Source organism: Ambystoma mexicanum, chromosome 9, assembly GCF_040938575.1.
Source record: "Ambystoma mexicanum isolate Mex_15411 chromosome 9, UKY_AmexF1_1, whole genome shotgun sequence".
Lineage (NCBI taxonomy): Eukaryota > Metazoa > Chordata > Amphibia > Caudata > Ambystomatidae > Ambystoma > Ambystoma mexicanum.
The window spans coordinates 638,784,461-638,856,549 of NC_090931.1; the positions used below are offsets into that span (position 1 = coordinate 638,784,461).

General features: G+C 46.0%; 1 protein-coding gene across 1 annotated transcript; it reads left to right on the plus strand.

Moving 5' to 3' along the window:
* The first annotated feature begins 27,153 nt into the window (after positions 1 to 27,153).
* Positions 27,154 to 57,711, plus strand: SLC46A1 (solute carrier family 46 member 1). Its single transcript, XM_069615343.1, has 5 exons — positions 27,154 to 27,803; positions 45,209 to 46,061; positions 47,774 to 47,857; positions 52,360 to 52,516; positions 57,261 to 57,711. The coding sequence occupies exons 1-5, from the start codon at positions 27,537 to 27,539 to the stop codon at positions 57,316 to 57,318; spliced, it is 1,419 nt and encodes a 472-aa protein (XP_069471444.1). The 5' UTR covers positions 27,154 to 27,536; the 3' UTR covers positions 57,319 to 57,711.
* Positions 57,712 to 72,089: the final 14,378 nt, after the last annotated feature.

A 72,089-nucleotide genomic window follows, 5' to 3' on the forward strand; every position in this document is an offset into this window, starting at 1 on the left:
TACTGTGCACTCTCTCCATTTTTTCAGCACATTCTTTAGCTTCCTCCACCGCGTCTTTGCTACTCAGCTATTCCTTCCCTGCGTGCCCTGTCTCACTTGCTATTTTGCCGTCTAGTTTGAGCAATATCTCTACGCCTATCCATGCATTCAGTATTACCGATTATTGGCCTTCACTAAGCCTTGTTTTCTCCCCCAAGACCTTCTCGTTTTGCTTCTCTTGCAGCTTACATTTTAATTGTTTTTGGCAATTTGCTGCAATGGTAAGTACTGAGGTCAGACCCACCCTTTTCCAGTAATGGGATCTGTGTCAGTATCGTCCCTCCATCCTATCTTCCCATGTCTTCAGTGGTGGGGAACGCCCTTGCCATCTTCGTCCTTGTTCGTCCTGGCCGGGACCTGAACCTCTGCGCATATGGAGTAAGATTGTCTGCGCTCTGAGACCCACTCTCGGGATGCGATAGTCGCCCTTCAATTTCCTCCTCTCCTCCACCCATGCTCTCTTCAGCTCCCCATATTGTGTCTCTGTCTGGGCTTGCTTCCCTGGAGCGTCGAAAGTGTCTTCTCTCTTCCTCTTCTTCGCTCCCCTGTGAATCCTCATTTGATCCAATGGTCACAATACTTCTTTTTGCCCATGGGGCAACCTTGCCGCTCCTCCTGCTCCTAAAGAGTTCCCCTATCCTTCTTTGTATACCTTCCCCATCCTCATCATCTAAACCTGGCAAGTCCATCTTAACCTCTACCGCTTTCAAAGAGTGTGTCTTTCTCTGCTTTCGTCTTTGTCTTATTTGTTTCTGCGCTCCTCTCTTAGCCTACATCAGCGTTCTTTAATGAGTTCCTAAACTTCTAACCTCCTTTTCTCCTACTTCATTTTCCAATTGCCTTTCCCGCTCTTCTTCAGCTTTCCTCCTTGCTATGTCTTCTAGCTCTCTTCGCTTTCTTCTCTCCCTTTCTTCTCTCTCTTGTGCTTCTTTCTGCTCTGTTTTTTTCGCAATCTTTCACTTTCCTCCTTCTCTTCCCCTTCCATTCTGTGCACTTCCTCCATTATTTCAGCACATTCTTTAGCTTCCTCCTCCGTGTCTTTGCTACTCAGCAATTCCTTCCCTGCGTGCCCTCTCTCACTTCCTGTTTTCCCATCTAGTTTGAGCAATATCTCTCCGCCTATCCATGCATTCACTATTACCGATTCTTGACCTTCACTAAGCCTTGTTTTCCCCCAAAGTCATTCTCGTTTTGCTTCTCTTGCAGCTTACATTTTAAATTTAATTTGTCCATTTGCTGCCATGGTATGTACTGAGGTCGTCCCCACCCTTTTCCAGTAATGGGAACTGTGTCAGTATCGTCCCTCCATCCTGTCTTCCCATGTCTTTAGTGGCGGTGAATGCCCTTGCCATCTCCGTCCTTGTTCGTCCTGGCTGGGCCCTGAACCTCTGCGCATATGGAGTGATATTGTCTGCTCTCCGCGACCCACTCTCGGGATGCAATAGTCGCCCTTCAATGTCCTCCTATCCTCCACCCATGCTCTCCTAACCTCCCCATATTCTGTCTCTGTCTGGGCTTGCTTCCCTGGAGCTTCGAATGTGTCTTCCCTATTCCTCGCCTTCGTTCCCCTGTGAATCCTCATCTGATCCCATGGTCCCAATACTTCTGTCTGCTCGTGGGGCAACCTTGCCGCTCCTCCTGCTCCTATAGAGTTCCCCTTTCCTTCTTTGTATGCCTTCTCCATCCTCATCATCTAAATGTGGCAAGTCCATCTTAGTCTCTACCGCTTTCGAAGAGCGTCTTTGTCTGCTCTTGTCTCTGTCTCATTCACTTCTGTGCTCCTCTCTTAGCCTGCGTCGGTGTTCTTTAACAAGCTGCTCAACTTGTAACCTCCTTTTCTCCTTCTTTATTTGCAATTGCCTTTCCTGCTCTTCATCTTTCCTCCTTGCTGTCTTCTAGCTCTTTGATTCCTTCTCTCCCTTTCCTCTCTCTCTCGTGCTTCTGTTTGCTCCCTTTTTTCACAATCTTTCACTTTCCTCCTTCTCTTCCCCTTCCCTACTGTGCACTTCCTCCATTATTTCAGCACATTCTTTAGCTTCCTCTCTGTGTCTTTGCTACTCAAAATTCCTTACCTGCGTGCCCTGTCTCACTTGCTGTTTGCCCGTCTAGTTTGAGCAATATCTCTCTGCCTCTCCATGCATTCCGTATTACCGATTCTTGGCCTTCAATAAGCCTTGTTTCACCCCCCCCCCCCAAGTCACTCTTGTTTAGCTTCTCTTACAGCTTACATTTTAAGTTGTTTTTGTCCTTTGGCTAACATGGTATGTACTGAGGTCGCCCTTCACCCTTTCCAAGTAATGGGAACTGTGTCAGTATCTCTTCCCATGCCTTTAGTGGTGGTGAATGCCCTTGACATCTCTCTCCCTGTTTATCTTGGCCGGGCACTGCACCTCTGCGCATACAGAGTGATATTGTTTGCGCTCTGTGACCCACTCTCGGGATGCGATATGATATGATGTGATATTGATATGATATGATATTTTATTTGTATCACGCTCATACACAAGATTTTCAGAGCGCGACAGGGCAAGTGAGGGGAACGGAGAGAACACAACGACGATCTTACTAGGCCCAGTGACATTGATAACGCGCAAGTGCATGGGAAAGGGGAAAAGTGCAAGGAAGGGGGAGAGTGGAGAGTGCGGAGCAGAGGAGACACAGATAAATAACAATAAATAAAAATAAATAGATAATAGAGGCAATAAACAGTTGTAGTGCAGCCAGCAAATGGCAAGTGAAGTGATTACGGCAGCAGACTGGGTAAGTCTGATAAGTGCAAAAAAAGAAAAAAATGGGGGTTTAGGGCACTGTATGGGTACAGATACAGTCCCCAGTGCAAAGGGTGGCCAGGGGGTAGTGCAGGAGGGTGGCAGCGTGAGCAGGTTTCTGGGCCCAGGTGACAGAGGGTGGCCAGGTGCACAGTGCCAAGAGAGAGCAGATCAGCAGGGGAGAAGGGGAACAAAGGCAGAAGCAAAGAGGAAGGTCTTGAGGTGCTTCCAGAACCGGAGATGGTTCTCCTCAGGTTTTAGAGTGTCAGGGAGGCTATTCCGGAGGGAGGCTCCCGCCAAAGACAGAGATCTACCCCCAGCTCGTTTCTATGAAAAACGACTGACCCTAAGGGAGTTAGAGGTAGAGGAGGGAAGAGCTCGAGAGGGGAGGTATTTGCAGAGGGATAGCTGAAGGTATTTTGGACCCAGGCCCCAGAAAGCCTTGTGGACAATGCAGAGGGTTTTGAATTTAATCATTGCATCCACTGGGAGCCAATGGAGAGATTTCAGAGCTGGTGAGATACGATCCCAGGGCTTGAGGCCAACGACAAGTCTCGCAGTCCTGTTCTGGATTAGTTGCAGAGGGCGGAGAGTAGAGGTAGGTAGATTTAGAAAGAGGCTGTTACAATAGTCCAACCTAGAGAGAACCAGATCTTGGGAGACAGTGAGCTTCTGGGGGAAGGAGAGGAATGGCAGAGTACCTCTAGTCGCTCTTCAATGTCCTCCTCTCCTCCACCCATGCTCTCTTCATCTCCCCATTTTGTGTCTCTGTCTGGGCTTGCTTCCCTGGAGCATCGAAAGCGTCTTCTCTCTTTCTCGTCTTTGCTTCCCTGTGAATCCTCATCTGATCCCATGCTCCCAAGCCTTGTTTACCCACAAGTCATTCTCGTTTAGCTTCTCTTGCTTCTCGCTGCACTCCTCACGTTTGCTGTTGCTGTCTCGCAGTGTTCTACTCGCTTGTTTTGCGTCAATAGGAGAGCTTTATCCACTATACGCTGGAGGTGCGAAAGTGGAATTGGTTATCCCGCCGCTACTTTTAATTCCTTTATGGGATAAAATCACTTGCTTTCTTCTGTTGCTGTGTCTGCGTCTGACGTTTGAGGAGGAGGAGGGGGAGCCGAGGGCTGGCTGTCCCCCATGTCCCTTTGGCTCTGCATGCAATGTCACCAAAGTCCCCTTCCTCATCCTGACACATTTTCTATAACTATAATATGGCCAATCATGTGTTCCCCTTATAAACTGGCTACAAATAAGTGATCATTTGTTGCTGCACACATTTGGAAAAACATCCGTCTTTGGGCCATGGCTTTTCCAACTTACCCTCTGTGTCGCGAGTCCATTCTGCGCTATACTTGCATATTTTGCCTTGATAATGAGGGTGGGACTTTCACAAATGCTCAGGGGGTGTATCCCTCATTTTCGTCACCTTATATAATACTTTATCAATACTTACTTGTTATGTTATGTTATAGAAACTTAATAAAGTGCACATACACCCGGAGCCATCTTGGTGCTGCCAAATGGAAGGAGAACAAGTAACATAACCACGTCAGAAAACCCAGCTAAAAGAGAGTAGTTTTCAAAAGTCTGCGGAAGGTGAGGTGATCTTCAGTAGCACAAAGAGCAATAGAAAGATCATTCCAAGCTCTGGCAGCAACCACAGAAAAGGCACGATCTCCCTTGCGTGACAGACGGTAGTGGGGTACTGCGACAAGAAGCGCCAAATGACAGGTTTGTAGCATGTTGGGAACTATGCTGAACATTTCGAACAGACGCACACACATATCCAAGCATTGTAGACCGTTAAAAACAAAACACTTAAAAAAAACGTTTTCGAAAAAAGTATGTGTTATACTTTGTACATTGTCTACACCATGGAACTTACCCACATATCAAATTTCAGGTTCGTAGCACGTTTGGAAGTATGCAGAACATTTCGAAAATAGACACACACACATATCCAAGCAGTGCAGACCAAAAGTGAAAGATTTATATATTCATACTTTTTACATTGTCTACACCATGGAACCTACCCACATGCCAAATTTCGGGTTTGTAGCATGTTGGGAAGTATGCAGAATATTTCAGACTCAAACACACACATACATATCCACAAATGTCCCTTTTGTAGATACATAGAAGATAGATATGAAGTTGCATTCCGGGAAGTTGGCTGTGAGACGCACAAGTCTGGACGAAATAGGGGCTTGTAGTTAGTACGATGGAGAACCCCGTGGCCAAATATGTATGAGCGGAAATGTTCAGTTGCCCATGCGCAGGCCAACAATTCCCACGAAGTGGCAGTTTAGTTCTTTTTACTATCAGTAAAGTGCGCAGGAGGCAAAAGCAACAACATGCACTTCAGTGTTCCGGGGCTGCATCAAGACAGCACTAAGGCCATGGGCACTGGCATCTACGGTGATGGTATCGCGAGATTTAGGGAGAAATCGCTTGAGGCACAGAGCGTTCACAATGCCTTTTTGATTGTGTTGAATTTAGCCTAACAATCAGAGCTCCAGTGGAGAGCTGCATCTTTTTTTAAGATGGCTCTCATACACATGGCCTTTGAAGAAATGTTTTGTACCACCTCCGTAAGATCCATGAATTCACAAAGCAGGTGAGAGCTTAATGGCATCGACCATGGAACCCTTTGGTGGCACGCTATTAGCGGAGGAGAGTTCATAGTCCAACTATTGCATTTTTCTGGTAAGCATCTGCTTTTGTCTTCGTGCAGGGTTATGCCACTGGGTTCAATCCTGTGAACAACTGTTTCCATTGTGTGACTATGTGTGCCCGGTGAGTCGCCATACACTAGAATGTAGACTTGGAAGAAAAGTGCATTTGAGATGCTGTGTAGGTGGTGAGTGAACAGCTGTTGCAAAATGGAAGCAGCTCAGGAGAGGCCACACGGCATCCTATATACCGAAACACACCTTCCGGAGGGCTGTGAGCCCGCTGGATGAAGGATGAAGATGCAGTTGATGACAGCCAATGCTGTGATCAAGGTTTGTGAAGAACTTAGCATTGGTGAGGAGGGGGCCAATTCAGTAATGTTCAGCATGGGAAATATGTCTGAGATGTTATAGGCGTTGAGACTGCTAAGGTCGATACAGAGGAGCAAGCTCCACCCCATCAGATTTTCAGATCGGCACAAATGGTCTCGATGATTTTGTTCTCAAGCAGCGCAATGTGAAGCTATGACAGTGCCTTGCATGCTGTAAGGAAAGCTGAGCATAACTTGTGCTGGACAGGAAGAACTCCCGGTTTGAGTCTTATTTCATGCAAAAATTATTTTGAGCAGTCCTTGGCCTTCCCTGAACACTAGGGAGAGTTTGCAAATAATGGGCCTCATTATAAGTTGGCCGGTCTGGAAATAAAGTGCCGGTAATAACGCCTAGCAGCACTTTTCCGGACCAGCCAAATATAAGTTTGGTGGTAGGATGGTGGATTTAGGCATATCTGCCACCCTACCGGCAAAAAAACTGGCCCAGTAATACCGGTGCTGGTAATACCAGCAAATCCCCCCATGGAGTCTTATAGGACTTCATGGAATGGGGATTTACCTGCATTTCCGCCACCTTGAATGTGCCGGTATTCCAGCAGACCAAGTGGGGGAAAAGGTAGTACAGTTTGCCGGTATCCCACTATTAATACCGGCTGGATACCGGCAAACTTATAATGAGGGCCAATGTTTTGACAAGGCAAAGAAACCACTGCAAGTACCTGTTCACCTGTTCAGAAGAGCATGGTGAAGTAGTATTGCAAGAGAATCTTGCTCAACCCAACCGAGGATGGCTGGCCGATGGTGGGAGACATACAGTTTTCTGGAAGCATTGTGTTCTTTCTAACGAAATTAGGAGTTATTCTACCCCAGGAGAAGGATCTTGTGCCCACCATCAGTCCTAGGAGATATGTTGAGTGGGCATTTGGTTTGTGGACAACAAACACTTGCACAGAGATGGATTCAGTAATAATGTCTTGGTCTGAGCCAGAATCTGCCAGTAGCTTTAGTGGAAATTAGTTCTACATGTATTTACAGCTGAAATGTTGCTACAGAACATCATTAACTCCCACAGTGCAACACAGTTTCTGCCTGCGCCTGGGTACTGCGGCATCAGTAACCCAGAGGACAAGGGTGTTCTTGTCACAGAACAATATCTTTCTGGATTGATCAGCAGCAGCAGTGTGCTGCCATCCTTTTTGACATACAGTTGAAACAGTTCAAAGTTTCTTGTGGTTTTAACATGTTTTCTTTGAGTGCTTTCATTTCTGAAGACAGGCGCTGCCGCATGTCTTTAGGACTGATTCAGTTGTAACATATGTTCATTAATTTGTGGCAGGGTGCACAAACTGTTTAAAGATACATATAATGTTTCCAGGATCATGATTGTCTACAAGTAGCTTAATTGTGTGTATCTGTAAACAGTCCCTTAACCCTACCACAAATGAAAGAAAACAATTTACAAATAAGTATTACCACCATGGCAATTAAGTCTTCACAGACTAATTTCCTTTAATTCCCAGGTTCCTTCCCCGTTCCCCCTCTGGGCACTTTGAAACACAATTTACTTAATGTATAAGCGCCTTACAAATGCACAATAAATAAATACCTGTGAGATCTTGGAAGATGAGGTAGGATTTAGTTCACAGTAACTTGTATCCGGGGAAACCACTATCCAGTTAAACACCATTAGAGATCTCTCCACCCAACTGGAGGATACTTCGGAAATATCGAAACAGGAGGCATTTTCAGGTTTCCGGCAGGTGGTCAAGGAACAGATCAGTCTAGCCAATGTCTGTGAGACCAATGAACAGATGCACAAATGAGACAGGTATTTCTGGATTTCCAGCATATCTTTTCAGTTGACTCCTATGATTGTGGACATAAAACTATCCATTCTACAACAATACAAATGGACCCTGAAATGGCTCCCGTATTTGCAAAGCAATACTGGATGCCTTTCGCTCCCATGCAATCACTCAAGGAGATCTTCAGAAATCCAGAATCTCATGCCATAATTCATCCAATCCACTGTGCCTTTAACAATCCAGCACTGGGGATTCTAAAACCCAATGGACAATGTAGACTTTGTGCTGACCTGAGGGAGTTGAATAAACGGGTCTATGTGTCAAGGTGGCCTCTTCCCTATAATGATCAAGGATTGGCACAGATCCAAGTATCAAAAGTGTACTCAGCTCTTGACAAATGGCTACTGGATCGTACCCGTGAATCAGGAAGACCAGTATAAGCTTTCCTTTACCTTCAGATGGCAACAATATATCTGGACCTGTAAGCCCTTTGGATACATAAATTCAGGAAATTAGTTCAACCGTTTCCTTCACATGCCACTTATGATCTGAGTGAAAGAAGAAACTTGGCCTATGTGGACGATCTGTTCTGCGCAGTTGCAAAAAGCTGGTGTAAAGTTATCTTTCCACAAAGCACAGTGGTCAGTGGTACAAAAACAGAGTGACATTTCTGGGACATGAAAATTACAGATGAGGGCCTCAATTCCCAGAAAAAGAAAGTTGAGGCCTTACTCACATTAAAGAATACCACAACTCTGCATACGTTGCAAAGCCTTTTTAGACTGATTAATTAGAGTTGAAAATGTATTGAGAATTATGCAGAGGTCACTCAAACTTTAGTCCACTTATTACAGGCCGGGGTAAAGTGTGAGTGGGGGCAGTGAAGTAATTGAAAATAAGCCTGTCACAAGCTCTTTGTTTGGCTTACCTCATCAAGAATAGCGAGTTTTTCTTAGAGACTGGCTTCTCAGATACCTGTTTCACACTGGTGTTATACCAAAAACATGAAAAAGTCAACAATGTAACCTCCTATGTGAGCAAAACGTTATCCTCTATGGAAGAAAAATTCAATTAGTGTGAAAAAGTACTTATTTTTTTTATTTTTTATTTGTATTTCGTTAAGTAAAAACCTTTTACAAAACGTCTATTTGCCTTTAAAATATAAAACAAGAAATTATCTTGATACAATCTTCCTTCTCTAGACTCTTAACATAACTATCAAGCGCTATACAGAAGCAGAAACATAAAATAAACTAAATGTTTACAATTTGCATTTTGCTCAAACAGCACATACAAAAAAACGATTAAAAATAAAAAAGCCAGAAGGGCGCATTAGCTGACACACTCACAGAGGAATTAGTCTTTCAAATCTGCTGTTTCACTAAGGAAATAATTTTCCTGAGAACACAAATTTTCCAAGGGAACCTTTGAAGTCTTCATGTTCGTCACAATATCAAACTTTTCGAGGACTTTTACCACCGCTATTGTCAGAGAACTTGAGTGACCGGAGATTATTCTATCCCAGAACAAATCAGCAATATGAACCTCCTCGCCGACTCCAAATCTTGCGAAGAGAGTCTCACGGGCCAAGTCCCTTCGCACTCCAACAATAGATGTTTCAAGGACTGGTTGGAGGGTGTTTTGCAGATGTTACATAGGGCGTTAGCTTTTCTTCCCTTTTCCCCTTGCCGAAAGAATCTCCCCTGTACGTGCTATATTAAGTCTTATTCTGAGGAAGTTCATCCTGATCCTCCAATCTGGGAATTTCAAGAGATATTGAGCTATAACTCCTTGTTTTTTTCTACTTTTAGGAAGAGATTTTCAGGGGTGTGGGAGCGCATCTTATCGATTGTCGTTATCCAGTCCGTTTCTTCCAGGAGCTTTTTTACCTTTAAGGGGTTGAGTATCAATGTCTCCAGGTCAGTTCCTGCTTTTTCCAGGCCTTTCAATGATTTTTCCTCAAGGGTTGATAACATTTTAGATTTTTTTGCTTCCAGATGGGCCTTAATGTCAAAGTACAGGGTGTCCTTCTGAGCAGTGATTATTAGTCGAAAGAGGGAAATTAATTTCTCCAGCATTGGATCTTTCATGGATTCACGTGCTTAGAATATTCCCCGTCGTCAGGCTGGGAACTCACGGTATATTTATAAAGACGTTTCCTATAGGAACATTTTTTGACACTTCTGTGTCCTATCTACGTCGTTTTCAGGCTGCGTACGCCTGACCCAATAGGACGTAGGGGTATAAATAGCCCCACCCCCGCGGCTCCCTTCAGATTTCAACCGTCTCCAAAGTAGCGGGAGCACCTCGTGTTTCTTTCTACTTCTGTACAAGGTTGAATTCTACTCTTGAGAGTTTTTTCGTAAAAATGTCTGGAAAGGCGTTGTTCCGCCCGTGTGCCACGTGCGGGCTGAAAAAAGTCTATGAAGAAGATGGGCACATGGATTGCTTATACTGTCTACACCCACATCATTCAGTGGACAGTTGGGAGATCTGCAAAGGTTTCTCACAGAAAACGCTAAAGGATCGGAATAGACGTCTGGTGACGTGTCTAAATGAAGGAACCTATCCTTCATCGGAGGTAGGATCTGCGCATAGCCTAGCATCCAGGCCTAAGTCATCCAAGGCGGAATCACATCGCCGGTCAGTGTCAGCAGAGCCTCCGCCGAAGAAACCGCAATGTATAGAAAAACATCCCTCAGAAAAACACCAGGGCAAAGAGTCCTCGTCGAAACATGGGCAGGATCCCCATCAGGGAAAGTCTTCTTCTTCATCTTCGTTGAAAAAAGGGAAAGATCTATTGAAGACCTCCTCCTCAGGAGACCATCACAGGTCGTCCTCGAATAGAGACTTGACGAGGCATAAATCTGGCTCAAAAAAGGCAGGATCGCCAAAGGAAGCTGCGTCACAGCCTACACCATCGTCGACTGAGACTCCGTCGTTGACGAGATCGATACCGTCGACCCAGGTAACGCCTGCAGTGGCCCCGGTGAATACGACAGTGACGATAGACGTCTCCACATTGACATCATCGACGGTGGAGCCTCCAAGAGCGTGGCAGCCAGAGGTGTACAATGCTGTTTTGCCAGAGACCTTACTACAGCTGGAGGCGGCCTTCTCAATATCATCCATGGAGGAGGATCGAGAGCAGATCATTGGTCCAGCAGATCTAGGACTGCAAGCGATTGGTTCGTTGATGATTTCGGGGGGGCAAAGTATCCCCTTTTCGTCGTCTTGAACCCTCAATCTGTATTATCCTTGCAAGTGTTGCCCACGCTACAGCCTTTTCTGAAGCAGTTGGATGAGAGGTTACCCCTCGTAGGCGCACCTTCGGGGATTCCAGCGAGGCCTGGCGACGACGAACCGGGTCCTTCTACGTGGTTCATGGAGAATCCAACCTCCCGTCCGGTTAGTGAGGAACCACCACGCTCATACCCGGAGGAAGGGGAGTTACAAGATTCAGATTCAGAACCTAGAGACTCTTTTTCAGCAGTTTCCTCATCCCCTTCGAGGGATCCTACATGGGAGTCGGATGCGGAAATGGAAGCACCTAGAAGCACGGCTCAACCATCACCTCTGGACGACATCGGCGCTTTTCACGCGATGATGGGCAAAGCCTGTATTGAGTTTGGTCTGAGCTCGAAGTAGAAAAGAAGGAGTTCTTCTTGTTCGACCATATGGGGAAAAGAAGGAAGTCAGTCTTCTCAGTTCCCATTCTGGACCACGTCTGGCAAGAAGGGTTGAGAACCATGCGCCATCCATTTTCAGAACGAGCAATAAAGGGCAGGTTGGAGAAGAAATTCAAAGCTCCAGACTCTACGCCTAAATGCTTGACCGCTCAACCGTCTCCAGAGTCGTAGTGTCGGCGGCAGCAGCTAGGAAGGCCAGATCGCAACACAAGTGTTCTACCCCTCCGGATAATGAGGCTAGAAGACAGGACGCATTTGGCAAGAAGGTTCTATCCGTAGGAGCGACGACAGTTAAAGCAGCCAACACGCTGGTAATTATGGCAAGGTACGACAGGGAGATGTGGCATCGTTTGGCCCCTATCCTAGAACACCTTCCTGAGGAACATAGAAAGTTGGCCATGTACTGGTCCGGGAGGGAGAACAGGCATCAAACCACTCGATTAACATCGCCGTGGACTTGACAGAGTCCGGGTTCAAGCAAATAAACAACAGAGTGGTTTTAAGAAGGCAAGCCTGGCTGAAATGTACTAACTTTAGACCGGAGGTCCAGTATAGGGTGCTCGATATGCAGTGTGAGGGTGACCAACTGTTCGGAGAGAAAGTGGACGAGGCCTTGAAAGGTATGAAAGAGGATACGGACACAGCAAGGTTACTAGGAGCCCTGCAAAGTGGAAGAGCTTTTCGATCCTTTCGGCCCTTCCACGGAGCATCTGGAAATTCCCGCTTTACCACATCTAGAGACGGAAACTTCAGCAGGCCATCATACTCCTCCCAAGGCGTGCGGTCCAGTCAATGCAAAGAGGCAGAAATTACTAGGCTTCGAGGAGAAGGGGAAATTCCTCGTCAGCAAAAGACAGGCAGTCATAGTCCCAACAATGACAAGTTTCAAGACGTCCTGGGAGGAAGGGAGGCCCGTTGCGTCGACGAGTGGGAAAGTTCATGGAAACGCTGTCACAAATTCCACCTGTGTATTCGGCGCAACCCCATCTTTGCATATTACAACAGGAGGTGGAGCTTATACTGAAAAAAGGGGCTATAGAATTCGTCCCAGTGGCCGAGAAGGGCCATGGAGTTTACTCTCATTACTTCGTGGTCAAAAAACCCAACGGCAAGTGGCGACCCATTCTGGACCTTCGGGCTCTCAACAAGACCCTAAAAAGTTTGAAGTTCAAAACGCTTACGCTTCAGGAGGTCATCCAATCCGTACAGCCGGGAGATTTTCTGGCGTCGTTAGACCTGCAAGACACATATTTTCATATACCGGTGCGTCGATGACACAGAAAGTTTCTGAGGTTCGTAGTCAGTCGGAACCATTACCAGTTCTTCCTTTCTGACTAAAGTCATCTCCCAGGATGTTCACAAAGTGTCTGGCTCCAGTGGCAGCGTGGCTGCAAAGAAAAGGTCACCATGTGTACCCTTACCTGGACGATTGGCTGATAAGACGGGCAAGCCTAAAGGCTGCCATGCAACTTCTGAAACGCTTGGGGTTTGCGATCAACTTCGAGAAATCCTCATTAGCGCCTTCAAAGAACTTAGTATTTCTGGGCGCGGAGTTCCAAACTCAATCAGGGCTAGTGAAGCCCTCCATGGAAAGAATTCAAAAACTAACTCAAAAGACAAAAGAATGGAAAGTGGGCACCAGGGTGTCAGTCAGAAAATACATGTCACTGCTAGGGGCCTTGGCGTCCTGTATTCCGTTGGTGAACAATTGCCATCTCTTCATGAGACCGGTACAAGAGTTTCTGGCAGACTGATGGTCCCAGAGTGGGGGCTTATGGTCAGACAAGTTGAGCATCAACAACGAACTTTGTGAACACTTCAGTGGTGGCAGCTCTCGGACAATCAGACAAGGGGGATGCCCCTGCAGGAACCGGATTTTCAAGCGACGGTGGTGACGGATGCATCACTGAAAGGATGGGGAGCCCATCTAGGGTCCCTGCAAGTTCAAGGTCAATGGTCCCCAGCGGAGTCTACTCTTCACATCAACGTGCTGGAGTTAAGGGCGGTACGTTGGGCTCTGAAGTCCTTTCTACTGCGCATACGAGCATCGGTCGTCAGAATACTAACGGACAATACAACAGTGATGTTCTACCTCAGGAAGCAATGTGGCACACGCTCCAGGGCGCTCTCGAGATAAGCTCAAGAAATATGGCATTGGGCCCTCGAACAGAATATGAGCATAATGGCTTATCATCTTACAGGGGTAAAGAATATACAAGCAGACTCACCCAAAATGGAAATAAATCAACTGCACGAATGGGAAATGGACGATCGTCAACTAGCAAACGTCTTCAGAAAGTGGGGTCATCCATCCCTGGATCTGTTTGCAACCCGAGAGAACAAGAAGTGCGCACGGTTCGCGTGCAGGTGGCCACAGCCCGGATCGATGGGGGAGGCGTTCTCCTTCTCGTGGTCGAACAAGTTTGCTTACGCGTTCCCTCCGTTTCCACTCATCTGGACACTCCAAGGGATTCACATGTACCCACGTCGGGTAATTGTGGTGGCTCCTTACTGGGCGAGACAGTTGTGGTTCTCAGACCTACCACAACTGTCGATAGCGGAGCCAGTGAGGTTCCAGAAGATTCCGAACCTTCTATCTCAGACAAAGGAGCAGTGTGGCATCACGATCCAGACTCCCTCAACCTGACGGCTTGGCTCCTGACTTGAACATTCCCTCAGAGTGTCGACCAATTTTACAGACGGCACAAGCTCCGTCCACGAATGCTTCATATGCAGGTAAATGGAAGTGATTCTGTGTGTGGTGCAGGGATCATCAGGGGGTAGACTCCTTAAACGTCGGAGCAGAACAGATTATTCCATATTTGTTCCATTTGGCCGAGCAAGGATTGGCTTTTTCCTCCATTAAAGTTCATTTGGCGGCCATCTCGAGATTTACTCGAAAAAGACATTCAACGCCTCTTTTCAGTGATCGACTGGTAAAACATTCCCTGAAAGGCCTGTTTCGGACTTTTCCGCCAGCTAAAAAGTTTCCACCAAACTGGAGTCTCAATCTAGTACTATCAGCACTAATGAGGGCTCCGTTCGAGCCAATGTCATTGTCGTCGTTGAAGTTTTTGTCATGGAAAATGGCCTTTTTAGTAGCCATTAAGTCAGCAAGAAGGCTTTCGGAATTACAGGAATTGGTCATTGATCCGCCATACTTGCGGTTTTTCAAAGACAAGGTAGTATTAGCAACCAATCCTCACTTCATTCCTCACGTCCCGACGACATTCCACAAACGTTCTTCTATTGTTCTACCAACATTCTTTGCAACGGCTTCTTCTGTGGCAAAGAAAACTCTCCACACATTGGATGTAAAAAGAGCTTTGAAGTTCTATCTCAGTCGTACTCAAGGTTTTAGATGTTCAAGGCAACTCTTTGTAGTTTATGGACCTTCGGTGAAGGGAAAACAGATCTCGAAGCAAGGACTGGTCTGCTGGGTGTCGTCGACTATTGCTTTTTGTCACTCTAAAGCAGAAAAGCCTTTGGAAAGACGCCCAAAAGCTCATTCAACAAGATCCACCTCGTCATCGGCGGCGTTATGGTCTGGAATTCCATTGGTGGACATCTGTCAAGCGGCATCATGGTCCGTACCGCATACATTTACTCAGCATCATTGCCTAGAGCAACGGCATGCAGCAGATATGCAGATGGGATGGGCGGTCCTTCGGCATCTGTTTCATTAAGGTAAGCCCCACAAAGGGATGTATACTATTGTTAATATGCCATATGTTTAGTTATTGTCAATGTACCTTGATGGGGGTTTTTCGTATACCCAAATGCATATGTGGCTTGGATAGCATTGCACACCTCCATGTTAGGGGTACTGCTGTATAATCTATTGTAAGCATGTGAATTCATGAAAGATCCGATGCTGGAGAAAGGAGTAGTTTCCTACCTGTCACTCCATTTCTCCAGCGTTAGTATCTTTCATGGAGTATCTTTCATGTAGTCTCATGGAGTCACATGCCCGCCGGCCTCCCCTGAGTGCAAACTCTATATGTCCCCTCTACTTTGGGGGTTGAAATCTGAAGGGAGCCATGGGGGTGTGGCCATTTATACCCAACGTCCTATTGGGTCGGGTGTATGTAGCCCGAAAACGACGTAGATAGGACACAGAAGTGTCAACATTTTTTCCTATAGGAAACATCTTTATAAATATACCGAGGGTTCCCAGCCTGACAACGGGAATATTCTAAGCATGTGAATCCATGAAAGATACCAACGCTGGAGAAATGGAGTTACAGGTAAGAAACTACACCCTTTCAATCTGCCTGAGCTTTGAATGACCGTAGGCCCAATTCGAATCTGAGCGAGGACATTGGAAGGCTCAGTGGGAGACACAATACTCTCTTCCAGACTAGCCCTCCAGCCTTTGCCAGTCTACATTCCATAAACATGTTTTTGTTTCTAGTCCGTAAAGAATCACTGGGACCACTTTGGAAATGTAGAATTTGATCAATGGCATGAGTGAAAATTTACAGAATTCTGATGAGATCTTTTTCATCTGGGAAACTAGCTGTAAGATTTTCAATTGCACATCCTGTTCAACCTTCCCCTGTAATGGTGCCGCGTAGACCTTCTAGCCCAGATAGGTTAGATCTTCCACTCTTAGAATACTCTGGCCCCTAGCTTCCAGTCTAGATAGTTTGTCTTCTTGTTTGATGCTTGAAGACTACTATCCTCGATTTCTTTGGATTGATGGCCATGTCATTTTCATTTGCATAGATGTCCAGTTTGTCTAGAGGTCGCTACAGTCCTGTTGGTGTTTTGTCCAGCAGGACTACATCGTCAGCCTAAGCAAGCCAGTGGATCTTACATCCGTTGATTATGGGACTGGCCAGTGCTGATTCTTCCAAGGATTCTCCCATATCAGCAAGATAGAAATTAAAGAATAAAGGGGCACCCAAACAACCCTGACGTACTCCTCTTTCTACCTTGATTGAGTCTGACAGATGACCTTCATCATCCAGCTGGACTTTAATAGTGGTATCCTTATGGAGTTCTACCAGCATAGACAAAAGCCCCTCCAGGATGTTCCATTTCCTTAGTTTTGCCCATTGACGTGATCTGTTCAGTGGTTGAACGCCTTTGAGAATTCCACCCAGGCACCATATAACTGTTGTTCTCCTTTGATCTTTGTCTTTTCGCTTAGGATGTTTAATATTAGTCCATTTAATGCTGTTGAGTGTCCACCTCTAAAGCCTGTTTGGTGTTTTGAGAGTATTTTCTTTCCCTTACCCAGACCTCTAGCTTCCCTAATAGGATCTTCATGAAGAGTTTACTCTCAATATCAAGGAGGGCTATGGGCCGATAGTTTGTAGGTTGCAGTCGATCCCCCCTCCCCCCCTGAATAGCAGGATGATAACTGCCGACTTCCATGATGCAGGGAATTGTTGGCTTGCTAAGAACTCTCCAAATAGCCAAGATAGTATTTTGGCCCAGAGTTGAGGCTGTTTTTTCAGCACTTGATAAGTTAGGCCATTTGGCCCTGCTGCTCTGGAAGAGGAGGATTTGGAAATCAGATCTAATAATGACTGCTCACCCAGAGGGAGACACCAATGGACAGTTTTCTCCGAAGTACTTTCCATTTTCACCGAATTCTTAAAGCTGGCTGACAGATACTCTATCCAGCTCTTTTCTGGCACCAAGTTACATAGTGCAGTATCTGGATTGCCTTCTAGATGACGCATTACAAGCCAGAATTCACCAGAGTCATTAGTTTCAGCATGCGCTCACCATCTTGCTGGAGTCGCCACATCCTCCTGGCCACTGACCACTGCTTATACCTTTGTGAGGCTTTCTTGGACTCCCTTTCATAATCCTCTCTGCTAAGACTTGCTTTTTCAGTTGTCTCAGTCTCTGCTCTGTTTAAAGCACTTCTGGCAATGGTTTGGGCATTGAAAAACTACCAGCCATTTATCCAGGGGGAGCATATCATAGTATAGACCCCCCACCAACCGTTACAATATCTACAAAGTGATACAATACAGGCTGGAAATGTCTCTAATTTAAGAATCACTTCTTGGATTCTGTCAAAGCAGGGCTTTCCTGTGGAGGTCAGGTACGACCTCTAGCTCAAGGATTGACAGACTTAAATGATTGTGCTGAAGAACACTGTCTCTGGGACGAAGGTTTAATCATCAATAGTAACATGGAGGTATAGCTGGCATCCCTGCACAAGATATATGAAGAAAACACTTGTCAGGGGATACCCACAGTTTATGAGGCTAGGTGTTCCTAGCATATAACAAAAGACTTGGAGAGAGAATTGATTGCTGGCATTGGGAACTCCCGGGTACACGATCTTCCCAAACCCTCTGCAGATTACATAAAAGGTCCCTGAAGTATTCATGTGGCAGAGTAGATGGCAATTTATCAAGCCATCCATACTGCAGAAAACCACCAACTCACAGAGATATTGATTATCATTGATTCTGAGCATGTGCGAAATGGGTTTGAGGAACATATGATGGATTGAAAAAACATAGGCATGCTTTGTGCAAATAATAAACTGTTAAAACATGGTAGATTGATCCAGCCTATTGATGATCTGGTGACATCCAATGAAATGAGCATCTTTTGGAAGAAGATTAAAGGTTATTCGAAGACAGTGGCTCTTGATAAAACTGGAAATGACTTGGCAGATCAATTGCCCAAAACAGGAGCTTAACATGTGGAATTCATAGATATGGAACACCTCATGGGAGAAATCCAGGACATGGCAGCGACCCGATTACAAACTTGCACTGACAGTGAACTCAGTGGAGTAGAGATGCTCCTGATGCAAACGTGATCACTGCTCAAAAGGAGGATCCCATTATTGGGAAATTCTATAAATACTTAAAAGATCCAGTCAGATTTCCTCTGGCAGAATGAGACTACAAAGGAAAGGAAGATCTTTGGCTTCTCATGAAATTTCAGAATATGTTTAAGATTGAAGACAGGCTGCTGGTGCGGAAATTCCAAGCTGGGTATGACCAGTGGGTGGTACCTACTTCCTTCTAAAGTCTGATGCTGAACCATGCCTATGATGCAGCCACCGCTGGCCATAGGGGATTTCAAAAGGCGCTTGAAATACTGTAAAAAGTTGCTTACTGGTGACACCGGGGCCAGAACCTCAACACATATTGAAAATGATGTCTTGTGTACCTTCAGTGCCAACTGAGTTCTCCCACACACACAGCTCCTTTGCAGAAAAGAGGAATGACAGGGCCATGGTCTGATTTGCAAGTAGACTTCACTGGACCAATAATCCATTCTTCCAGAGGAAACAAATACATGTTGCTGGTGACATGCCTCTTCCTAAAGTGGATTGAGTGCCTTCCTGCCCCAAATTGTGAGGCAGAGACATTCGCTACTTTCATGATAAACCACATATTTTCCTGATTCGGTCTTCCACAAAGCATTGAGTCCGATAAGGTAGTCATTTTACCAGTGAGGTGATGACAAAGATGTAGGAAATTTTAGTAGTGAAAAGGAAACGCCACATCGCGACTGCCCAGCGTCAAGCGTGGATGTGGAGCGATACAACAAAACAATTGTGAGTATCTTGAAGAAATTTGGGGTTGATTCTGGACCTAGTTGGGACATCCGATTGCCGCTGGTCCTGATAGCCATTCGATCTACCCCTTCTTCTGCCACCAAGATGTGTCCATTTGAATTACTGACAGGGTGAAAAATTGTATTACTTCAGCATCTGCTTTAGCGAACTCAGGAACAGACGTTGATAAGTTTCTCAACTACTCAGGAGTACATTGAGAACTTGAGGAAACATCTACAGAAGAAGATCTGCTGATGTGATGAGGACATATTATGACCTCAAAACAACAAAACGAGACTATGTGGTAAGTGACCAGGTTTATCTATTTATTTTCAGAGAAACCAAGCCAAGGAGAAGACATTTTTACCTTCTTGGTGGGGGAGTTTTGTGATTATCGATAAAATGTCTCCTATCATCTATAAGATCTTAATCCCAAAAGGAGATCTGATTGAGATTGGGTACACATCAATCAATTGAAAAGCTCTCATCCTAGACCAGCTTTGATAAGGATTGAGGAGCCATCTGAAGTTAGGCCTGAAGAAAATGATGAAGACTGAAATCGAAAGACCAGAAAAGGGGAAAGAAGTAATCAGGAAGGGCAATGGGTAGGTTATCAACTTAGAGTGAGAGAACATTAATGGATTTATATATTAGTATTCATTAATAAGTAAGGTAACATATTCCATGAAAAGAGGTACTGTGTTCCTAAAAATAAGTTTCCCTATGTGTCACTAAACCATCCTTTCTACCCCTCTCTGAAGACAACTAATGAAGAACTCTTCCCAGGGCCTCTGGACAAGGAAAAGCTACTCCAACAAGGAAACAAACAACAGAAAGTAGAAAGAATGCAGTTGGAGAAGAAGACTTGTATGGTCCCTCGAGTGGAAGGTGATGATGCCAGAGAAGACAGAGACGACAACTCTAAATTGAGCCTGAAATGGAAAAAACAAAAAAAACATTTCAGTCAGCTCCCTTTTCCTTCCCCCTTTGCTGGTGCAAGGAGTAAGAGCAAGGGGTGTAATGATTTACAGAGAAGTCTGATTCATGAGAAAAGATTCAGAGCAAGACGTCATAGAAAGAAACGCACCAAAAAACAACACATAAATTGCAGCCTGCGCACAGCAGTTGGAAACCACTGGTGAGTACACATAAGAACTGAACTAAGCCAGAGATTAACGTTTCAAGTATCAGAAAATAACCTGCAACTGTTGTTTAAATGGCAAACTTCTTAACCTGAGGAAAAAGAGAACAGAAGTTCACGAAAGAAAAACAAATTTGCATTTTATGCTGCAGTGTTGTTGAGGAAAAGGTACAATCAGGGGAAACAGGATAATGTATCTTTTAAAAGCTGATAGTGTGAATGTGTCATGGTTCACGTCAATCAACATTGCGAGCCTCCACGCAGGAGGTTGCCATGGTGCCTCGCTCAGCATCCGTTGCGGCACCGCCAGCATATCAGAGCAAAGAACATTGAATGCTGATGACGTGTGATGTCATCACACTACCCGGAACTTCGGCTTTTGGAGATCACAGAACACACTGAGTGAACGAATACAGCATTTGGAACTTCTCAATGAAGTAAGTTCTGTGTCATTTCTCATTGGAGTACTTTTGTTTCCTGATGTCTGGCCTATTAGAGCCCTGCCTTGTTGTTGCTTGACTCGCTACTGGATCATTCTTGACTGTTTGGTTGCCCTCTGTTCATCCGTTGCAGATCTTTGCTTTGCTTTGCTTTTCTTGTAAGCACTATTGGATCATCCTTAACTGTTTTGTTACCTCCTTTTCACCTGTTGCCAACCCTGCTTGTCTCTGGACTCTGCCTTGTCTACTGTTTTTCTGGATTATCTCTTTCACCCTCGCTATCCCTGGTGTGCTGTGTGGATCACTCTGCTTTTGGATGTTGTTTTTCTTTTTTGGCCCTGGTGTTTTTTCTCCCAGAAAATGTTAACCAGTCTTTTCCAGCGATGTTGACATTTCAGCTTCTTGGAATTCTCGCTGCAGTTTGACCTTGGACTACTTTAGTACTGTTTCCTTTCCTGTAGTTTTCATCCTCATTCGAACTGTGCTTGATAATGCCTGACCCGTTGGCACCGATTAGTTGGACAGCCATCTCTGATCAGTGGACTTCCTTCTTTACTGGCAGCTTTTTAGGTTTTCCTACGGATCTCCTGGCACCACAGGTAACAATGGATACTGGGAGGAATCTAGCAAAGATAGGCAACCCTGTATCCTTCCTAATCAGTTGTCTTTTTCTTTCTTTTTAGCCTGGATACAGATGCGGTATTCTCCCAACTTTTTGCCCAAATCCTTTGTCACCTGGGTTCCTAATCTTATCTGAGGACAACAGCTTTGGGAGAAAAGTTACCCTCTATTGAGGAGACCCTGTAAGGAAGTATTACACAAGGCCCTGACAGAATGGGGCCTCAACTCTCGAGATTTGTATTCTGTCCATGCCACCTCCCCCAAAATGAGATGCTAAAACAGATACCATTCTTTCTCACTGGGGATTTACTGGTGTAGGCCCATAGAGATAGCAACAGGACCTGACTGTAAATCCTAAACCAAGCCAGCATTTTTGGGTTGCATCTCTGTCTGGTGGGTTTACGATAATGAATGAATAGGAGTTCTGCAGATCTGTGGTGCCTAATCTAATCATCCATCTCCCCCAGGACCTCATGAAGGAAGAAAAGTAAATATCTGAAAAATAAAGGTTAATCTGAAGAATCTACAGACCGGTACTGGCCAAGGGGGGCAGGGACAAAAGTTATAAAGCACTGAAGAACCAAACTTCAAAGACCTTATCACTGCCAGGTTTCTGGGTTGTAAAGATTAGCCTTGAACTAACAGCTAAAGAACTGGAGATGCCAAATGTTCTGTGGGTGACAGACGCAGATGCAGTTTAATATTTGGTATTGGAAAAAATGCATTTTTTTAAACAGTGGGATTCACTATTTTTCCCATAATTCTTGAACAGACCCTCATAGAAACGTAATTCATTTTGTGAAATGTTCTGTTTGAGAGGATCTATTGAGGGCTACCAAAACAGTTTTGGTAATGTGAGTTTTAATTAGGCAAATTAGGTGAATTTGTATTTTGGCACAAAGAATTGGTGCACGCTAGTGAATGATATGTCATAGCATACTCAGGGAAGAGCTTGTCGCTTTGAGATGGGAAATTCCTTTGATGCATCAAATGATTCATGCCACAGAGAGGAATCCGGTGAGCAAATTAGTAAAGTGGTAATATATGTCTAATTCATTATCTGAGAATATGGCCATATTTAATACCAGAAATCGCTGAGATGTTATCACATTAAATGGGAGGGAAACTGGGTGTAGAAGTTACTCCCATCAGACTGCCTCCTTCATTAATATGTCCAATGACTGCGGAGGGGTATATCTACTGTTATGTCACTGTTGGAACACTGCCCAGTTACATACATTGACCAATTAGATTGGGAAAAGTATACACACCTCAAAAGGTGGAGTTACTGTTCTATAGAAGATTCAACAGACACTCACTCAGGAGCAGACACTGACAGACTTACTCTCTGACTGATGAAGAGAAAGAAGAATTGATAACAACAGGAAGGAGAAGGAATAGATTTCTCTCCTTTTAGACCCATTGATGGATTATTGGTAGAGACTGAAAGTGAGGCTTAACAGGAATTAAAGTCGCAGGCCTTATTCTGTGGAAGAAATAGCAGACAGGCTATGTAGAAAAGCTGATCCCATCTTGCTGACTCATGCCTACTTGTTCCTAGAGGGGGGGGGATTTAACCAGTTCTTCAGAGGGTGCCCACATGTCTGTGATAAAACCAAATGTAATGCCCATTGGAGTATGTTCCAAAGGGGGAACCATTCTGAGGGGTGTGATACTATTAGAGTAATTAGATTGAATCCAAGCCCTGTGATTTGTCAGTACTGATGGATGGGAATCCATAAATGTATTTTCTACCCCAAGAAGTTAGAGAACATTTCAGAAGTGTATGTGCTCTGGAATAACATATATAATTGATAGACTAGGTCCATGGTATGTAGATAGTGAGATCCGTTGACTCCTTCTATGTGCATTGTGCACACTCAGAATTGCATAGGACAACTCACTGTCTGCATACCTAGACAAATAAAGTAATTTAAGTCACTTCCTGGATACACCATCGAGTAGAATAATGTTGTTAAAGCTAAATTGTTCCAGACCAAAGGGTGAAGGTGATCATTTTCTACCCATTCCCTCGCTGTTTAAAGTTTCCAATTGAAAGTGATAAAGGTACGCTTTTACATGATATTTAAATAGAAACACCACGGATGGAAATCTAGCCTACATACAGGTTCAACATACTTTCCTTTCTATAAGCCACCTGCACACAGAAAGGTCTAGTAGCCTGTTGCAATTGATTCTAAAAAGTTGCTGAAAATTCTGACATGTCTATTGAGGAAATGGGGTGGTATCTATTTTGAATACCTGGGAAGTAGTGATAATTGGACTGGCAGGGCTATTTTAAACTAATTTTGTTGTTTTTCACAAATGAAAGATTCCTGCTCAATTCACATGCATGTGTGCATGTGTGCTCAGGATGAATTAATTGTAGAGATACCTATGGTGATGTATGTGTTACAAAAGTCTCTATCGTGATAACTTTAGCATTGCAAACTGAAGTGACTAATATGTTGATTAATTATTATCATTGCAGTTGGAGTTAATGGAAGTGTAAAGTATGTTTCTGTAAATTGATTCAGTTATTTCTATTTGGTTAATAAATAGACATCCTGAGCAACCATGTGCGTTTCTTATCTCGAAAGGGGAGGGAAGCTGTAAGGAATGAATGTTATTAAATAGGGGGTACCAGATTCATAAAACAAACTGGATTAAATAAAGAAAAATGGTGCGTGCCTGGTGTGGGGTGGGTGGAAAATGATGTAGTCTCCCTGGTATTATGTAAGTAATAACGAAGCCAGAACCACTCCAGACCAGGTAATGTAGAAAAGGAATGCTTATTTAGTATTTCTTACTGGTAATGTTAGATATAGGAGAGAGGTAACTGAGCATCCTTGTGGTACCTGTATCTCTCCAAAAGTGACCGACCGTCACTCAGAGAACTCTCATCACACAACCATTCCACATGCATCATACAATTCTCACATTCCATGCAGTCTCACAGCTGACATAATACAAACCTACTGATACAGAATACTACATAAACCTCTCCTGAATTAGATGTCATCTGATTAAAAAATCCTACAGAACAACCCCTTTCTATTGTATGCATTGCTTGGAGTGTAAGCGACTACTTTATATCACGATGCAATAGGCACGGCCACTACCAATCGTGGACAGAGTAGAATTAACTGGAACTGGACCCAATGTACCTGGGCTATGAAGGATCCTGTGAGGGAAAGCGTTCTTTAAGCCCCCCTGCAGCACTTGGAGCGAGTTCACGTCAGCTGCATCTTCTGGGGCTAGCTCCTTCCTACGCTTAACTCCATTCAGGGCCCCTAAGCCACCTACTCAAGGGAATCGGTCTGCGCCAGCCTCATCAACCAAAGAACCAACTATTGACCTGGGCTGCTGTTGTGACTGCGTTCTCTCTGAACTGGCTGACATTAAAACACTACTAGCGGCTCTGCTTAAGGGCATGACAATAGCAAGGAGGGAGGGAGGTCCGTGCAGGGCTGGAGACGGTTTAATTGGGGATGGTGTAGTGCGTGAGCAAAATGAGCCAGAATACATGGCGGCGATGTGCGGCCATCTTGGATATTCACTTCCATTTACTGCAAGAAAACAGGAATGAAAGTCCACGTTTTCCGGAGCTCAGCTAGCAAACATGTATTTCTGCTGCGGAGACAAGGTCACATATTTATGTCAGTTGACCGAGCTGAGGAGAATAGTTATTGTATTGTCTGCCGAAAGACACGCTAGAAATGGAGTCGCAGCACACTGCAGGTGCAGTGATAGGGGCAGTGGGAACGACAGCAAGGAGGAAAGATGGGTTTTTTCCGCTTATACCTGGAATAATCCACTCTGTTTATGCCTCATGCTTATTGTCTGCTCTTCGGCCAAGGGCAGCTTGGTAACTATGAGGGGCGGGGATCGAAAGTAGCCCCCATAAGAGACAAGGGTTTTCCTCTTGAAGTTCAGAGTTAGAAGTTGGACCCCGGGTGTTGCAGTCTCGCTGGATGGGAGGACGCTCCACTCCAGATCCCGTTAGAACGATCGATCTCTTTGCCTACCTGCTGTGGGACTAATCAGTGTTGTTGTGGCCGAGATGAAGGTGTCTCCCGTGGCGATCTTAACAGTGAAGTCTTTTCTACCTTTTGTTTATATATAACTGATTATATGTTTATTCTTTCTGTTTGTTTATTATGCATGAATAAAGGTCCTATAACGTGCCATTTTCTTATAACCAAAGTGTTGCGTGTAATTCTGTGCCTATCTGAGGCCAATGATTATAAGGTCCGCAGAACGTAAGTACGGGATCTCCACAAGCGACCATGATAAAGCAAAACAGATGGGCATGGGGCCTTGGGCCCAACTGGTGGTGTAGAATAATTTCCCTTGTGCCCCGTCTCCTATTTTCTGTTGGTGCCCTGAACGCTCATAGTTTGAAGAGACAAGGAGAGGCTGTTCAACCTTCAGCCCCAAACATATAGACAGAGTCCCCAAAGGCCCACTTTCAGTGAAGAGAAACCTAGTATCCTGCAAACTGACCAATAGTCCTTAGAAGACAAAACATCCCTGTCAGCGGACTGGGAGGTAAAGGCCTCAAAACAATAATAGATGAAGGCCGTAAGTGGAGTGCTAGCCTCCAAATGTATCCCTTTTGTGTTTCATATGTGAATGCTAAGTGTGACATCAAAAGAGCCTGCCACGCTATTGGCCTAGAGCAGACTAGAGTCGACATTGGCTACTAAATCACATAATGGTGAATGTATTCTTCAACTTAATAATCTTCTTGATTACCCAAATAATTAGATCATTTTTAATACTTGTGGGCGAAGTTCAATCAGTTCAATACACTTTAAATCTTTGGGATAAGTATGGGTGTGGAAAATCATCATAGACTGTCTGTAGACTTTGTGGGGACGGGATATTAGAGGCAACTAAACACATTGCTTTACTGTGAAAGTCTAGCCATTATAAGAAAGGGGACGTTTAGATCCATAAGTACATGGGAACTTAACCCTGAAAATCTTGAAGGCTCATGGGATCTTCATTTCAGGGGTAATTAAGTTTTGTTATTATACTACTTGGTTGAAATGTGGATCACCACTAAAGAGGTCTTAGAAATTTTAACTTTCTAATATTACTTATTTTGTTAATGTTTTCATTGGCTTAATAACATTATTACACCAATTTTCGTTTGTGTCTTGAAAGCCTTTTTGGCTGCTGTATACTAAATACAAAATTAAAAAATAAAATACTACAATTATGGACTTTCACAGAGAGTTAAAGAGGATGTAAGAACATGACTGGGGTGGGAGTGTGGGGAGAGAGACAAATAGAAATAGACAAAAATAGAGAATGAGATGAGAACAGTGAGACAGATGGAGAACTATGAAAACGGAGTGGGGCATACAGTGTGAGATTACTTGAAATGGGTCAATGCGCCTCAGCTGGGCCCCAGAGTGAGAGCGACTTGTATACCCGCATAGCTCTCAACTCACAAGCTTTTGCCGGGTGTCATCCGCCTTGTAAAGGGCTGACTCACCCGCCAAGCCTCCTGCACACCCATTCATTCCAGTGGGTGTCTCACCCACCAAAAACAAAATCGGGTGATTTCACCCGCCTTTGTGACACAAATGGTTGAGAGCTATGTACCCGTCCAGTTCCAGGCCGAGGCCATGCCCACTTTAAGTCATACCTCTCAATTTACGGGTTTTTGGCGGGTGTCACCCGCCACTTAGGCAGCTCTCTCACCCGCCAAGCTCCCTGCGCGCCCATAAGAATCAATGGGCCTTTCACCCACCAAATACAAAATCGGTTATTTTCACCCGCCGAGGGCTAATGAAAGGTTGAGAGCTATGCTTTAAGTACAGATTGGTGAGTACCTGCACCTCTTTTTTCCACTTTAAGTAACTGAGAATGGGGATACATCAAACAGATGTAGTAAATTTATAATACTAAAAACATGCATGTAGAACTATCACACTATAGCAAAACATATACATCTGCAAAAGCCTTGTCAGCACGTGTAAAACAACATTAACACCAATAAAGCATCAATATTGTGTCATGTATTGTACTGTGCACCACTATCGTGTTCAATCACACCTAAGTAAGATGGCCTCTTTGGTCCTCACACATTACTAAGTAACGTTGCTGCTCTGGACACCTTGCTTTAGTAAGATGGCCGCCCTTGGTACCAAAGTCCTGTTCTAGCCTATCACGTGTCCGGTGGTATCACATGACTCTGGGCTTGCCTTCTCGCTCCAGTAAAATGATAGTGGTCTATCCCTGCGGGAGCTGTGAACGCCGGCCTTTTTCCCATCCTTATGTGATGCAGTTCGGGTCTGCCCCTTCCAGCTCCCGGTCCCCCGTGCCCTTCCATGGTTGCCCATGAGCCTTGGCTGCAGAAGCAAGTGTTGCGGCGCTATCTGAACAATACACTGCACTGCCCGAAACGCCTTTCCGGCTTACTCGCCAACACCGCAGTGCTTTGCCTAGCCTTGTAACCCCTCTCTCAGGCGTATGGAAGACCCCTCCTCTCCGACCCCCTCCGGGGAGCCGGGCATGACCTCCCCTCATCCTCCAGAATCCCCTACGCGGCGGCGCGCCTCCTCCTGTCCCCGGCCGCGTGTGTCTGTGGAGCCCGTGCTGTTCCTGGCCATGTTCTCGTTGGCCCTCCAGGGCCCCCTCTGCACCCAGTACCTTTGGCAGCGGCTGAGCGAGGACGTGGGTTACAACGGGACCCGAGAGAGGGGCTGCGGGAACCAGACCAGGGACCCCCTGCAAGAGGTGAGGATCGCTAGGCAGATGGGTCGCACCATCCCGTCCATGGGGTGTATGGAAAAACGGGAACCTCGCCCCAATGAAGGCATGGGTCTCCTGCTGGTCGCGGGATCTCTGCCAAGAGGGGAGACCCTAAGAAAGATCGTTCCATGAAGCCTACGAGACCCCGAGTGGGAAGGGATCTAGAGGGGGGCCGGCCCGTGAACAGGGAAATCTTACAAGACCAGGGGTGCGCTGAGGCGGGCATCAGCAGTGGGCATCCCCTAGGAGGAAAGGTATCCTCTGACCCCCCCCCCCCACACACCATTTGCATAAGAAGGACCAGCGGGACACGGGCCCCCTTGGAGTGAAGATTATTTCTTGGCGAGGGTTAGGCTTAGACATCCTGCCAGACGGGTATGCAGGAAGAAGATGGCATGGCTTAAAGGGATGCCAGCACGTTACCGCAGGGCAGGATACATAAACACTGGGAATTTAGGGCAGGTAACTCTTGCGAGGCACGGGTATGCAGAAGGGCCCTCTGCACTGATCGAAGTGAGTGGGAACGGTCGAGATCGGTGTTATACTACTTTTATTTTTTTCTGTTTACCATTCCTCTACTTTTTACGCCCATATTCACAATTCTATACAGAGGATTTGTCCATGTATGTCCTTGTCCAAGTGCAAAGTTGTAATAAAAGCCTTAGTTCCGAGTCACTCAGAGTATTGCAATGCTCTCCCCGGCCGAGACCAGTTCCACTATTTCTTTCGGGACACTTCTACCACTGCTCTTCAGGAAGTGAACCCTGGCTGTGGCACAGGCCGGGCACTGTCTGAAGTTAGTGATGGCGGTTGTCAGGGACGCCTGCAGAAAGCGGTGATGTGAGGCACCGCGATTCTCCGCAGACGGGGAGGTGCATCTTATGACCAGAAGGGCGCCGCAGGCAGGAATTCGTACTTGGGAGCATTGTTATTTTCTTGCAGTAGGTTCGAGCTGGTGGGAGGACACGATGTGCAATGCCACCACCTTTTCTGCGCGAGAGTCCAATATAAAAAAGACAGCCATGTGGCTGCATTCTGACCGTCTCATCCCCATTCCTCCTGCAGACTGCACGGTAGTCTACTTTTTGCTGCAATCGTTCCCCCGCAGCATGTCTCCTGCCACCTCTACAGTCACCTGCAATCTTGCATGAAGTCTGCCTGCCTTCTAACTCTCTTCTGCAGTCTCTCCTTTCCCCTCCAACCTCTTAAAATGTGCAGGGTTTGTGCATCTACAATGCCCACGCCGGAAGTAGGTTAGACCACCCATGCTCCCGCAGAACCCTTGGCACTACTTTCTTCTGTTTCCTCCTTGCCTTATCTGTAGCTTTGTTGGACAGGGCCCGCGCCATTGTCTTCTAGGCAGGATCTCGGACATAAAATCTGTGTCCTTCTGGACGTGCAATATGCCCTCATAAACCGCAACATGAACCAACATCTTTCTCCCCAGTTTAACCAAATCATTACCCCTACACCCCAGAGTGTTTGACCAAATATTCTGGGGGTTCTCTGAAATCCACTAAGTCAGCTAACTTATCATGGATATCTTCCCAAAGCATGCCTGGGGTACCCACCCCACCAGGCCGTGATTGTCTTTTTGAAATATAGCCCTTGTTGTGTGTACTCAAACCATCTTCCTGTTCCTGACACAAAGGAATGCCCCATCATCCAAGCGGACCTGAACGAGCAGCCGTCACCCCTCAAGAGAATATGCTTTGTTAGATCAGATCGTCCCTTAAATATTTTACATTCCGCCTCCCAGTCCCCAATTTGTTTAATTATCTGTGGGCCAAACCCCCCACCCCCCACCCCATGCAAGCGGATGTTGCTGCCCCTATGCAGATGAGTGGGTGCCATACTCTGCTGGGTCCCACCCTGCCGCCGAGATTGATTTAATCATCACTGCCTGAAATTGAAACCGGGCTCTCCCGTTGCTATGGATCAGGAGCTGTCTGTCTATGGATGGGCGGAAACTGAGGAAACTCCTTGCGATGCATACTGGGCGACTACTGTTGCTATGCAATATAAATTGGTAAGCCTTCCTTTCCCCTGCTGATCAGTTTTTGACTTTCTTAATATTATTGCTATGCTTTCCTTAACCATGCGAACATCCTTCATGGCTAGACCATCCTCAGCTGATGCACTTCTGGCTATACCTTCTGAATGCCCCAAAGTATGCCAACGCAAATTCTGCTTTAAATAACTTTGTCGCATAAGTATCGGTGCATATAACTTCCAGTGTACCCAGTAATATCAGCAGTCTATGAGCATTCAATGGGCGTCTCGTATCTCTTGTCTCCTTCCAAACTGACCTACCCTTCCAAAGCGTTTTTTACTAATGCATCATGTGTATGGTCCATGCCCCCTGTTAGTTTTACAAAATATGCTCGTGCTGAAAGATGCGATACTGTCCATGATTTCTTATGTGTGAAAGCCCATTCTACAAATTGATTAACCTCCTTTTCCTTTATCTCTTTGGTGTTTTCCACCATTATTTCTTTAAATGTAATTGGGCACTTACTGTATTGTATCGCTGTTTATGCAGCCAAAGCGTTATTCCCCAGATCCAATGATACACTTTTGGGTGCCTCACATTTCTTCCACTTAAGCCCACCATGTGTGGCACCCCTCGCTGGCGTGCGATGGTGTGTGCCCCTGCCGTTCAGCCTAGTCTGCTCTGTACTCATTTGTGATTCACCAACATTCTCCAAATCTCATCTGGTACTGCCCTGTGTCTGGTCTGAGACACCGAGTGTTCCCCACTGTAGACGAGGCACTGCGACAATGCATCAGCGACTTCATTTTCTTTGCCCGCATTAGGTTTTGCTTTTACCTCAAAGTTGTATTTTAGAGCCCTTTTTGTCACTGTCCTTAGCTCTTCTCAAACCATTTGGCAGGATTAGGATCACCTGTTAATTACTTGTACTACAGCCATATTGTCTGACAAGACATCCAGTTCTTTGTTCCTTAGGTCTTTATCCCGTAGGCATAAAGCAATCCATATGGGGACGATTTCCAGCAATGTGAGGTTTCTGGTCCAACCGTTGTCCTGCCATGCCTGGGGCCCGCGCACCACTTTAGCACCAAAATTGCCCCAACACCTCTACTGCCTGCTACATCAGTGAATAGTACTCTCCCGTCTTCTTGGTTTAAAGGCGCGCACCATATGATGGAACCATCGAAGCTCTTTAGAAATTCCTCCCACATTGCGAGTTCCTTCTTCAGTCTTATCAAGCCTTATATGGAAATGTTCTTTTGTCCCCTTTTTGTTTTTAGTTCGATGCTTCTTACAAACGTTCGCCCTTGTGGCACTACCTTGGTTGCAAAATGAAGCTTGCCTGCAAGTGCCTTCTCCTTTCTTGTCAAAGAAGCTAAGGGCCTGATTCACAGAATGTTTTCCTATGGGATTGCGCCATTATAAAACACGTCCATGAATCGGGCCCTAAGTATTCTACCTTTTCTTTAGTGATGCACCATTCGCCTTTTATTGAGTACATTTCTTTCCCCAGAAATGAAATTATGTGCGACGGGCCAGCAGTTTTCTCGTGTGCCAGGGCGATGGCCCATTTCGCTGTTAGCCCTTTACATTTCTCCAGTGCCTGTGTGCATGTATCTGACCCTTCCGGGCCTATGAACAAAACATTGTCTAAGTAATAGACAACCCCTGCCTCTGGCATGGATTTCTGTTGGGCCCATTGAAGAAAACAGCTCCGTGGTTCACAGACGGCGCATGATATGGCGCAGCCCATTGGGAGGTCTCTGTCATTAATAAAATGTGTTCCAATTTGAAAACAAAGCCACGCCTGTTCACCGGTAGTAGGCGGAAGGCAGATTGTATGTCTGTTTTGTCCAATGAAGGCCCTTTCCCCACCTTCTTGACTATCTCAATGACTTCTTGGAAGCTGATGTAGGACACTGCCACTTCGATGCCCGGATGCCATCCTTTATAGATTGTCCTGGGGTAGGATACATGATGAATCCTCCTGTATTCCCCTTTCTCGGGAACCTAGGCCTAGTGCTGAGCAGATGTATTTCGGGAATGGTAACTCCTTCCATGGGCCACTTACCCTGTCTAAAAATATATCCTTTTTGTATTTTTTCCATCATTATGTCTGGGTTATCCCTCACTGACTTAACCTTATTGGGGATGGCCTGTGAGCTGCTGCCTTTAAAGCGCTTATCAATAAATACAAATACATATGATAAAACAATGTGTGAACCTTGTGTAAGGAAATCGCCGATCTCGCTGTCTGGACATACCTGTAGCCATTTTAGCATTGCTTGCAATTTGATTGGTGATTTACCAAGCGTCATTTCAAACTCATGCATTCTTTGTTTCAATTGCTTTGGACATGATCCTTGTGCATTTGTTGCTGCTGGGTTCTCCTCCACATTTGCCACACTGGTGTCTGTACCTGCACTCCTTTCCCCATGTGCAAACGCCTTTCTCAAACTTCCAACATATTATTCTATTCCCACTCTGCATGCCTGCCTCCCTGTGCTGTGGGTGAGAACTGTGGTGTGTTGCGACTATATGTTTTTGCCCCCAATGATTGTCTCCTAAGAAAGGGCTGCCCCCTTTGTTTTTTCTGATCGTAGTAGTCATAGGCTCTGTGTGTTGTGGTAATAAGGTACCCAATTTGTATGAATAATACTGTCCGTATGGGGGTTTTGTTAGAACTTGGGTAGTACCGTTTGTTCGCACCCTAATATACTGTTTTGCGTCGGCTTGGCCACGTGAGGGGAGCACTTACACTTGCGTCTCCCCGGCCCCCTGGCAAAACAAGTTATTGGAATCAGACAAACAAAAGACCACACATAACGAGTAGTTTATCATAAAACAAATGGCCTTTTATTCACATGTTATATGTAAAATTGGCATACATAAACAAACATACATTTAGATATATAAAGATGTAGATATAAGGGACGTCACCGTTAGACAAGAAGCAGAAGACACCTTCATCTTGGCCATTACAACACTGCTTCGTCCCTCCGCAGGGAGGTGAAGAGATCACTCGTTCTAACGGGGTCTGAGGCGAAGTGTCCTCCCTCTCGGTGAGACTGCATCACCCGGGAGTGCAAATTCCAACTAACTTTTGCCACGCAATGGGCTCTCCTTTATGGGGGCATTTCCCCGCCCTTCTCAGTTGTGTTCGCCCTCGGCCGAAGAGCAGATCTCAGTTGTGTTCGCCCTCGGCTGAAGCGCAGATCACAAGTCGAAGGGGCAGAGGGTAGAAAAAAACAGAGGTGGAAAAACTCAGCGCCCCTCTGCTCTTTCATTCCCAGACCCCCTTATCAATCGCTATTTTCCACAGTAAGTCCCCTTGGCAAAATATTTATGTGAACTTGCCCTGTTTTCGCCGCTGCTCGTTTATTCTGCGAGGCCCGCAGAGACGCAGGCTTTATTACTGTGGTGTGAGATGTGTCTAAAAATGGCTGCGCATCGACGGCCATGTTGTTCTGGCTCGCATTTTCGCAGAGGCAATACATATACCGAACATCAGGAACGGGTGCTGCGGGGGTGACCCCCACTCAGTATATTAGGCTTTGGGGGCTGCAGGGGTATCCCCCCGCTTCCTTGACATGGGAACTGGGGGACTCATGAAAAATAAAATGGACCCTGCAGCGTCCGCTCCGGGCCACGTTTGAGGGATGGAACTGATGCTGCGGGGCAGTGGAAGCAGTACCGGCGACCAGGTAGAAGGTAAGTAGGGGAGGGAGGATAAATGTAGGGCTGCTTCAGGAGTAGGGGATTGGGATAATTTGACTGAAGGTAAAACAGAGGTGCGGCGGAATGGATCATGATCCATTCCGCTGCAAAATGTTTGACTTCGGTCAAACAACCCTTATCCGGTAATAAGGCTTCCCTGCTTGTTGCCATGGCATGTAAGCAGGTGGCTGTGTCCCTTTCCCTTTTAAAACATTAAACATATATAGATTTCTTCCTCATCCCATCCTAGCTCTAACTGTCCATAAACGCCCTACATTCCCTACCGTAATTGAGCCAAGTGTCTCATCTAATGTTTTGTACACCTCAAGCTCACTGTTTTGGTAAGTTATCAGTGCTAAGCGCTCCTCGGGACATTTTTCTAAAATTATGGCCGCCAACATGTGGAATACAAAGCAATTTTGGAAGGTGTGCTCTACTAGTACCTTTTATCATGTTTTTCTCACCCTCCTTTTTTTAAAATGTATTTATTTATTTGTCTTTGGAAATATCAAAACCTCTCTTAAGAAGATCTATATAAATAGTTTCCTCCAGATTATCCTTTTTTAACTTTTTTTTTTCTCAATATACCAGTTCTTTTAAATCTTCTCTGTGTTTCCCTGCCTGCTCTCTCTCCCACGTTTTGTCTTAAGCTCTCCATTCCTTTTGAACCCCTTTTTGTTCTTTGCTGCACTATTTTCAACCTATGCTTTAAGGTATTTACTCTCTTCGTCACTGTTACTGTCTGTCAGGCCTTTTCTCTTTCCTTTCCTCATTTTATTTATCCTGCTTTCAATTTATTTTACATTTGCTTATTTTGTTCTATCTTCTGGTTCATCATTGCTTTTTTAATAACTTTTGCCATTTCACCCCATCAGTACCTGCGTGCTTCTTCTCTTCCACGCGCTTCCTCCTGGTAGTCGTGTTAGCTGTTATCCCTTGGGGACGCCCTTGCTCTACTTCTCCTCCTCTGTGCCTTTTTCGTCCTCCGCGATGTCCTAAAATTGTCATTGTCTGCTTCCTGGAATTTGGCTTTGAGGCGCTCTTCCGTCTGTCGGCTCCGCGACGAGCCTCAGCGACTTCTTCACCCACTCGCGGCCGAATTCTTATTCCAGTGCTTTTTCCAAATCGAGCAGCTCAGTTTCTCGCTACTTATGTGTCGCCATTCCGGCCTGGCTTTGGTGGCGTTACCTCGAGGCGGAGCAGGCCGCCCTTCCTTCCCGCAGTTTGTACCGTTGGTCGATGAACAGCAGATTGCCCCCCTAGCATGTAAAACTTTCACCGATCAGCGCCTGCCTTTTGCTCTGCCTCTGCGGCTCCCCACACAAGCACCTGCTTGATGCTCTTGAGGCACTGTCTCGTTCGTCTATGCCCCGTGCAGAGCACGCTAATGCCGACGATATTTGCCTTGCCTAAGCCAGCTTCCGCTGCCCCAAACTCAAGCGTGCCATTTATGGACACGGGTGCTGCAGTGGACAAGCTCAGTTCATAGCGTGTAAAAAGAAAATCTACCTTCAGTCCAACGTACTCCATGCAGAGTGTGTGGGGGCAACTGTTTGTGTGTGCCCATGGCCCCTGACACTTATGGGGCAAACCTGGCCCGGGGCACAGCCCCCGCCATGGCACCGGGCGGCACACTCACAAGACCAGGTTCCTCCGCACAGCCCAGGTGGGGCTCTCCGTCGCCTTGCTGGATCCTTTCTTTTGAATGTTCACACTATCCTCCTTTTGAAGGGATAGTGTGAAAATGTCAGCACATGTTGCCGTGGTGGGGGGAATGGTGCTTGGCAGGCGCCTTTCTCCCCCCGCGCCCCCACCGGCCACTTGCCCTGCTGCCCTCCTCTTAGTTCCTGTGCCCTGCATCTCCATGGGACAGTCGTTCTCCTGCACTCTCTCTTCCACTATATATAGCCCTTCATCTCCCCGTGCAGACTATAGTTCCATTGCAACCTGTTAATTCAGCCTTCTTTCCACAACAACCTCTTGTGCCCTGAAATCCTTGTACACTGTACATCTCCCTATGTAATCACTGTGGGCCTGATTTTACAAAAATCTTTTGACATGGTAAAGTCCAATTGAAACCATTTTTGTAAATCAGGCTTTGTGTATCTTGCTCAGAAATATGCCGCCTGGCATCTGAGCTGTCCGCACAAGAAATTAGCCGATATAGTGATAGGAGTGTAAGGGTTACCCCAGTGAAAGTGATACGTTTACAAATATGTATAGAAGGGGTCTCAAGATGTCTGTCCACAGTCAGTTTAGACATTGTCGTGGTCCGGCTCTTCTCTTTCTGAGTTCTTGCATTTCTATGTCCACATTACAAAAAGCAGGACTACAAGTGTTAGAATGCAAAGTCACTGGAGCCTGTGATGCTGGCCAGGCAGCACACGTCTACCCTGAGGCGGGCTTCATCTTTGGTTGATCAAGACAGACATGAAGCTTGTTGTTGTGCAGGAAGAAAACAGATTCTGCAGTCCCTTAACGAAACTAAAATTCCATGCAAATGGATAAGATGGCTTTGCAAAGTTTAAGAATAGAGGTTCACTTTGTACGTCATCCCACTGCTAGTGGACCTAGCGTTCACTGTTCTGATCCTTTGCAGTTCTGCATTAAATGAGCGCCCAACAGATTTTTCAAAAATGCAGTTTCCATCTCAAGCTCAGTTTAACAGTGGGATGACTACCCCCGCCTGCCCGGACCATTTCACAAACACTACTCCACAAACTAACAAAACAGTGAGACGTGAAATAAAAAAGAGCTCCACCAACGGTCCAGACTACTGCATACGTGTGTTCCCTTATTGGGCATCTGCAGCACGGAATAGTCTGAACTTTCGAGGTTAAAGCATTGGTGCATGTTGAGGAAACACCAGTAAAGCGTTTATGGTCATTGCATCCAATTCCTTGCATATAAATGTATTTGCATCAAATTTTTTCCATCTAAAGAATTGGCATCGAATGCATTTCTTTCTTTTTGTTTTTGTTTGGGGGGCACCCGGGGGACCCTCCCGAAACCCCCGTTTTTTACCCTTTTATCCTCCTGAATAAAAAGTAACCATTTACCCCCTCCCCCCCCAAAACATGCATTTGATGCACATTTTGTGGATGGAAAAAATTTGATGGAATAGCATTGGATGGAATGGCATTGGATGCAATGACCAGATACCCCAGTAATGGTATGATGCAGTTAAAAGGCTTGGAAAAAATACCTTCCACCTGAAATGTGAAAGCAGAATTAGGAATTTCAATCAAGTTGTGCACAGCGCTACCTGTTTGGCGTCATAGGAAGTTGGCCTTCAGTTCGGAGCCAGAGGGGCAATGCATTGTGGGTATGCATGTTAGCTCAAATTCTGCTGCATTTAGCCATCCCCCATGCACAAAGTTCTAGTCTGTGTTGCTTTACGTTCAACATATCCTTACTTGCACCTTCCCTATAGCAGTGACGACTCTGAAGCAAGCGGACATCTGTCGCTGTAGAGGTGCATATACAGAAAAATAAAAACAAATCTGTAATAAGGACAACTGATTTGTCACTCTCTGCCTCAAACAGGCGTATGAACGCTTATGTTCTGAGATCTCTAGTTATTCATCCAGGACATCAGTAGCTCACCTAATCATTCACTTGTCTTTGTATTCGATGACTTGTATTCCTACAGCTGTGAAGAAGAAAGTAACACTGTTCTCAGAATGCAGGGGCCTCAATTTGCCAAAATACTAGGGGTAGAGGAAGTGACATCACATGGCCTTTTACCCAATGATATCACAAGAAGTGATGTAACCTGAACATTGGCCATGATGTCAGGAAGGGAAAGTTCAAAAGTAGGAACGCTGTGATCCGCATGTTATTAATAAAGTAACACATCGTTATTAAACAGACATACTTCTATTGCGCTTAACTTTCATCTATTAACTCTGATGCTTCTCTGTTACGCCTTGGATCGAGTCATGATATGCCAGTGGTGCACGCACAATTATCCTGGGGCACTGCCTTCATATGCCAGTCCATTGTCAAGATTCCCTTCTCTCCTCCACTAAACCTAGTATCCTCATCCCTAAAACGACTCGCCCCACTCGGACGCACCCTCCTGCGCCCAATCCTCATTTCAACTTCAACAAAGTATCTACCAAAGAGGTTGAAAATGTCATTCTCACTCTCAAACCATCGAACTGCCATGGGGACCTATGCCCTGCACAATTGATAAAGGATGCGGCTCGTGATCTCGCACCATTTATTACCAAACTAATAAATGCGTCCTTCACATCAAGCACAACTTGACAATAATGGGTCCTCCCCCTTCTCAAAAAACCGAATCGTGACCCCTCTACTCCTACTAATTACCGCCCCATCACCACAGTACAGTTCCTTCTTAAAATCCTCGATAAAATAGCATAACAACAAATCCAACATTACCTCGAACACTTCCATCTCTTAGGAGTCCGACAATCGGGCTTCAGACCGCAACATGGCACCGAAACAGCACTCATAGATCTCAAGGCACAGATAGATGAGCTGAGAGATCAGGGTAAGACTGCACTATTGCTACTTCTTGATCTCCCAGCTGCTTTCGACCTGGTCGACCATGAGATCCTATGCGACCACTTACAAAAAGCAGCCCATTTCTCTCAAGAGGCAACTGATTGGATCCAGTCCTTTCTAAACAACCGCACAATGAGTCTTCTCCCTATTAGCAGCGGCCGACCCAACACCTATCACCTGTGGCGTGCCTCAGGGATCTTGCGTCTCCCCGACCTTGTACAACATTTTCACGAAGCCCCTTTTTGATGATATAGATGGTCTGGGTATCACCTGCACTAACTATGCCGATGATGCCCAGATCCTCATCCCGTTGACAGGGGATTATGACAAGGATTTGGCCTTCGTCAACAAAGTGTACCTCATCATCCAGGCATGGATGGCCTCACACGGTCTATGCCTGAATGATGACAAAACATAACTCCTCATTCTAGGCTCTTCACATAACCTCAACAAACTGGACCAAAACTACTCCTCTCTCGTAATTGATAACAATAAGATCACGGTAGCCAAGGAGGTCAAAACCCTTGGCTTCTACCTAGATTCCACTCTTACCTTCAAAAAACAAAGTTAATGCTATGGCATCCGCCACATCCTACACATGCAAACTCATCAGAGCAGCCAAACCATTCCTCTCACCTTCTAACTGCATCACCCTAGCCAGGGCTCTGATCCTGTCCAAGCTGGACTATTGCAATGCATTATATGTAGGTTGGAACAAATATATCATGAATAAAATTAAAATCCTACAAAACAACGCCCTAAGAGCGGCCCTAGTATCCCGAAGAATGCCCGCATTTCTGAGACTAGAAGATCTGTCAATTGGCTTATCTACTAAAGATAAAATATTCCTCAAATCTGTTTCCTTGACTCACAAATGCCTCCACCAAACAGCCCCTCAATACCTTATAACTAGATTCACCAGACCAGCTTCTTCTCGCCCCCTTAGAATGGCCAATTCCAATCTCCTCCTGGTGCCCAGATTTAAGCGTACAATGTTTGGAGGGATTAGCTTTCCTGTAAAAGCAACACAGTTCTGGAACTCCCTAACACCTCCTTGCAGGGAGGACCTCCCCTATTGCGAATTCAGATCTAAGACCATCCATTGGCTCAAGGACCATGATACATAACGACCTCTTGCTGCTCCTGCTGCTCCACACCACGACGACTGTAAATATGGACATATAGGCTGTCAACTGTTCTGCACAGACACAGTTCATGAGATAACCTGCATTTTTTGTACATAGTATTGCTTATATTGTATATTTTTGTAAGCTATGCCTCATCAGCGTTCATTGTTTTTGACGCTTCCAGCACTGTAACCCTAGCTGGACCTCATTCTTCTGTATGTAACCAAGCTTCGCAATTCTCTTGATGCCTCTGCGCCCTGCTACCCCTGGGTTAGGTGCGCACTAAAAATAAATACTAAATACGCCAGTTATGCTTTGTAAAGTCAATGCATGGAAACCACAGCAACACATGCCTAGGTGCTGCCATAGTAGGCCTAGCTAATACCGTTTTGTGGCCAGGTGTATTGATAATGTGCAAGATGCAGCTTGGGTGCGGCTATCCTCAGTTGGTCAAGTTCTGCCATATTATGTCTAAAGCCTTACATATCTGGTGCAGTCATGTGCAAGGTAAAGTGTTGCATGCCAAGGTGCTGCAATCATATTCCAAGTGAAGCCTCAAATACCCAAATACTGCCATTGTTCGATAGTTATAGCCTCATATGCCAGGTAAATCTTCATTTTTAAGGTACAGCCTCCCATGTACTCGCATGTACTCGCATCATATGCCAAATGCAGCTGAAATGCCCACGTACTGACATTTTCTGCCAGTTATAGTCCTCATACCCAAGGTGCATACATTTTGGTCAAGTGCAAAAGCTATGATTTGAGCCAAGGTATTGTTACAGTCTCTTAACCATGTTTGATACTGATTCACTACAAAAGTCTGGTTTACAGGTGCACTCCAATGTTTTGGGAAATCAGTTTAGTGAGCTCTGTGTAACTAAGAGTGCGGGGGGGAGAAGGTAACCGCCCTGGCACTAGGCTGTATAATAACACTACGACTGTTTGCTGCCTTTTACTATTTATCTGTATCCCTTTGCTCTGCACTTTCCACTTCTCCCACTTCCATTCACTTTCCCCCCTTTTTTTTCCCTCTCCCATGCATTTGCACGTTCTCAATATTACTGGGCCTAGTAATATCGTTGTTTTTGTTTCTCCCTTGTTACCCTCCCTTGCCTTATCGTGCTCTGAAACACTTGTGTAGGAGCGCGATATAAATAATGAATCAACAAAGGAAAAGTAACCAGTGTCACTGACTATGGAACACTCCCGGTCCCTGGACACCAAATATATTTCTATGACAAACAACCATTTTGAATATTAGTCTCAAGTAGTATCTGAATGAATTCAATCAAACAATTGTATACAAAAGATTATTATTAAAGGCAATTGTGATATCAACAATCTACAGATTCTTCACAATATAATCCTCAATGTTTATATAACGTGTGGTTCACAGAAAGTATCTGCTCTACGCGTTTCGGGACAACCGTCCCTTCCTTGGGAGCATATGTTCACTCACTATTTCGTTAAGAAACCTTCGCGGTAATCTATAATTTCGGGTAAAGAATAAAACTCTTTTAGTATGGGATAATCATACATGCTAATATTATCACAGATTGTGTCTATCATGACCTGTCACAATTCATTCACCTGGTGCAGATCAGGATAGGTTAATCCAAGTAGATGTCCTCAGTTCGAGGTACTAGCTGTCAATAATTCATCAACCTGTTAGGTAGATGAGTAATTACTGTAGTGATCTGAAGCTTACATCGACTCCAATTATACAGAATCGTTTGTATCTGGGGGTAGAGTTAAGAGTCTTCTTACCCTAGTCTAAGGCTGTCTGTAGTCAGATTGTAGAAGTCTGCACTAGCCTTCTCTGCACTCTGCCTGTAGAAAATAATGTCCCATGAATTATAATGGAAAGTCTGCCTGAAAAGGGCCCATCACTCATATGATTGCTCAGATACTCAACTAGATACCTTCAGATCCACTACTGAAGATATAGGTGTCCAAGGTGGAATCTAGAATGCAGTAATGGCCACAAGGGCCTGCCCTGACCTATATGGATGAGATAACAAAAGTGTAGCCTAGATTAAGCGACTGCAGACACATGGTATCAAATTGGCAGTGGCTTACAATTAACAGAGAGCCTTACCTCTTAATGGGCTTTCTATTGCTATGTCGCTGTGTGTGTAGTTGGGGAAAGTTCTGGAGATCCTGTCTCGAATTGCCAGATGAAACCCAAAGAGGGTAACTATTTATGTAGCTAGTGTTGATGCTCAGCTGGACCCAGTAGGGTTTTAAGTTACAAACTCAGTCCCAATAGTTTACCGCCTGGATAACGTGATGCAGCGTTTCAGCACTTCAATTCACTTCATGTTAAGAAGCACCATTCAAAATGGCTGCTTAATAAATGGCGTCATCACGACATGCTAATGTGATGACTTGATTTGTAAACAAATGCTGTCGCGCGTAATGGAGCGTGCCCGTGCTACTAAACCCTCTGTTTAAAGCTGTTGAATGGATATGCAATCTACTTGAATGAAGAGTGTGGGGAGTGATATACTAAAGGGTAGGGATATCAGGAATGACATGCATATAGAATGAAGGTTCTCAAGTTGGTCGTGGTTGGCATGTTAAAAAAATGAAAAGTTCCTTGGGGATGCATTTGGTCCTTGTCCCAAAGCAGCCACTAGACCTCTTGTGCAAGAAAATGACAGTTAACCTTATCAGACATGTGCCATATGTAATTAAAAAGTAATACACAACGTTTTGGTGTGTGAAATAAAAATACACGAAAATAAAGAACATTGTTTAAAACTTGTTCTGTGTGGCATGTTAATTCTCTTGGAAGAATGCATAGGTTTAGTCAGCTAACTGATGCTTTGTGCTGGCATTCAGAAGGAAAATACCCCCATGTTCAGTCCTTATCCCTGTGGTGTAAAAGCAATGGATTGTTAAATTAGCCATCACTTATAAATTGCCCCACCTTAAAGGCTCTATCGACACAAAGAGCATAAGCTGGACACTAGGGTGTGAGATGGTGGGGGTCAGGGTGGATCGGAGGGTGTGTGTCTCCAGAGAATCTTGGAGGCTGCTTTTGCAATATACATTTCCCTTATTTGAAGCACAGGGATGCTTAACGATTTACTGCCAGCAAGCTTCAAGGCAGCTATCTGGGTCAGACCCTTCCTGCATTCCCCCCCTCCTGCCCCTCCTTCCGTTGAGTGCCTTAAGCTCTGCTCCCCTGGGTGATCGCCCCCTCCACCTGCCCCAGGAAGTGGGGCTGACGGTGTTCAATTTTGGGTGAAAAGCTGAGCCAGCTCTGCCAATAATTTGCGATCTACACTTAGCACAGGCTAAACATTTAACTTGCAGGGCTAGTTGATGCGTAGGCATGTTAGAACAATAAGATTCCCTTGCCGAAAATCCTTTTTCAAATCCAAAAAGAAAACAGGTTTTGAGGTCCCTTGTAATAAAGTATGTTGTATGTTGTAGTAAAGCTGGACTCGAGACACAGACCTGCTGTGGAGTCATGGTGTTTGTTCCAGGCAGCTTTATTTACATAGTTACATATGTACAGCATCCAGTTTCTCTTAAGGTATGTACAGTTGACGGGAGACAAGACAAGACTGTAGCAGAAACCCACCGGCCATCCTTCACACTCCAGCTCAGGCCCCCAATTGACACACTCAGAACATTCACTCACAGATGCACCCAACATTCTCCTGAGCTGCATTCATGCACCAACATTCTACATCAAGCACTCTAGGCCAGTGACATAACACAGGACTACATTATAACATCCCTTTCCAGTTAAGGACATAAAATCAATCTCTCTGCCTCCGATACTACCAGGGGCCAGCCGTGCATCAGGAGGAGGCAGCCTTTCACTGGAAAAAAAACAGTCTTTGTGACCAGCGCTCTCAAAGGCCAGGGGCGCCTCGTCCATAATGGGCGAGCAGGCGTCGACCCACCAGGTCTTTGCCCCCTCTCACCCAGTATGGAAGAGCCAGCCCAGTAAAATACAAGCACTCCCTCCGCTGTTTTTTCTTCAGCTGATGGAGTGCTCTTAACTGTGAAAGGAAAACTCTTTTCCCTTTTCAGTTACATTTCTCCAGCTGCGCAAGCTCAATGAGCCATGCAAGTCTGGGGTCGTTTGCCTCTCCATCCTCGAATGGCTCATTGGAAATGCTTGCTGGGAAACTGCACGTCTGTATGTGCAAGGGGGCGCTCCTGCGCCTCCTTGCACATACAGACCGAGCAGGCTGGAGTGGGGCGTCTCCAGACCATGCTTGGGGGCCCCTTGCATACATGTGCAGGAACCTGCAAGTTTCCTGATTCCTGTTCATGCTTGCAGGTTGCTAGAGCACTGGAATCCGGACCTGCGGAAGAAGGTGCGTTTGTTTATGTTCATTTAATGGATGCCTGCATGCTTGTTAGGTAAATGTATGATGATGGATGACCATGCTGGTATGAATGAGAGAGAGCTTTCTGTGAGTATGTTGTGTAAATGTGTGTTTGTATGTCCGTTTACTTAGTATTTAAATATGCATATGGATGCGTGTATGCTTGTGTTATGAGTGAGTGCATGATGGGTGCTCGAGACAGTGAGTGCTGTGTGTGTGTGTGTGTTTCATATTTTGATCGTGGGAAAACAGAACTTCAAGTCCCAGAATGCAAATGCCTTTCACTGAAAACCAGGACCTGGAGAAGGAGCATGGCTTAAATCTGGGTTCTGCAGGTTTTATCTCTCCTGATGTGTTGGACTCCCAGGAGCCCTACCCAGCATAGCCAATGATGTGGTATTATGAGAGTAGTTGTCCAAAACATCTGGAGAGCGCCAGGTTGCATAGGCCTGACTTTTAAACATGGAACTCTGGCCTGCCAGATGACATGCTCTTAACCCGTTCCTCCTGCTAGCGTGAAGGACATGACTCTGTTTTCTTCTCCTGGTCCTACCCTGAATTATTCGGAAATCGGACAAAAACAACCTTTGGTACTTTTGAACCTAGCAAGCAACAGGCAGGGGGGCATTCAGGTTTTCTGGTGGTTTCCTTAGGGGGTTCAGTGATGGCCGAAACTTAGGTTATTGTCAAAAGCAACATGGAACGTTTCTGTGCGTGTTAAGTCACAAGTTCCTTAGCATTACTGTGAAGGCACCCAATTGGCTGTTGACATTTTCCCAAACACTGTTATGGATGGTTCAGCTGAAAACTGGGTCGAATCAAAGAGTTGCCCACTTATTTCTTGTACTACCGCAGAAACGAATTAACGCTGGCTAGGCCCTTTCTCTCCAAAGCAAACTGCACGAATATAGCAGAGCTATCACCGGTTCTAGGCTGGACTATTGTAACGTACTCTTCCTAGGGACATCCGCCAAAAATCTGGAACAACTACAAGTAATCCAGAACAGTGCTCTGTGTGCAGCCCAAGGTATCTCCAAAAGAGAACACATCAGAGCCACCAGAAAATCAGCCCACTGGCTCCCAATAAAGGAGAGGCTCATATTCAAAGCCCTTACTCTTACCGATAAATGCATCCACCTCTCTGCACCTGCCTACCTATCGCAAATAATCCACCCCTCTACATCCTCAAGGCCAACCAGAACACCCTACACAAACGTGCTCACCCTGCCCAGGGTAAAAAGAGCTAGAGCTGGAGGTACTAGCTTCCCCTACATTGCCTCCCTACAGTGGAACGCCCTCCCTTCAACCCTTCGCTTGGAAGCCTCACTCATGACCTTCTGCAAAGCCATGAAAACCACCCTCTTTGGCCTGACCTGCAAATGTGCTTCTAACTCCTCTCCTGTAAACTTGCAAATTTGCTTGTAACTTCAGCTATATTGTATTAATGTATAACCCATCGGTACCTTCCTGTAACTTAAGCTCCCCTCAAGTAACAGCGCCACGATGCCCGTGGGCTGCTTGTGCACTATACAAATGTAAAAAAAAAAGTATTTTTTGATTGCTGGCCAGAAAGCAGCTGCCTTTGATTGTGCTTCTCCTCGGATCCGCCTGCTCTCATTCTTCCACTGTTTTTCTTGTTCTTTCTTCTTTCACTTCTACATTCAGGAGGTGCAAACCCTGACCTCCCACTGGAACCTCTACATCAACCTTGGTGGGTTCCTGGTCGGCCTCTTCTCTGTGATGCTGCTGGGGCCATGGAGTGACAGTGTGGGCCGGCGGCCGGTGCTCATCCTCCCAGCTCTTGGCATGGCCATTCAGGCTGCAGTTTATTTAGTGGTCATGTATCAGAAGCTGCACGTGGGCTACTTCCTGATTGGGCGGGTGCTGAGTGGACTTTCCGGAGACTTCAACATGATCCTGGCTGGATGTTTCTCCTACATCGCAGATGTCAGCGACCGGCGGTCGCGCACCTTCCGCGTTGCCATCCTGGAGGCTTGCCTGGGGATATCTGGAATGTTTGCCAGCATCATCGGCGGGCACTGGAGCAGGGCACAGGGCTATATCAACCCATTCTGGTTGGTGTTTGCTGTGAATCTTCTCACTGTACTCTACATCATCCTCTGTGTCCCGGAATCAGTGCGAGAGAAGAAGCCAGCCAAGCTGTTCACCCTCAGCCATTACAAGTCAGTGGGTCAGCTGTTCACAGTGCCTGCCACCAATAGGCGCCGTGGCAAACTTTGCCTTTACTTGCTGGCGCTGTTCCTGGTGGTGTCGGTGCACATGGGCGCCAAAGACCTTTTTGTGTTGTATGAGTTGGGATCTCCCTTGTGTTGGGGGTCAGAACTGATTGGCTATGGCTCGGCGGCAGAACACCTAACCTACCTGAGCAGTCTGGCGGCACTGCGGGCATTGCAGATATGCCTGAGGGACACCTGGGTGGCTGAACTGGGTCTTCTGTCTAACATCTCAGGGCTGGTCGTGATCGCATTCGCTGCAACAACTCCGCTGATGTTCTCAGGTGACTGAGGGAATCCTGGGCACTATCTGGGATGGTTTAACTATGTGGAGGGGGGCTCTAGCGTAGAGTAATTCTGGTAATGTGTATGTAATGGCCATGCAGAAAGGACAGTCTGAAGCATTGGCACCCTGTTGGTGGGAGTTGGCCAATCAGGAGGCTAGAAAGTTAGAAACATGGGCTGGTACTCCCGTTCCAGTACGCTTGATCGCCAGCTCCCAAGCCTGCCATTTTCCCCCACCGCAGCAGTCATTTTGCCCCCCACTTACCTGTGTGCTGCACCGGCGGTTGCCACTGCAGCTCCTGCAGCGTTTCTCCTTAATCCGTTTGGCCGCCATGGAAAGAGAAGAGGCGTCTTGTTCATTGATTGAAAATACTTGTTTTTGTTTTGCGTTTTTAACACCCTGGGTTACCGCTTTGGTAACCCGGGGTGCTAATAGCTCTATTAACCCGCTCCATGGGCTATACCGGGGGTAACGTCCCGGTGCCCTCGTTAAACACCCTTGCTTCGTTCGGCCTTAAACTCCGACTGCCAGGCCGTTAACTCTGGTATAGCCCATGGAACTGGTTACCCCCGGTATAGCCCATGGAACTGGTTACCCCCAGTATAGCCCATGGAACTGGTTAATAACGCCATATTAAGGTTAATCGGTGTTAGATCGCCAGGAACATGACTCAGTTCTGATCCCCCTGCAGAAGCTTTAATGATGTTTTCAATTGATTCAAATGTAACGAGCTGACACAGAAAACGGCAGTAACTTGTACACCAATTGTGTAATATATAATTCCAGTTGTTGATCACATATTGCGCATACTTCAGTTAGCCAAAGAGCAAAGGACTAGTGGGAGGGGCCTGCTGCAGGCAGCAATTCTGCCATTTCAATAGTCATTAATCAGAAATATTCTGCATACCTTAGTGGTCCAAAGTGCAGATTGTGAACAGCACTTTCGAGCGTTACAAATATGACTGTTCTATATGATAACTATTTTAATAATCTAATTGCAAAAGGTGTGAGGCCCTTCCCCATTCCACCTTTGGGCTTTGACTTGTTTCTGCAGACTAAGGGCCAAGGCTCTGTGTAGATGGGATGCACGTGTTCGGGGGGGGGGGGGCAGGAGGGGGTCAAACGGTTTACGGCCTTGATTCTCATGAGACATCATTTTGTAAGTGCCAGGACACTTACTTTTCCCTCTCTGGGTTAATGATTCTCCCTAACTGCAAAAGGCAGTATCCTAGAATGCAGGAAATTCCAGCCGGGGTGTCGTGACAGGGGGCTACGTGACTTCCCGATGATTTGCACCCCAACCCTAATTTTGATGCAGATAAATTACAGTCCACAAGGTCCTGAGCGTCTATTGATATTTGTCAATGGTACAACGTCCTTTCATTGATTTTATTTCAATGGGTTTTTTAACGAATATTTGTTAACGAAAAAACTCGTCGAAATATATTAGGGAGGTTGGGAAAGTGTATATAAGGGGTCGGGAATAGTGAAAAAATAATAGGGGATGAGCGGCTTCGGTGGTGGGAACCACCAACAATAAAGAATTTCGAATTTTTTTTTTTTTTCTCATAAAAATATTCCTTAAAAAACCCATCGAAATAACGGTTGCCAATCAAATGACATAGAACCTTGTCAATATGGCTTCAAAAGGAGAAGGGTTGCATTGGTCTTTCTTTTTTACAGACTGACATTTTATATTTTTCTTTCTAGGTTATGGGATCCGCTTCTTTGCAATGGCTACCACTCCTGTGGTGCGCTCTAAGTTGTCCAAGCTGGTGGATGAGACGGAGCAGGGTAAGGAGGCAGCCACCTTGTTATTGAATGTTGTCTGAATGGCCACTCGGAGGGGGGGGAGGGGGGGAACAGTGATGGAAAACTGGCCATCGGGCATGGCGAATGTATGTTGGCAGGGGGCAACGTTGAGTGGTTGCTGGCTCTGGCAACGGTTGGATAAATGGTGCTTCCGGGGGACAATGTAGTGAAGCTTATCTGTGGGAGGGTGAAGCAACATTGGCTTTAGAGAATCGTGGATTATTGGTGGTTCTGCTGAATGTCGATGGTATGGCGACTCTGGGGGAAATTGCACAGGAACTCTAACTCTGTAGACTAGTGGAGTAATGCTGCATTGAAGACTGTTTGAAATATGAATACATTCATAGTGCAAAATGCAGAGAGTTGAGTCGGATGGGCCAACTAGGCCTTCGGTGCCTGATGGTAGGGAGTCTCTGGGGGGGATGGTATGGGCAAAACCTTCTTACAACATGATTTTCTGATAAACTCCAAGAAATAGCCCCTGCACCCTATACATGACCTGACAATCATTAAAGCCAGATTTAAGATCCCGGAGGGCAAGGTCTCTCCCAGTGGACAGATCTCCATGGCTAAAGAGCAACCCCCACTCTCTCCTACAGTCCAAGTAAAAAAAAAGTCGGAACTCGTTTTCCAGTGCCAAAGGACATCTTGTGTTTTTGTTACCCCTTGGGTGAGGCTCCATCCTCCCCTTTTGTCGCACCACAGAGTGTGTACCTGCATCACAGGACTTTGACCATCTAGATCACAATGACTCAGCATCTCGGAGAGCTTTTACAATAGATGGTGGTTACAACCAGTGAACCTGCTGAAGGGGTTCTCTCAATCCCCAGTCCCCCATGGTCTTGGCAGTGGATGCCATTAGTGTGGCTTGAGGGCGATCCTAGAGATCCAGGTAATCCAGGGCAAATGGTCAGCAGAGAACTAAACCAAACCATCCAAATGGAGAGAACTCCCTCTGGTTCTCCCTGGATTGCAGAGTCTAGAATGGATCTGGAACAACCATATCACGGTAAGGAAAGACAATAGAACTGTAGCCTGTATCGACAAGCAAAGTGGCACCATGTCGGTACACCTGGCAGGAATTACCTTTCCCATGGAATGTGGATGTTGCAGCACATGCTCTCCTGGACATCCATCTACATCTGGTAAGACAACAGTATTGCAAGCAAAACTGAGCAGAGTCTTCACACCTTCGCAGGAACGATCACCCAACCAGAGGATGCTACATCGCATATGCAGGTTTGGCTCGGCAACTGTCGAATAATCTGATGCTCGTTGGAATAAAACAAAGAGTGTGAGAGCACCTCTACTGAGAAGGAACATGGGTCAGATACCCTGTTCTATGGAATTTCTTCCACTCGGGAGGGTCTACAACCACGTTTAGCTCACTGCACCCCTCACAGAGGAGAAATCCATTTGCATATCAGTCTGGTCTCATCCACAAGGGCAGTCCAGCACCAAAATGCTAGGCAATTCTCCTCGGAACAACATTACCTTCAGCAACCCAGACACTTGTTTCAGCCTTGTTGGACCTCTTCAGCAAGATGAATTTTGATCCTCTCTAAGGCACAGTGAGCAAGGGGTCCATGTTTGTATTAGTCTGGGTTATTTGGGGAGAAACCCCAAATGTTAGAAATTTAACACATGTGGGAGACCCCGTACTGAAAATGAACATGGGTCAAATAGCCTGTTCTGTGGAATTTCTTCCACTCAGGCAGGTCTGAGATGAATACTCTACTTTTCCTCCAAACTCTGCATTTCGGAGGCACAGTACTGAATTACCACCAATTATTTTCCGCACAGGAACATTTGCAACGAGGCCCACGGTATTTCCAAATAATGCATGATTTACCATTACCACCAAACTCCTAATCCTGCCCTTTGTTTCCTGCTCTGGTTTTTGTTGCTGTACCTTAGGGCTGATCACACTCCTTAAGGTGGTAATCAAGATGTGGTTTGTTCTTTGAAGTGTCTCCCGCTCTCCAGTATAATCCATGTGCTAGTTGTATCTGTTACTTATGTAGTAATTTCACCAAAGAGCATAACATGGAACATTTGTATATGCTATTATTATTCCCCACCCGAAACAGGCACTCATTTGATTGAAGGATGAAAGTCGGGATTTCAAACGCCATATAATAGCAGCGATTGACTTAACTCGCTGAGCTTTCTTAGCAGCTTAAAGACAAGTTGTAAAAGTAGTTAACACATTAACATCTCAGAACTAAATATGTTAAAGGACGGTGTGGTTTGATTCCACCGTAGACCCCCAGATCAGGTGGTAGTTCTCATTTAAAGTTTGTATGCTGTGCTGCCTCCTTAAAGTACCTTACATGTTGAATTGGGGCTTGCATCACTGCTAGTAGAGGAAGTTAGTTATAACTTTTCTGTTAAGCCTCATTCTAGAGTGTTTTGTTTGAAGAGTTTAGGCTATTCTTCAAAGCTGTGTGACATTTTCACTTAGGCTAATTGCCAATGCGATTTATTGAATCTAGCTTTGGGAAGAAGCTGAGCACTGCACATTAGACATTGCAAGCATCCAAAACATGTTTACGTATGTTTTAGAAGAGCTTGGCTATGTTGGTCAGGTCTAACATGGCGACATCTTTAATGAGTAAAAAATGCTCTTTTCTCTACAACAGATTCCCTGCGGTCGCCTCCCCTTGGGTGGTGGTTTAGCCAAGTGAAAACCACAAATAAATGGTGAAGTAAAGAGAAAAGATCCCAAGTTGAGACTGCGGCCAGTTTTTTCAACAAGTGTTTTATTATATTGATGCCCTTTATGATGACACGTGTTTCGGTCCCTCTTGGACCTTTCTCAAATCACGGCTGATTTTATATATCAATCAAAAGAAGAGGTCACAAAATTATACAGATATTTACAAAATAATATGAAAGCCAAATTAAAAAATATTAGAAGTGTTCATTCACATGTTTAACCAATTATTACAGTATTCGATGGGTTAAAGCAAACCATAATAAATAAGTTATTAAATCAAAGTAAACGAAAATGCCAGACAAAAAATGGAGTGGGGAATAGGGAGGGATGTCGGGGGTCAAGAGGTAGACAAAACCACATTTTTGTTAGTCAATGCTACATGTAGTATCCTATCGAAAATCAAGGAAAGTTGGATTCCAATTGTCTTTTACCTTATTTTCATCTACTGGCCCTTATGGGTTAAAGCAAATAGTAGTCTCTCTTCGAGTCTCGGGTTAGATCCCTTCGAAAAAATACAAATCAAAGATGTCACCTCCAATTGTGTGTGCTGGCTCACCATAGTATCACCTAATATTGCAAGATAGTAATTCTGTAACTCCCCAAGGTAAATGTGTTTCTTTTAACTCTTAAGCGTTAAAATATTGTGAATCCTGTGCGTTATTAATCAATTTCATACATACATTTTCGAGAAAATAATGCCCTTTCATTGCCTTCCCATATCTTATTCCTTCCATAGAAGTATTAATTAAGGTTTAAAAATTATTCTTAACTGACTATGTATTCTGGCTATTATAAATGCTCTGATAGTAAAACCCGTGCGCGCGACAACGCTGCGCACAGCAAGACAATAGTGGTGCTGCCGAGCGTTTTATAGATTAGTCCCGAAGGGACGGCAGGCATTTCTATCAAGCGCAGCGTGTGCTGCACTTGCAGGACGGTCTCTTACCTGACAGCCTTATTCTCGCGTCTAATCGCGTTTACGTATGTGCTTCCTCCGGCCCACACCTAAAAACAAACCATGTCAAAAGTCCTCCTGAACAGCATGTTGACAGATCGCGTCATTTCACTTCGGAAAGGGCAATCCCTCGAAGAACTCCATGTTAATTGTTTGCGTGTTTTGCGCCTGAAGTCATTGATGCACCGCTTACCAGTGCAACGATGCCTCTGTGAATAGGAACATGTCTGTCTTTCAGTGTACTTATGGTGAAGAGCAGGCTATAGAGTCAAGACTCCCCCTTTTTAATGGATCCCTTCTATTAGAATTCGATAGGCTGTCTCAGTCTGGTGCCACAGGATTAAGGGAGCAATTCTCTTGAATTCTTCAGCGAATACTTAACCTACTTAAGCAACCATGGTCGCTACGGTGCACAGTCAATGTGGTGAAAGCCACCTGCAACAAACTAGTGATTTTGATATCCTTAGCGCAACCCTTCCGCTGGTTTCAATCGGTCCCTTCCTTCTAGCCTCCCGCTTCAGTCGTTGAATAGTATGAATATTCGGCGGCTGAGGTGGCTATGGACTGAGTCGGGTTTAGCATTCCGAATTTGCAGTGTGATGCCACAGTGGTTCATCAAAGTTGCTCTCTGCCCACCATGTGTCTGAGTTTAACCTAAGACCAGTGTGGGGGTTTCTTAATCTGTGAATCCACTGTGACTCGAGGCATGTGGGGTGGACCTTCACAGGTAAGTGTTGTCTTGCTCCTGGGCTGGTTGTTACCAGGGCCTGGCTGCATTGTGACCCTCTGGTATGTTCTTGTCTCCTGCAGGTTCTCTCTTTGCCTCGGTGGCGTGCATGGAAGGTCTTTCGTCCTTGGTGGCCACAGCAGTCTTCAACGGCCTTTACCCAGCAACCCTGAGCTTCATGAGGGGATTTCCTTTCCTCTTCGGCGGAGCGGTGCTACTCCTCCCGGCTGCAATCATTGCGTAGGTGGCCTTTTTGAATCTCAAACATTTCACGCTCTTATTGCTAACCTTCTCTTTTCCAGCGCTTTATTTTTTTTTCTTTAGAGGAATTCGATTTGGAGACCTCGAAGAAATGTGGGTAAATGACGCATACGCCAGGTGTGGGCAGGGTCAGACGGGGACACAGATTAGGCCTGGGCACCAAAATAAAAGTGCCCCGCGTAAGCAATTGGGACTTTTCAGGACACACCAAATATTTAGGTCGGGATCCTCCCCAGAATTAAATAAATTCAATACAAGGTATGCAAATAAAAGGGATGTATTAATCGGGCTAAATAAGCCTTCTTATGCCAACGTCATCCAAATGGCGGCAGGTGCTAATGTTTCTCCCGTGACCGGGCTATGGCAAGAATCGTTCAATACAATTCAATACAATTCACCTGTCTTCTAAAACGGGTACCTATGTCCTAGATTCCGTGGTATACAGTGTGTCCTTAAATAGTTGCAGTGTGTATGACCTTTCAATGACTGTTACACCATCCTAACATTGTTACTTCACAATTTTACAGATGCTAGGAACCGTTAGTTCGTCTTATTTTGTCCCTAATCAGTACATTGTTACATATAAACTTTATACATCATCATAAAAATATACTTTGACTCATAATCCACATGTTAATACATAGGCAATAGTCTACTGTAAAGCACCTATGTATTGTAGCGCTCTTTCCCCACTTGTGTGGCCTCAATGTGCTTTTTCCTTGGTTGAACGTGCTAAAGAAACCTATGTCTTTAGCCAGGGGTTGTACAAGTGTAACTCTATCTTGATTCATTTAGTTCTCTTTTAAGTAATGGTAATCTATTTGAGTTAGTACTCGTCACATTTCATTTTGTCCAATTGTCCTCATATATGGAAAACCTTATTAGGTTTAGGTCCGGCCTTATTTCAGGATGGCGGTGCTCTGCGCGTGTGTGGGGTAATACAAAAGGGTGCATTTTATGCATCAGGGTCTGGCTATGTTTACATTTTAAATAACATTGTGCTATGAACCCCATGATGTGATATGTTATAACGCGCTTAATACCCAGAGGTTTCGAAGCGCGGACCCGGGGATCGAACCTGTGTTGCTCTGTGTCGTCCAAGGCGAGCACGTTGCTGCTGAGGTATCCTCTCTCGGGTGTACCTTTGGTGCATTAACAATTACCGTCCTTTCACTATTGTACAATCTTGGACAGGATTTTAAAAAATAAATCTCTTTAAATTTGAGGATTTTATGGCCTGGTTTGGGAATTTGCCCCAAGATACGTCTAGAAAATGCAAGACACGTTGGCTTAGTAATATTGGTCAAAAGTGGACATTTAAGTATAATTTTTCATAGGGTCTTGTGGGCTGTTGTTAATAGTTCCTGAAAGGTTACTGACAACTTTAAAAATAATTTAGGGGTCCTCGCCACAAAAAAAGGTTTTAGGGAAAGCTGTTGTCAAGCATACTAGATCCCAGTGCGAAGGGGGAGGGTCATTGACAGGCTTTTTATTGAGTGCATGCACACTCTCACGCTCACACATTCAGTCCTTACTCATAAAGTGCACATACCTTGGCAAGGAGAAGATGCACTACTGTCTGAAAATCCCCAGCTATCCTTAATTTAGAAGGTGGCATTGGCTTGGGTTCGTTTTCACCACGAACCTCAGTAGGATCAGTGTCCAAGCAAAGATTTGTCATCCTCAAAAAATATTGTTCATATGCCAGGTGGCTATTGAGTTAATCGATAGTGCTATCCAAAAGCGTAGCTCAGAGTTGGCCATCCACTTAAACTTCCCGCCCCCTGTACCGTGGAACATTGGCCTACAATCCACAAATGGCAGTGTTTCCTTAAATAACCACTGACAGAATCACACTTGCTACTTTACTGTTGACGAGGGGAACCTTTTAATAGTGTTCTCTCTTCTGCAGCTCTGAGCACACCCGACCCTGCACCCCCTGATTGTAATTTAATAAAGGTTACATTTCGGCCAGGTGCCCACCAGTCCTCCGAGAAGGCAGTCTGTCATTGACGCACCAACTACCAGCCCACTCCTAAAAAAACAACAAAAAGAACAGACCTAACCACAGTGCCTCTCGCAGACAGAGACCAACTTCCAACTCAATTTATGTTTAAATTGGACTCTATAGTCTAAGCAAGTGCTAGGGAAGCCACTCTCCTTTTGTAAGCCGCTCTTCCTGCTCCCACCTGTTAGGCTAAAAACCTCAGGGTCATCTTCGACTCCACACTTTCCTTCTCTCCTCACATCTCTGATGTCTCTAAGAAGTCACACTACCAGCTGCACCTACTCGGAGGTATTCTTCCTTGCCTCTCCTTCCCTCAGAAGCTCACTGTCTCCAGAGCCCTGGTTCTCTCTATGCCAGACTACTGCAACAGCCTCTTTCTAAATCTACCTCCCTCTACCCTCCGCAACTCATCCAAAACAGGACTGCAAAATGTGTCCTTGGCCTCAAGCCCTGAGATTGTCTCTCTCCAGGACTGAGCTCCCTGCACTGGCTCCCAGTGGCTGCCAGGGTTAAGTTCAAAAGGCCGTCTGGGGCCTCCATACCTTCACCTCTCTCTTCCTAAATATCTTCCTTCTCAAGCTCTTCGCTCACCCGCCACAAACTCCCTGCGGGTCAGTCACTTCTCCAAGCAACAAGTTGCTGGTAGATCTTTCTTCTCCTGAGCCCTCCCTCTGGAACAGCCTCCCTGCCTCTCTGAACATTGAGGAGAACCATCTCCGGTTCCAGAAGCACCTCAAGACCTTCCTCTTTGCTTCTGCTTTCTCTCCTCCTCTTCCCTGCTGACCTCCTGGCTGAAACTGAACTGGTTACCTTCTGATCTCGGGCCCAGGTCCCCCCGCCAGTTACTCACCTGCACTGCCCCCCCCCCCCAAGGCAACCCTTGCACTCAGGGACTGTTTGTGTATCTCTACAGCCCCCTAACAGCACATGACACCTGGTGTCTGCACTTACCCCTGCACTTGCCACCAGCTGACTTTTCCCCCATCCCCTGCACTTGCGCAATCTCAATCACCTGGCCTGGTAAGATCACTGTCTCTGTCTCCCCTCAGTTCCCTCTCCCTTACCTTGTCGCGCCTTGAAACGCTTGTGTATAGGCGTGTTATAAATATCATATATCCTATATCATAAACACTACAGTGACAGCCTTGGGCACACCGCATGGGTTTCCCCTCGCCTCCCCGACCCACACTTGTGATGACCTACTTCTCTGCCGTGTGGACACAATACACAAGTGCGGGAGGAGCCTCGGTGACACTATTGTGGCAGTCGGGGGTCCAGTATAAATACATTATAGTCTCCATAACGCAGTGAATCCCCTCCACATCTCTCTAATGTTATGTCCCAGTTTCACTTTGGGCTTGAGGAGCTGCAATTGCCTTTTCACTGGACCTTTGACTCCATCCATTGCCAGTGAATGGTGGCGTGACATTTAAGATTGGCTGGCGTGCCTTTAATTTTAATGGCCGTCTTCCTCTACTCTGGAATATATCTGCAGTGAAATGCAGCTGTGTAACTGGCCTGGGTAGCAAGGACACGGGAATACACCTCTGCTGGCTTGTGTCTGCCTCTTAACTGTGGATGTTTTGTGTGGCAGCTCTGCCAGCATCTCAGCAAATGTCACTATCGATTGGACTAGCTTCACAAAAGTTCTTAGGCTCACAAGGGGCTGATTATCCTTAAAAAAAAAACAAAAAAAAAGACTACCTTTTCTGCATCCATTATGCTCATCCGTGTCATTGATTCCACCAGAACCGGGGCCTCTTCATAATCCCCCGCTGTTGCCACCTCTACACCATGAAACCTTTGTTGACACTTTGACCTCTGCTGCCTACACTTGTAGCTTTTCCAATCTCGCTCACACCAGCCCCTTCTACCCTTTTAACGTGCCCAGCGCCAGACTACTTTAAATTACTTGTGTGGTCCTGTAAGTCTTCCACTGTCATTACCACAATCCTCTGATGGCATGCGCTGAGTTTTTAAAACGAGCATTGGCAATGCCAACAGTTTGGGCTTCTGTGTAGGCATTGGAAAGGCACTGCCCTAGTGGTATTGACTGGCCATTGATGGTAGCAGGTGCAAAATGGTGCGAGTACCTGGGCATTTAATAGTAGGACCTGTCAAATGCCAAATACTTGCACAAAGGCCACAACTGTTGGCTTTGCCAATACTTGTTTTTATCAGGAATTCAGCAAAGCACACGCATAGTGCTTATAAATTGAGTGGTTGAAGGCAGACCTGGTTAAGACATTTTAATTGCAGCTCATTCACGGGTCCAATTAAGTAATTCACTGTCAGAAGACTGTTTTGAAAAAAACGTTGGCAGGCACTTCAGGCGGCCATTTTGATGGTAAGGCTTGATTAAAGCGAGCTCAGAGTTCCCATGAGCAGGTGTTTTGTGCGGGGAGGGGCAGGAACTGGGTGGGAATGGAAATGGAGATTAGCATGGCCATGGGCAGTCAATGGGTGGCCAAATAACCAAACAACGCCTTCAGGCTGTGTCCCTCCTCACATGCCATTTTTTTCCTAACTGTACTCTAATGCAATAGTTTTGGCTTGTAGGTGACAATAGCCAAAACTAAAAATCTTTCATTTGCTTTATCATGGTTCTTTGTGCATAACTCCCTTGTGGGCTTCCCCCAATGTGTCCTCCCTTTCGTTGGTGAGCACACACAGGTTCAGCTGTCACTGACCACCTTCTTACCTTTCCTCTTGCAGGCTGATAGAGCTGTGTGAGCCCCGTCTTCAATATAGCAACTTCGTGGGGGACTCCTGACCTCTGCCTGGAGCATCGAGTTCAAGCTAAAAGAAAAAAGGAGCCACTGCGCATGTTGGACCAAATTGAAGGAAGCGATGAAATAATGGCGCAAGAGGCAGAGGGCCAATGAACAAGATTGTGAGATTGGCAAATTGGCGGTGGTGATTCAGATGGCAGAGCACTTCAAATCATGCGTTTAACCAGTCAGGGTAGTATTGATTGACCGTGTCCAGACTGCCGTTGATTTTTGATATTTTATTTACGTTCTGATGTATGGAATGCGACCGACGCGGTGCTTTTTAATTTGCCGACAATTCCACTGATCAGTGAGCGAGACACGGGGTCGATCTGCTGTGCAGAGAAGCCTCCACTAATTCGCGAGTGCATGGTGTCATTAAACTTTTAAAATAATCCTGCCGGTTCACTTCTTTGTTAAATGATGCACTGCCTAGCATGACCCCCACCTGGTGCAACGTTGAGTAGGGTTTGTGAATGTAGGGGTTTCCTCTTCACCAAAGGGCAGCACTTGCCACCACCCCCAATCACCCATTTGACTGCTCTAGGGCTTCCAAGGACCTCTGGCAGCCTATGCTCAGGGTTGATTGGCGTAGCAGTGCTTGTGATGCTCCAGCAAATCGGCAGAGAGGGGGGGGGGGGGTGTCTGTCTGTCTGTCTGTCTGTCTGTGTCACCCATCTCCAGGTTTTGGGAGTCTAGCGGTGTAACAGTTAATGCTATGTACACACAACTATTTGTTTAATGTGCATAGGTGATGCATTGTGTGGAGGTGGTGTCCCCTCTTTAACAAAAGATAGTGCTGCTATCTCTGGGTTTGCGGTTTCCGTGGAAGCAGCAGGGTGGCAATGTGCAACTTCTCCAGTGAAGGTTAGTACTACTGTCTATAGCCATGAGAATCTTCTTGGTAGAATTGCCTGGAATTGCCTTTTTGAGTACATGCTCCTGCTCATCTGAGGTTGGTGCTTCCATCTCTGTGTTTCTAGGTTCTGTTGAGGAGTCTATGTAAGTGCAGAGACCTGGCTTATCGCCAACGTTCTGTGCATTGATGGACTATGGTGTGCAAGTGGTGTCTACCCTTGGACAGATGTTGGTGCTTTTAGCTCTGGATTTGGGGGTTCTATTTATGGACCAGGGTGTGCAAGGGAGTGTCTTCACCTAGGCAGAGGTTGGGGATTCAGTCTCTAGATTTGTGGGTTTATTTATTTTATTGCATTTATTACACACCCAGACCCTTGGGTATCACGGCGAGGTTACAGACGGCTTGGTTAAAACAGTTTTTGAAATGTGCCAATTGGGTGCAATACAGATACATGAAGACAAAGCATACAAGATAAAAACTAAGTACAGGGTTTCAGTGAAAGATGGATACAGAAATTTTCGCTGAGGCATGGAATGGGGTCTTAGACTTAGTTAAATAGCCACGTTTTCAGGGATTTCTTAAAACCTGAGAATGTATCCTCATTTTTTATGAGGATGGGAAGAGTCTTCCAATATGTGGGGGCTAGGTATTGGAAGCTGCTGGCTCCTGCCTTGGTTTTATTGTAGCGAGGGATAGATAAGAGTAGTTGGCTGTTGGATCTAAGGGGCCTCTTGGATGCTTTTCTGGTGATGGCGTGGTTGAGGTAAATGGGGGCACTAGAATAGATGCATTTGAACGTGAAGCACAGGGTTTTGAAAGTGACTAGCTTTGATGGGGAGCCAGTGGTAGTCTCTTCTGATATTAGAAATGTGATCTGACTTTCTTATTCCAAGGGCGGCGCAAAGGGCTTTATTTTGAATGAGCTGGAGTTTATTTAGGTTGGCTTTTGAAGTGCCCAGAAAGAGCACATTTCAGTAGTCAAGCCTGGATAGAATTAACGCTCTTGCCAGCGTGATGCAGTTGGTGGGGGTCAAGAATTGGCGACTGAGGGTAATAAGTTTGGCAGTGTAGGATGTGGAGGAAGAGGGGGCGTTAATGTGCTTGGTCATGGTGAGATTGGAATCTAGGTAGACACTATGAGAATCTCAGTCTTCTCGTCATTGAGACAGAGGCTATTTAGTGCCATCCAATTTTGGATTATGGCATATATTTTGTTAATGGTGTAGGTGTCTTGAATGTAATCTCCCAATAGAGGGATGAGGATCTGGGTGTCATCTACAAAACTGGTGTAGATGACACCCATATCGTCTAACGCTGAGAAAAAGAGTTTAGTATAAGCATTATATAGTGTTGGTGAGAGACAGGACCCTTGGGGGACCCCAATGGGCACTGCGATGGGGTTGGCGGCTTCTTTACCTATGGAGACCCTGGAGGTACGGTCAGCAAGAAAGGATTTGATCCAGGTAGTAGCTTCGGTGGAGAAGTTGAAGTTTTTAGCTGGTGTGGAGCACAGTTTATTATGGTCTACTAGGTCAAACACTTCGGAGAGATCGAGTAGGAGGAGAATACAGAGTTTCCCTGAGTCTCTGACGGCATCCATCTGTATTTGTAAGTCCAGGAGCGCCGTTTCTGTACTATGGTTGGGGCGGAAGCCAGATTGCCTCGTACCAAGGAGATGGTTTTGTTCGAGGTGAGCTTGAACTTGGTTATATGCTAGTTTATCCAATATTTTGAGGAGAAATGGGACGGTTGCTATTGGCCTGTAATTGGTGGGCCCAGTAGGGTCTAGAGTAGGTTTTTTCAAGAGGGGCGTGACCCAGGCTTCTTTAATACTAGCTGGTACTAGGTTAGTGTTCAAGGATGCATTCACAAAGTTGGTGATGATGGGCGTGAGAGTGTGAGAGAAGGAGGCCATCAGGAGTAAGAGCAAGGGAGACCATCAGGGAGTAGAGGAAGTGACGGAGGAGGAGAGGTGAAAGGGGGGGAGGGGGAGGCAATGAGTATTTAGAAGGAGCAAACGGGGAGGAGAAGATGATGTAGAGCAATAGAGAGGAGATGAAATAGGAAGTGGAGTAACAGCCAAGAGGAGAAAGCGGATAAACTATAGCACCGTACAGGGGTGAAGGGGGAAGACCAGAGGAGAGCAGTGGATGAGAAGCAGAATACATTTGTATGGATCATTGCGATGGAAAGGAGGAGAAAGAGAACATTGGAGGAGATTGTGAAAATCAGAAGAGGGCAGATGGAGATGAGATGACCAGTGAGAGTGGGCTGGTTGAGATCCAAATTCTAGGGTAGACTCCTAGCTTGGTGGGGTAATTTTACCCAGGCAGGACTCAAAGCTTATCAATGGGTTATGCCCAACAACACCCGGGTGCTCCCTGATCCTGCAAAGGATCTTAAGGAGTCTGACCCCTGTCTAGATGACCCAAGGCACGGATAGTTGTGCTGGAATTTCCTAAAGTTGATGTGTGATGCCATGGACACAACCATGAAAGCCAAGCCAGTAACAACAACTGCCAGGAAAGAAGTGCAGGGCACTTAAAACCCCCAAAGTCTTTGAGTGACTTTCTGTTTCCTGAAGGAATAAGGAGTCTTGGGGACAGAGGGAAGGACTCGGACCAAGGCCATATAGTGAAACCTAATGTGTTTTGTATTGTAGAATTCTCATTTAGTGATTTTAGTTAACTAAAATCCATTATTTTTATGCTGTAGTAAAAGACGTGTTCCTGATCATCTGGCTTTGTGTTATCTGTTCATCCCTCAGTTGTGACACCATGCAAAGTACATGCAATAACCATGTAGGCGAAAAACAGGAAAAGAATACTGCCAGCTAATCATCACAGGGACAAAGCAGCTTGTTAACCGCGATGGAATGGGAACCTTCTCAGCCGTACTCTTAATTGAAAGCAAGGAAATCATAGAAGACACCATAGAATGGCAAGCAACCCCCTCCGCCCACCCCCACCAGATGTCTAATCAAAGCTACCATTGCAATGCCAATTGTAAGTGATTTCAATCCGGCACTTCACCTAAGTCAACGACTAGCGTGTAATGCACAACTGAAATCCTTAAAGTTCTTTTATTCTGAACGATGTACCACTTCGATCTATCACTCCCCTCTCTTGGAATCCACCTCTCCTTCCTCCCCTCCTCCCTGGTCACACTGAACCAGGAATCAGGCTGGTTTGCAAAGTTAAAATATTTATTTATGTAGTTCACAATATAATCACACTATGTTTAATGGGTATGCAATAATCACCAATGGGGTGATGTAACACTGAGCAATCTCTTTAATCACAAGGAGTAATAGTGAGCAAAAAACACTTCAGCACAGAAATAATACTTTTGGGTCTCTTCAAATCAAATAGGAATGTGGTTACTATTTCCCCCTGCACACCCCTCAACCCCCCAACAAGCAATGTAAAGAGATAGGAGGAGAGAGAACAGAATTCGGGAATGCAGAATTCAAACAAAATGTCAATCCCATTTTCCCCCCCAGCAACACAAGAGAGAAACAGCAATGATTGGCAAACTGTCAAAATGTTTTTTTAAAGTTATCTTGATTGGATAAAACACTAAATATAGACGAAATTGCTGAAATTGTTTAAATTCGAATGGGAGCGGCTTTAGATAGTTGCAGACAAACACTAGCAATGATTTGACACTGATAAGCAATGTGCAAACTTAAGGCTGAGGTCGGGTGCAATCAAAAGCTGTTTTACACGTGATGGAGATTTCCTTAAACAAAATTTGCGGCAAACCTTTCCGTGCACGGTAATCGCGATTGCGGGAGAACTATATGGATTTGAAATTTCGTTTCTAGCATGGTAATTGAATTGAGGTATGGACGTTTTAGTGGTGGTCGTTTTTCTGAGATAGGCGCAGGAATGGAAAAAACAGGGAAGCGCTTTTAAAAGATGAACAGGATTTCTTTATACTAGGTTATGACTATAGAAAAAAAGAATGCCACACATGAATCTCCATCAATCCTGGCCAGGGACCCTTCATGTGGTGGATACTCAATTTCTTTCTGGGATTCAATTTATTTATTCACAACACTAATGATTTATGGTTTTAGAAAACAAATGAGAGAAATTAAGTGCAAGAAAAGCTCTGACAATTCAAAAATACTCCTAACACTACCGGTTCTGAATACAAGAGAGGATGGGTTTAAGACAGGGATTACTATGGACAGTACATATGCTAGTGACACCGTCCTATCTATAGATACTCACTATATGGGTTTCAAATGGAACCGTCAGGGATAGTCTGCTGGGCACACCGGATTGGAGTGGGTCTGCAATGGTTCTGGTCACAGCTCGGCACAGGACTGGATCGGGTCTTCAATGGTTCTCTGGTCACATCACAGAACAGGGGGATTGGATCTTTTGGTTCTGGTAATAATCATTTTAGCAGGAAAGCAGTTACAGCACAGCCTGGGTGTTTCTTTTGTTCCCCTTAGATTTTGTGGGATTATTTCTGGTTTTGGAAATTCAAGGCCTAGTTGAAAATGGTTCAACTAATGGAATGGGCCTTTCTGCTTGCCAAGTTTATGGAGTCTGGAGCAAGGAAAATGGATGGCTCTCCTTCAGGGTGCTTCGCCAGGATCAGGATAGTGGCTAATCTGTGTGTCCTTCTAAGTCCTTAGCTGTCTCTATTTATCTTATGATAACGGTGGTGTGTGCTGGTTTATCCTAAGCGCGCCTCCTTAGGCAGGCGATTGGCTAGAGTCTCTTCTCTCCCTTGATTGGAGAAGAACACAGGGTGTCACCATGATGATGTGGGTTTATGAGTCAGAATCCTCCCCTTATCCCTCTGAACATAAAATCTACTTTTAGTACAATACATATTTACATGTGTGCAATCTCAATAACAATCATATATATATATATATATATATATATATATATATATATATATATATATATATTTTACATATTTTGTGATTTTGTGTAGCATCTACTCCTCCAATCCTATCTTGTGTCTGCTTTTGACAGAATTCTGCCCTTTTTGTCCGGAACACAATATCCAGTTTGTCAGAAAATTTGTACAAATGTGCTTATTGAATATGGGCATCAGAGTATGAAGTTTCGTGCTTTTGGCATAAATACATTTGGAATAAAACATATTTTCTGCTACTACTTCCCAGAACATCCCACAGAGTTCTGGCGTTTCTCAAAATGTGCATCCAGAAATCACATTAACAATGCTATTATTTCTATAATTTTTACAATTTTACACAGTAATTTATCCGTTTTTTTCAAAATGTGCTTTTGGCCTTTGTTAAGCAGCCCATGGTGGTTTGTCTCTGCCTCCTTCTCTTGCTTGCAGCTCTTCACACTCTGCATATCCTTTCAGCCATAGAAAGTCCATTGTCCCATTCCCCTGCAGCCTCAGTTCTCCTCCCCTGATCGAAATAATCACAGAGGTGTGATTTCCTGATGGGGTGAAACAGAAGGGAGATGCCTGGCCTTTGTGGGGGAAGCTGCTGGACTGGTTTGATTGCTGTTATGCAGGCTTAATTTCATTTTGTTACATTTTTTCTTGGTTTAAAACAAACTTGCAATTTCAAAACAAGCAGCTAGAGCACTTATTCCAGCTTCTAAACCATGGGATTTAACAGTTACAACCTAGGTTACTCTCAATAACAGGTCACTTAATTTTCAGACAGTAGATTTCAGATGTATACGTTTACAGTTTTAAATCGGGCTTCTGACAGCTGTAATTCAGGTGGCCGGGGGTACTGTGCCCACATTTTGACAGATCTCATAGGCAGGCACATTTTTGCTATGAATGTTTTGATGACAAATTCAGCTTTTCAGGACATTGTCTGTTCATAATGATTTCTTGAACTAAGTGAATTGTAACACTCAGCGAGAATATTGGATGTTTGATGGTGTTTTGTACCGGCATTCTGCAGTTTCAGCAACCAAGAAAAAGATTTAAAAACAAGAATCTGGATTTCTTTCAGAAAAGCACTGCTTTTCATGCAGGCTCTATTTTTACTTGTACAGCACAGTGACATGTTTCAGGAGTTCGCTCTCTGTTCCATCACTGACAACATGCATGGTAGATTTGGCAGCCATCTTTTTGTGTTGTAAAGCGCGATTTCCATAGGTTTTGGCGCGCACAAGGCTTTTATGGCCAATTTGATAATTCTGGCACCATCAGCACACAGTGATGCCGCAGGGCAGAGCATAAGCGGGTTAATACATCCCACACAATCTTCACTAAAAACCCTAATGCCATGTGCAGCAGAGCCGCAAGCCAGATACCCAGGGTCCCATCTCCACCCCAGTGCCCCGAACCAGTAGGTTTAGCAATGCAAGATCACCCCTGATGTAGTGATCCACCAGAAAGGTCAGAGCATGACCGTATTACCCCACTCACTGCTGCCTTTTCCCCCCACCCTCTAGCGATGCTGGTTTGTCAGGAAACTGCTTGTGAAAACATTGTCAGATAAAAGCAGTAGACTCCCAAAACTGAACACTAACGGAATAACCCGTCCAACGAACCAGGTACTAAAACCTCAAATTCCTTGTTCCCACTCATTGAAATGAAACATATGGTGCCAGATTTTAGTTTAGGAGTTTAGATTAAGAGATGCTTGTGTGCATTTTTGCCGGGTTCGGACTTAGGTGGCTGGCTAGGCACCAGTAAGCAGAGCCAGAGGTCAGTCATGTGGGTGGGCGCTGTTGGTGGTTTATGGTAGAGTGCTATTGCTGAAGGTTCAATGTGTGCCCAGCTATATCAAATTTTATTTTCGTTGGTAGTCCCTGTACGCTAGTTGCAGAGGTAAGTCAGGGGTTTCAGTGTGGACGGCTATGTACGCTGCTAGACAGGAATGGCATAGCCATAGCTGCATTCATGCATTGATGGATGGCCGTGCCTGTGTACACAGACATGGTGTAAGGTATACGTAGCCTATGCTTTGATGTAGTTCGGCTGTATCGTTCTTTTTCTTTGTCCAATGTGGACAGCATGGTCTCGTTATTTGTGGTCACTCTGGAGCGAAAGTCTGAGCAGCAGGGTGTTTCCAGGAGTGGGGAGGGCGTGGGGGATCAGGAGGATGATGGGGGGAGAAGGAGGACAGCTGGGAGGGTGAAAGTTTGTTGTGGAGTGTCTTTGCGAAAGCTGCTGGCATTCGTGAGATATTTAGTCAGTAGAAGTATTGTTTTTCTTCAGAAGTGGAAGGTTTATTGCAGTGTGCCTCAGTGAATGCTGCCAGCTTCCCTGCGGTATTGGTGGGTAGGAGTGTTGTGCATGGGAGGCGATAATTTGTCATGGTGAGCCGCTGCAAACGCTGCCGGCATACCTGCTGTAATTGGTGGATAAGAATGTTGTTGTATTTGGGTTCAGCGATATGGTTTTGAGAGGGGGGGTCAAGAGGATGTTGAGAAAAGCCAGGTTTTGAGTGCCTTTCTGAATTTCAGGTGATTTTCAGTGTTTCAAATGTGTAGGGGTAGGAAGTTCCAGATGATCGGTGCTTGGACCGAGAACAAGGATCCACCCATCCTGGAGGAGTTGTGAAGTGGGACCACTAGGTGATGTTGCTGTGCGAGATCTGAGACTCCTTCGGGGCTGGTAGTTCAGGATTTTCTCTTGAAGGAATTCCGGACCGGTGTTGAGAATGGCCCGATGGGTGATGCATATGGCTTTAAAGGTAGCACGTTGACCGATCGGGAGCAAATGGAAGACTTTTACTGTAGGGCTGATGTGTTTTCTGGGAGGTAGATTAATGAGCAGGTGTGCTGCATTTTTTTTGGATTCTTTGCAGTTTCCTTAGTTAAAACGCTGGTGCGTCTAGATAGAGGCAGTTTTCGTGGTCTAAGCGTGACAGGATGATCAAGTTGATGGCCGACAAGCGGTGAGGATAGGTGAGGTAAGGGAAAATATGCCAGAGAATCTGTAGATGGAAGAAACGGGTTTTAGATACAGAGGTGGTGTGTTGGGTGAGAGATAGGTTTGTGTCCAATGTGCAGCCAAGATTTTTTACCAAGTTTGAAGTTGCCGGTGTGGGTCCTAGGGATTGAGGCCACAGAATTGGTTGGGGAAGGAGCGCTGTTTTCCCTCAGACTAGGATTTTAGTTTTCCCAGGGTTGAGGATGAGCTGGTTGGTCGTCATCCAGTGGTCAATATCTGAGAGGCATGATGACAGGTCCGGACTGTCGGAGCATGGAGATTTTGGGATTTTAAGGATGATCTGGGTGTCGTCTGCGTAGTTGTAGCAAGTAAGATTGTCAGAGCAGATGATTGCTAACAGGGGTTGTAGGTAGAGGTTGAAGATTAGGGGCGATCGGGATGCTCCCTGTGGGACCCCTTTTCTTACTGGTCGTGAGTTAGAGGTAAACTGGTGGAGATGGATGATTTGTGAGCGATTTGAGATGATCTACGAGAGGGCTGTGTTTTTGATTCCTAGTGTTTGTGACCTGTCTAGTAGGATAGTGTGATCAATGGTATCGAAGGCTGCAGAGAGGTCAATGAGGATGAGTACAGCGCAACCTTCTGCGTCGGCTGTTCTTTTTAGGTCATCCCAGACCGAGACTAGGGAGGATTCTGTTTCTCTGAGCGGCCTGAAGGCCGATTGCACAGGGTCTAGGAGGTTGTTTGCTTCAGTGAATAGACCAAGCTACTTGTATGCTGTCCACTCCATGTGTTTGGCCATGAAGCGTGTGTTGGAGATTGGCCGGTAGTTCTGTGGGAGGAGCAGGTTGAGTGCCAGTTTTTTTAGTAAGGGTTTGATGTAGGAGGTTTTTAGGGCTTCTGGGAAAGATGTGAGTGAGTGGTTGAGGATTGAGTGTGTGATACTACCTGCACAGGTTGAGACTAGGATGATTTTTGAGGAGTGCGGGCGGGCAACGGTCCTCAGGGGAGCCTGAAGGGCGGCTTTCCGCTACAAGTGAGTGGAACTCCTGGTGTGAAATGGGAGAGAATGAGTTGAAGGTTTGTATCGAGGGGGGGCTTTTGATGGTCAGCCTGTGGGCAGGTACGGGGTGGGGGCATTTGTTCCAATTTAGAGATGATGGCAGAGTGTCTGTCAATAGCGACATTGTGGAAGCGTGATGAGGAGGAGGAGGAGGAATAGGAATAATGTGTGCGAGCCTTTACTATTCTTTTTAGTGTGTTTTTTTTTTTTTACCCATTTTGCAAACACAGATTTATATTTACTACCAACTGGAAGATAACTTGTTGTACATATAACGTTCCCCACAAAGTCCCTTAATAAATGTGCATCTTGGTTAGGCAACAATCCCTCAAATACAATGACCTTGTGAGTCGAAATCGTATTCATGGGCAATGGACTCAACGGGGCTATACAATCATCCAACCCCTCTGGTACAGCTGAGTTGCCCTGATTGACAGATCGTGAGGTTAGGTTGGCCTCGGATATAATAATAACCTTTGGTGCACTTGGTACACATGAAAACCAAAGATAATTTGTATGCCATGGTTGATAAGTCGTCGTGGTCTTTAAAGTCATTGCGTTTAACCTCATACAGTTTTACCAGGCTGGACAAGGTAACATTTAAAGTATATCAAATGTAAAGCATATAAAGTGGACCCAGACATAGTTAAATCATTGGCAGGGGGCCAATGTTGATCCAAAGGAACCTGTTGGGGGCCGGGGGGCAAGAAAGCACAGTTGTGTCAAGTAACATCGAAGACTCAGAATCGTAAAGGGGAGGGGGATCCAGAAAGTCTTGTAGGCAGAATACCCAAGTTAGGCATTGATTAAACACTTGAGCGTCCCATTAGCACTCCCTCCCCACCTCCCCCCCACTTCTTTGCATGAAGACCAAATTACTTTAGAAGTCGAATCTGGGCCAAGCGACTCCAAAACTTTGAGGCACTCCAGAATAGATTTATCTCCCACAGGACTGGCAGGCGATTTCTCCATTTTAGGCATTTAAAAGCCTAATGCGAAGGATCCACCAGGGGGCGCAGAGATGGACTGATGCATCTCCGCTCGTCTCCCCAGCAGGGCACAGATCGCGGGACCTGAGCCCCCCCCCCCCCCCCGACACCCCAGGAGTGAGGAGCTGGCACCACACCCGCCTGTATGAAGGTGCCGGGCGCCCCTAGCCCGAATCTGAGCCCCCGAGGTGGAACCGATCCGGAGTTCTGAGCCCTCGAGTCCCGAGGGATAGAAGCCCCTCCCCCTTGCGGCGCCGCTGCTCAGCGGAAATCTACGGTGAGCCCGGGCCCGAGTGAGGCCTGCAGAGGGCCCTGGCGACCCCGGCCGGCGGCTCCCCCCCCCCCCCCCGCCTGGTACAATCTGGTGGTGGCGATACGCTCCTGGGGGCAGACGCGGCTGATCCGGGTGCTAGAGATGAAAGCACAGTGAAACGGGAGGCCAGGACAAGGCCTTCGCCAAAAGGAGCGGGGGAACACCCATTGGAGTAAGCGGATCCTGGTGAGCCCGTGCAGGGTGAATTGAGGGCCCGGGTGGAGGCGCCGGCGGGGCGCAGGAGGTGGGCCTCTCACGGGCCTGAACGCGCAACGCACGGACTCCCTCAGGCCGAGTGGCGCACTCGAGCCTAGGAGGTCCGGGCCTGGGCTGGGCAACCCCCGAGAGGGTTATCAAGGTTGGATGCAGGAGAGAGGCTGAGGTGAGCCCCCGGTATACACTTGGGCAACGGGGCGTCCACCGAACAGTGCAAGCCCCAGGCAATCTGAAGGGGCATATGGAGCCCCGTTGAAAGAGATCACCCCCAGCAGGCCGCATAAAGGGATAGGCACGGGACCTTGAGTCTTCTCCACGCATCTAGCCCCTGGAGTGTCAAACTTTATCACTGATTCGACGGAAGCGAAGTTGAGCTGTTCAAGGAGTGTGAGGCGTGGGGGGAACCCTGCAGAGGAGGAAACCTCACCTACAGGAGGAAACTGGTTGGCGACTCGGACCCCCCAGAGCTGAGTCGCTGCTCCTTGCCCCAAGGCAGACACTGGCCCCCACCTCCTGTGACGCTGTCAGCGATTGAGATAAGTAGGCCGTCTGGGATACAAACATTTGGGTGAAGCCCCCGTAGAGCAGGTATGCTTGGGGAGGGCCTATGAACTGGAGAGAATCCTTGCAGAAGTTTCGTCGCACGCCTCCCGAGCCCCTGACGCCCCCTGAAATGGCGGCCCATACGCAACAGGAATCGGCGGATGCAAGCACAGTCACCAGGGGTATGGCGGCCCTTCTGGAAGAAATTAGAGGCTTCAGGGCGGACATTACCCTACGACTGGACCCCTTAGACAAAAAGGTGGACAATATAGATGACAGGGTCCAGGCATTGGAGAACAATACAGCCTCGAGCGACGTCTTCGAGACACAATTTGACATGCGCCTGTCGGAGCTCGAGAGAAGAGAAGAGAAATGTTCCTTTAAAAATGGACGATTTGGAGAATGGGGAACGCCGCTGTAACTTATGTTTCCTAGGCTTCCCGGAACACGATGGTGAAACGCAAGCAGACATCATCAAGGCCGTCAATGCGGTAATAGGAGTGCTATTTGAGGGGGCCAACACCAACGAACCCACCATTGACAGAGCCCATAGAGCAGGGGCATCCTCCAGAGGCCCCAGATCTGTTTTAGTCCGCTTTCACTACTTCTCCGAAAAAAATAGGATCCACGAACTGGCTCGCAAGAAGGGCCCGGTGGAGTGGGAAGGAGCCCAGATCTCGGTATACCAAGACTTGTCGGCCTTCACCCTTGCAAGACGTCGCCTCTGCTCTCCGCTGACAAAGATGCTCCAATCCAAGGGAGTCCGATACAGGTGGGGGTATCCATTTTCACTCTCTTTTGAGTTTGAGGGCTACAAGTACGCCCTGATCACTGAGGACGATATCCAGAGAGTGTCGGGCGAGCTATTAGACAATCCAAGCATTGAGATGGGGGACCAGGATCGTGAGCGATCCCCGACAGGCCCAAAAGGGAATAAAGCTCCGAAGGAAAGGCGCAGAGTTCGTGGCCAAAGGAAATTCAGGAGAGTGGCTCCAGCATCGCCGGCCCCCTCGAGTAGCTAAAGCGAGCTTCTGGTGCCCGACGAAGAAATTGACATTTGACTTTGTGAATGGAGGGTGATGCAACAGTCTGTGATTCGCATTGAACCCGGGGTTGGGGGGGGGGGGGGCTCGAGTTGTGATTTATGAAGAGTTAATGAGCCCGGAGGGGGGAGACAATGGTGGCCTGGTTTGGGTTTTTGGATGATGCCACGAATCAACCAGGCGATTAGGGGGGAGGGGGGGAGTGGGGTGGGATGAGGGGGAGTTAGGTTGTTGGGGTTACAGTTATAGCGCGCCAAGTTTTGGGGTTTTTCTCACACCCCGGGGGCTGTCTCGAGCCATCTATGGGTTGCAAAAGCATTGTGGGAGCAACAACGCTTGCTGTTCTGAAAGTGGAGCTATGAGCCTCGACCTGTGCTCTAATGGATGATTCACTCCAATCCTTGACAGTGGGGTCATTGAATGTCCGTGGGCTTAACTCGCCTACAAAGAGGTCGCTACTCATGAGGGAATTTGCGAGGCTGCGGCTACATTTCCTCTTTGTGCAGGAGACTCATTGGGTTCGGGGGAAAGAGCCTAAGCTTAAAGCCAAAACCATAGACCAGGTGTTCATGGCCTCTATACAAGCAAAGAAGCGGGGAGTAGCTCTGTTGGTGTCCCCCCGGGGCCCATTTTGGGTTTAAAGCTTCAAAGGCAGACCCGGAGGGTCGGTATCTCATGGTAAAAGGGGATGTGCGGGGCCGTTTGTTCACATTGGTTTGCATATACGCCCCGAATGAGGCGCAGGACACCTTCTGGGAGGGTATGAAAGGGACAATAATGGCATTCGCTGAGGGCACCCTTCTGGTGGGGGGGGGGGGATTTCAATATGGTGCTTTGTCCCGAGCAGGATAGGAAGTCTGTAAATCCTTGCCCCAACATCCGTCTCCATAGGAAGCTGGCGTTGGCCTTTCAGGAAGTGAATGGGGTGCTGGGTTTGTGTGACACGTGTATACCTGAGAAGGGTCGGAACCCCGATTATACATTCTATTCAAAGCCACATGCTGTTTTCTCACGCATAGACTACATCCTGGTGGACTCCTCACTGCAGGGAGAGGTCTCGAGCTCAGGAGTAGAGACCGTCCCCTGGACGGACCACGATATGGTAAAGATTAGGATCGGCCTTCCCCCCGCCCCGGCAGCTGGATCCCGGTGGAGGTGTAACGACCTCCTCTTGCAAGACAGGGAGATACGTCAATCCCTCCTGGCAGCCATAGAAGACTACTTTACCCTTAATGACAACGGGGAGGTCGGTACCATGGGAGTATGGGAGGCATTTAAGGCAACTATTAGAGGCACCCTTATTGGTATTGGGTCTGGGAGAAAAAAGGAGAGGGACCGTGAAGAGAAATTATTGAAGGACAAGATAGAGGCTATTCAACCGGGGGGGAAGTTGAAAACACAGATGTTTCCTGGGCAGTGGGAGGAACTGCAGGGGCTGCGAGCTAAGTTGGCTGATCTTCAAGTGGGACAAACGGAAAGGAAGCTCTCATTTTTGAAACAAAAGTATATGGAAAAGGGGGAAAAGGCGGATAAGATATTGGCCTGGAGACTTCGTGAACTTAGGAATAGCAGGAGGGTGAATTCAATCCACACCCCGGAAGGGGACTCGACCGCGAGGGACACCAAGATAGCAGAACAATTTAGGCTATATTATGAAAAATTGTATTGCTCAGAATATGCGGGGGATGGGAAAGACGTTGACAGATTCTTGGACTCCCTCCCCGTCCCGGGCCTTCTCCCCGATAAAGCCGAGGCGCTAGAATACCCCATTTCCCCAGAAGAAGTAATAGATACTATATCCTCTTTAAAGAGCGGCACTGCCCCGGGAGACAATGGCTTTACAGTTAAGTTTTATAAGACCTACAGGTCTACGCTTGCCCC

Excerpts from the sequence above, each read along its gene's own strand:
- SLC46A1 (XM_069615343.1), top strand. The coding sequence starts at position 27,537 with ATGGAAGACCCCTCCTCTCCGACCCCCTCCGGGGAGCCGGGCATGACC. Across the intron at positions 27,804-45,208 it reads CCAGGGACCCCCTGCAAGAG|GAGGTGCAAACCCTGACCTC; the intron begins GTGAGGATCGCT and ends TTCTACATTCAG. Across the intron at positions 52,517-57,260 it reads CTCCCGGCTGCAATCATTGC|GCTGATAGAGCTGTGTGAGC; the intron begins GTAGGTGGCCTT and ends TTCCTCTTGCAG.